Below are 72089 nucleotides of genomic sequence, written 5' to 3'. Positions count from 1 at the left end.
CCAAAATTTCCACATGCATGACATTTGATATTCATTCTATAATCTTTTGATTTATGACCATATTTCTTGCAATTTGTGCATTGATCAAGAATAGAATTGTAGTTTTGATTTTCTCTATTTTTACATTGTTTAGCCATATGCCCAAATTTATTACAAACAAAGCATATACCATTGAATTTATAAGCATTATATTGCCTTACGGGTTTCCTCTAGTCTGATGAGTTTTGCATACCGGTTGTCTGATCTTTATTTGCAGTACTGGAGCTTTCACCTTGTACAAATCCAAGTCCTCTAGAATCAACATTCTGCCTTTGTCTTTTCAATAAGTCATCCAACTATGCAACACTAATCCTGAATTTTTCTTTATACTCACTTATAGTAGTCAGATCATCTCTCAGAGTAGTTATTTATCTTTCAAGCTCTTGTTCATTATTCTAAGAGTGTACCAAATAAGTTCTCAACAGATTATTCTCATGAGTCAATCTGCCACATTCATCAAATTTGTTCTTTAGAGATATAACAATATTTTATTCTTTCTTCTTTCTGTCCTCGATATCTTTTGATAACCTCATAGTCAGGTCTTGCATTTCATTCTTCATGAGCATGTTTACTTGACTCAGTTTCTAACATTGTTCCTTAAGTGCATTTTTCTCTTCATCATCCTGGTTTTGCAAAAGTTCCTTTCTCTTAGCTTGAGTTGATGATAACCTTTCTTGCAAGACAAGAATGAATTCATTAGCAGAATTCAATTCATCTTGCAATTTTAAATTATTCATCTATTCAGCATCATAATCCTCAAGAGCCATCTCAAGTTGCTTCTCCATAGCCATGTTCAATGATTTCGGTTTCAGGATCTTCCTCAAGCTGTTAAAATTCTTTTGAGGAACTAGGCTTTGATACCAATTGTTGGGATCCAAGAACATTGAGAGGGGGGGGTGAATCAGTGTTCTGTCGATAAGATATGGTTTTACCCTTTTATAACATACACATATAAATCGGTAAATGAAGAAACATATAACTTGAAGCAAATAAACCATCCACATAAATGAACACCATAACACACATAATTTATATGTGGAAAACCTCAAAGAGGAAAAACCACGGTGGGATTTGTGACCCACAATATCAGTTCAGTGGCCATATGAAAGATATTACATAAAATGGGGGCCTGCACATGCAGGAAGGCACACTGCCTAGAGCATACTACTCATCACAAAAGAGTCTCACTAACTACAAGCTTCTGCTGAAATAAAACAGTAATAATGAACTCACAAAATGCATCTGCTATGCCAAAAAGAGTTCTGGTTATAGTTCCACTCTGTATCGGTTCATAAACCCTGAACACTTCTACCGGTATCTCCTCTCCTACTAGAATGCTTTACAAACTATCTACAGATCATCGCATATAAATGATCTGCATACATATACTTCGCATTACACAGTCTCTTGTATCCTTATTATAATCTATCACATCACTTTTTATGATGACCTTAACAAACTAACCTATATACCCTTCACAAACAATATGCCTTATGTCGGATTACAATGCATTACAAAAGATATACAATGTCAGCCTTAATTATTACAAAATGATTTTACATATAAAACTTCCTTCAGGTCCAAGACTAATGTCGACTTCACTAAAGTGCTGGATGTCAGTGTCGGTGTTGGTGTAACCCTGGATACTCCAATGTTGGTGTCTGTCGATGAATGCCTCCTAATTCTGGTGTATGTCGGTGTATGCTTCCTTATGAATCTTGTTGCCAAGTTACCATGTTGACATGTTGCCATGTTGCCATCAATGACAACATATGAATCCAATGAGTGTTAATTGCTAACATTTTTCTAGTGTTTTTCTATTGGTATTGTTAGATATTGTAAACTGTAATCGGTATTCACTAGCTCTTACTTATGATGGTTCTTCATGTGTTCTTCACCCTAGTTTACTAGATATTTTCATAGATGTAATAGTGCTTTCCATGGTTGACATTACTAGGTTAAAATAGATGAATGAGAATAATAGTTAAATGGAGGGGACAAGATTTTTTCTAAATACCTGATTAAGTATTGTTCATCGATGGTTCCTCGGTCCTCTTTGACTATAAATATTGATAAGGGCTTGAAGTTGCAATTTTTCATGAGGTTTACTTCCCGCCTTCTAAATGAACACCATTTGACTCAAAATGAATATAATTTAAATTCAAAAATGCATTTACTGCATCCAACTTGTCCTTTGTGGCACCAATTTGTGCCTATATTCAAATTGTTCTCACTTTTTGGAGTGAAATATACTCAACAAAATGAAATTTGTTGGTGAAATTATGAGTTCTAGCAAAGTTCAAATCTCATCTTGCCAACTTGATGATGTATACGTGGAGGCACACATCAGAAAGGATGACCATCGGCAAAATCTTGTTATAGCTAATGATTTCAAATTTTTGACTCTCGCAATCCACCGATGATGACACATGTCGAAGTCCTATGTCCAACCCCTACTTCTGACATTTGATGAATAAAAAATACCTTCAAATATTATAATTCGGGATAACAATTTATAAAACACCTACGTCCTTAATATATCAACAATATATTGCTTTGGATTTTGGGGATACTAAACCCCCCAATATGAATGCACGTGATATCATATTGCCTAGCAGGTGAAGCCCTCGTGCATTTCTTTTTGTTTACTAGTGCATATTCATTTTACAAATAATATTGATATTCTAAGTTAGTTCATATATGAGCTAAGTTCTTCAAATAATTAAGTAATAAAACTACTTATTTATGTTTTCAAATCTAGTTATATATACATCCTTATTCTACTGAAAGGAAGAGATTCTTGAATGGGTATCAATAAAATTCTCACATGTATGTTACTATTATGATTATAGTTGTCTTAATAAATAATTGATTGTTGAACACCCAACAGGACTAGGAGGGGGGTGAATCAATCCAAAACTTCAAAATAGATTATTAATAAACAACATCAACTTACTTGGCAATAACACATTAATTATCAACACATAAGCATCAACCATCAACACATCAACACTAGATTTACTTGGAAAACCGAAACAAGGAAAAACCATAGTGAGAATCTAATTCACAATATGAATAACAATATTTATAACATTTCAAGCTTACCTCTAAGGAGCACCAAAACCTAAAGGAATTGTAGAACTAAGGCGTGCAACCTTAGGTAAGATACAAAGAGGACTTTCTCAACTAAAGATCACTTCTTCAGGATAAGATACAAACTACTATCGAAGGACTCACTGTTAGTTATCAATGAATGAAATAGTTAAATTGAAATTGAGAGGGATTCTCTTGAACATGAAATTATCCTTGCAAATTGGATCAAGCAACCAACATCATGGCAAACATCTCTAATAATCTTCATTGTCACAACACACTGTCTTGCAAAATACATCACCTTCAAAGCTCTTCTCAAACTGACTTTTGCACAACCACAAACTCAAATCTACTTGCAAATCATTCAGATACACTTCTCACACAATTCACTTTTTATTACTCCATAATTCATCCATCCAAACATCTTAAATATGAGATATAACATTGAAATCCTAATTAAGGGTCGACCAAAATTGATTAAGCAATATTACACAAAATAAGCCACCTAGACCTAAAATACTCAAATTGGTCCACTCCAGGAGAAAGAGAGAACCAAAACATATTACAATGCATCCTTTCAAGATTGATCCAACAATCTACACACACTAACACATTCTCCAAATCCGTTACCAAATGTAACATGTAGAAAAACCAACCAATTGGCCACATAACCTCAATGATGTAGAATGCTCAATGCGGATCTCCACATGCCATGGTGAGACCCAAAACAACATCTCAACACATCTTCCAACACATATCCAAACCAAAAGAATATGATCGACTAAATTACAACATAATCAACAACAAATTTGGAGGGCACCAAAAGCTTTTTGGACCATCCTGAATACAAGATGACACAACCAACACTAAAAACTGTAACACAAAACATAATTCTACAACAACCAAAAGAAATCAACATTCATCTAGATAACCAGATTTGACATCAATGACAACCATACAATCTCATGCTTTCAACAATCTCCCCTTTTGTCACTGATGGCAACTCTAATACAATTCTTGATAACACCAACACATCACTTGATCATAATAATCTCACAAGAAATCTCTCCTCCTTTGACAACAATGACAAAGGGCATTGCAAACCATACTGAACAACTCACAACACTACTCCCCCTAAGAGCAAGAACAACATCAATCTGAGAGACAAGGATAAGTGCTAAATATCCCCCTAGAAAGATGCATCTAGTTAGAAAAAGGAGGAGCAATAATCCATAGCTTCTGCCTGAGATACTCAAAAGTATCCTTCACCAATGCCTTAGTAAAAATGTCTGCTACATGCTTTGTTGTAGAAATGTATTCTAGTCTAAATTCTGTCTCTACAACATTCTCTCCTAAGAAATGATAAAGGATTGAGATATGTTTAGCTCTTGAATGCATAATTGGATTCTTTGAAACATTTATAACATTGGTATTATCACACATAATAGGAATAGCTTCATTAATATTACTTTGATATCCTTAAGAGTCTGCTTCATCCAAAAAAATTGAGTACAACAAGATGTTGTAGCAATATATTCAACTTTTGCAGTGGATAATGACACCAATTCTTGTTTCTTACTTTCCATGAAACTAGTTTGTCTCCCCCACAAAAATGCACCACCACTAGTACTCTTCCTGTCATCAATACTTCTAGCTCAATCAACATTTGTATATGCTTTCAACATGAAATCTTCATCCTTCTTGTACCATAGGCCAAAGTCCTAAGTTCCTTTCAGATATCTAAAAATCCTCTTCACTACTTTATCATGAGTTTGGTTTGGACTATCTTGAAATCTTGCAACCAAATAAATAGCCTACATAATATCTAGTCTAAAATCAATAAGATATAATAATCCTCCAATCATAGATTTGTACTTCCTTTGATCAACATCTGGAGATGTATATCTTTGCTTGCATCCAACAGCTAAATGGGTAGTAACAGGTTTACAATTCTCCATATCAAAACTTCTTTAACATCCCTTTGACATACTTAGCTTGAGAAATAAAGATTCCATCATCCAACAAAGTAACTTGAAGACCAAGAAAGAATGACATCTCTCCAAACATAGACATCTCAAATTCTTTTATCTCTTCTGCAAATTCTTTACACAAGTCATCACTTCCTCCAAAGATAATATCATCAACATAAAAAACAACAATCAACAACTTAATATCTTTAACCTTAAAATAAAGATTGTTGTTTGCAATTCCTTTCTTGAATTTTTTTTATAACAAATATCTATCCAATCTTGCATACCATGCTCTAGGTGCTTGCTTGAGTACATAAAATGTCTTATTTCATCTACAAACCATGTTCAAATATTTTTGACAATCTAAATCCATCTAGTTGTTCAATGTATACTTCTTCTTCCAGTACTCCATTCAGAAATATGAACTTAACATCCATCTAATATACTCTAAAGTTCTTGTAGGCAGAAAAAGCAAGAAACATTCTAATAGCTTTCATCCTAGCAACTTGAGATTTATTTTTTTTCAAAATCAATAACTTCTACCTAAGAATAGACTTTACATACCAATCTTACCTTGTTCCTTGTGACTTGTCCCTGATCATTCAGTTTGTTTCGAAACACCCACTTAGTTCCTATCACATTTGTGTCCACCGGTCTAGGTACTAGCTCCCATGTCTGATTTTTTTGTATCTTATTCAATTCTTATTCCATCTCTTTTACCCAACTTTCTTCTTTGCTTTCTTCTTCATATGATTTAGGTTCAATGAGTGAAAGAAAACAACAATTAGTTTGCTCATTTACCTTTGTAACACTTCTTCTTGTTTGAACTCCTTTGTTCTTGTCTCTAAAATTATTTAATCTTCTGAATGATTCCTCTACATGTATTTCAAGGTCTTGATTGCTTTGTCTAGTTCTTCTATACCTTCTTCTATTTTATTTTATTTTTCGTTATTGTTTCCTTTCGGATCTATCTCTTCTAGAAAAACAAGAATGATCTCAAATTCAGTCTCTTGAATAGGTTCAGGGGCAGTCTGATCCCATACCTCACATACTTTCACATTTGTACTATCCACTATCTTGTTCAATCTCTTATTGTAACATTGGTAGGCTTTGTTATTCGTAGCATATCCCAAAAATATTCCTTCATTTTCTCTAGTATCAAACCTTTTGAGGTTATTCTCATCTCTTTGATATAGTACTGACTCTCAAATATTCTAAAATATTTCATAGTAGGTGGTCTTCCATACCGCAACTCATAAGGTGCCTTAGTATGATTTACTCTTATATGAACCCTGTTAAGAATGTAAACAATAGTATGCACAACTTCTTTCCAATATACATTAGCCACGTTAGCATCCTTCACCATTGTTCTAGCCATCTCAATAACAATCCTATTCTTCCTTTCTACCACACCATTTTGTTGAGGAGTTCTTGGAGCATAAAGATGTCTCCTAATACCATATTTTTCACAAAAATTGTCAAATTTATTCAAAGTAAATTGTCCACCTCTATTAGATCTCAAACACTTGATTCTAGCATCAACTTGGTTTTCTACCATTGGCTTGAAAACTTTAAATCTTTCAAAAGCTTCAGATTTTTCTCTAAAAAATGTAACCCATGTCATCCTAGAATAATCATCGATAAATAACATAAAATACCTTTCTCCATTAAGTTTTCTTGTCCCTGTAGGGCCACACAGATCTGTATGAATTATCTCCAATGGATATGACATAGAATACTCCTTGTTCTTGAAAATTCTCTTTGTTTGCTTCCCTAACTGACATTCCCCACACACAGTGTCAATAGGCTTGATAATCTTTGGTAAATCTCTCATTGTCTTAGAGTTATTTTCATCATGTTATCTGTTGATTTTCCCAGGTTTTATTGGATGTATTTTAATGTATATATCTGATTCAATCTGATACTTGCATTCTTGAAATTCTATATGTTCTTAAATTGAATAACATTATACTATATATATTCCTTTGGAGAGGCATGTCCTTGAACGGACATGTCTCTCCTTTAATTATAATAATTTAATCAATATTATAATGTTTCATCAATCAATTATTAATTTAGAATAATATAATAGATTAATATTGAATATTAAATTTTAGATGATTAATAATAATATAATAATATAACATAATAATATATTATTATTAATCAACATATATTATATGTATTCTAAATGATCATTCGACTGAAGCTACAAACATTAACACTCCCTCTTAGCTAGGGAGGATGATAAGACAGAATGTGTAGTGATCTCCCATGTCAACACTTATGGCCCTCACCATAGCTACACAAAACATAATTAACACTCCCTCTTAGCTAGGGAAGATAAAATCAATGCAAATGCATTAAGTCTAGATTAATTATGGAATAGAGAAAATATTATCTCACTATTATATCAGGAAGTATGGTATAAACAAGAATATCAAGGCACATGATATTCACCATAACTCAAAAATATCATCTCATGATATTGGGAGTATTTGCATCAACCATATGATGCTCATCATAGGGAACCATAGTCTCAAGGTGTGAATTTGCCTCCGTCGGTGATTCTATTCACAAGCTCTTGTGTGGATTGCCTCAGTCGACGATTCTATCCATGAGCTCTCACATGGATTTCCTCAGTCGGCGATTCTATCCATGAGCTCTCATGTGGATTACCTCAGTCGATGATTCTATCCATAAGCTCTTACGTGGATTGCCTCAATCGGCGATTCTATCCATGAGCTCTCACGTGGATTGCCTTAGTCGGTGATTATATCCACAAGCTCTTAAGTGGATTGCCTCAGTCGTTAATAACTTTTTCAATTTACCAAATTTATCCAATCTCTTCGGTGAGATGTTAGAAAATATAATTACAAACATTCCCTCCATGCTATAGCCAGATCTAACGGTTAAAACAAAAGTTATGACATTTTTCCCAAAACTGCTAACCCTAGGTAGGGTTTCAAGTGACCTGCACCAAAGTCGTCATATCTTGCACAAAACTGAATCAAATTTGATGAGATAAACATATTTGAATACTAGAAACACATATCTTTCCATCCATATATTATAGTCCTCATTTTGAGGCCAACCAAGGGCCGTACAATGGCATATTTTAGACTGAAAATTCTAGAAAAAACTGAATTCTCCAACCCTCTCCAACCTCCAAATTAAACTTCACAGGCCTGAGCTCTGATACCATGTTGATTTTCCCAGGTTTTATTGGATGTATTTTAATGTATATATCTGATTCAATCTAATACTTGCATTCTTGGAATTCTATATGTTCTCAAATTGAATAACATTATACTATATATATTCCTTTGGATAGGCATGTCCTTGAACGGACATGTCTCTCCTTTAATTATAATAATTTAATCAATATTATAATGTTTCATCAATCAATTATTAATTTAGAATAATATAATAGATTAATATTTAATATTAAATTTTATATGATTAATAATAACATAATAATATATTATTATTAATCAACATATATTATATGTATTCTAAATGATCATTCAACTGAAGCTACAAACATTAACATTATCAAAGTTAGCATGTCCCATCCTTTTATGCCATAATGAACATCCATTGATCTTACTCAGATAACATTTGTTTCCACTTTTGTCCTTTATATAATAAACATTTCCACTTGGCTTAACTCCTTTTGCTACTAACTTTTCAGTTTTTCCTTTTCTGATCATACATCCAATATTGGTGAACACAACAAGTCATAACATCTATTGCACATCCGACTAACACTCAACAAGCTATGTCTCAAACCTTCTACAAGAAACATCATCAATTTTATGCTTTCCATGAATCAAGATACTTTCTATTCCACAAATCGGTCCAACTTCCTCTCCTACAAATTTCATTGGTCCACCATCATACTTATTCATATTGATAAATTTGTCTTTGTCTTAAATCATGTGATTTGAGCATCCAAAATCAATGATCCATGATCTTGGTTCAACTTTAGCATGCTACAATACTGTGTCATGTTTCAGGCCAACTTATTAGCAAAACTGAATTTAAGTTTTTCTAACTAAAAAATAATTTTAGTCAAACATATGGTCTGTATAGATTCATTATAGATAAGTTGTATATGGACCACAACTTTTCCAATTGTAAGTGTCTAATAAATGTATATTTTATATCACTTTGGGTCTGATTACCCAAAAAAATTATTTTTTTTGAAAAAATCAATGTTTCAACAACTCCTATTCTTATAAATAATATATTTTTTGAAATGTAAAAATACCCTTTCATAGATCTACAAGTGAATGTTCCAAAATATACCTCTTCTAATATTTTAATAATTTTTTATATTCTACATTTTACTTTTATTGAAAGTAGGTCATTAGTACTTAAATATAAGATTGATTATCTTGACAAGAAAAAATACTAAAATTTATTTAAATTTTTTGAAAAAATATGATGCCCTAGAGAAAAGAATCTATGTTAGGATGATATAATTATTTTCTAATTTAGATAAATAATGAATAAAAAAGGTGGTGGCAAATGGAAAGAGTTATATTCTAGTACACAACTTTTCAAATTTATTAAAAAATATATATTTATTAAAAATAGTAAAAAATATATCCATGCACTAAAGTTTCAAGTTATCAATATACACAAAAAAATTGAAGAAAAAAAGGTAAAATTTATTAAATAAAGTGTGTCGGCTTCTGTAACTTCAATTTCAACATTTTATCAGCAACTAAATTATAGTGTTTACTTTATACAAAACTATATTTAAATAATTTTTTAAATTTTTATAAAAATTACAAACATAAAATACATAAAATAATATACATTTTATTAGTTTACATCATTTCAAAATTCAAAACATATATTTCACTTTCTATTGATTCAATTTAAAAAATTGAATCACCATTGGCCATTTCCTTTATAAAAGTGTGACATAGCTTTGTACTTTTACACAGTGCAATCTTCTCTTTTGGTCTTCCAGACCTATACTGATTCTTCTCTTCTATAGTCAAGATTAAAGATTCTTCATTCGAGTCTTCAATATCTTCTTCTTTTGACAAATTTTCCTCCATAGAGAAAAAACTCTTTTTCCCTTTATCTCTATCATTTGTTCTTTTGTTAAAATCATATCTTCTATATCTATTTTTCTTTGAACATCATCATCAGATTTTCTCTAGTCTTCTTTATATATACATTTAAAAGCATAATGGCCAATTCTTCCACTATTAAAGAATTTTAAAAGAAACTTACCTTTGTACTTTCCAGTTCCTCTCTTCAGTCTTTTTACAAAGTTTGCTTCAACTTCATCCAGGTTCTCACTTGTTTCCGGTTCATCTCCTGATATCCTTGAAACTTTAAATGCAAATTTTCTCTGATAGGATTTTATATCTTTCATCTCTCCAATTTCATAGGTAGACAGTATTTTGATAAGTCGATCAATTAAAAAGTTATTTAGGTCGTGACATTCTTCAATAACACACTTCTTCAATTTGTAGGGTTTGGTCAATGTAAACAATATCTTTTTGATAACATCACTTTCTTCTAGCACTCCACCAACAACTCTGATAGGATTCATGGTATCATTTACTATATGCATGTATCTCTCAACACTTATTATCAACCATTCTGAAACCTTTGAATTCCTGCTTTAGGTTCAAAATTCTTGCTTGTTGGGTCTTCGAATCACCTTCATATGCATAACACAACTTGTTCCAAATTCCCTTAGCTTATTTTATTCCTTGAACCTTGCCAAATACTTCATCACAAAGATAGTTGATAAGTATTGTTCTATCTCTTACATTTGTCTCCTGAGCCTTAATTTTATTTGGAGTCGGTGGTCCATTCTGAGGTCGTTGATCACCTGTTTGAATAATCTCCTAGATTTTGTTCTATAATGCTTCCAAGTAAGACTCCATTCTTTCCTCCCAATAAGCAAAGTTTTTTCCATCAAACAACGATGCTTTAACATGAAGGTCATGCACCATTTCTAGATCTTCCTCAAGCGATTAAGCTTTCAAAAGAGGAACCAACGCTCTGATAACAATTGTTGAACACCCAACATGATTGAGAGGGGGGGTGAATCAGTCTGAAACTTCAATTTAAATTATTAATAAACAACATTAGCTTACTTAGAAATAACACATTAATCATCAGCACATAAGCATCAACCATCAACACATCAACACATCAACACAAAATTTACATGGAAAACCCAAATAGGGAAAAACCACAAACTCACAATATGAATAACAATGTTTACAATGTTTTAGGTTTACTACCAAGGAGCTGGTGCAAGGGCACCAATTCCATCTTATGCATTAGGGGTCAAGTAGTAGGCTTGTAGGTGTTTTGAGTTCTTTTGAGTTTAATAAGTTCATAATAGACCATTTAATATGTAATTAGGAGTCGTTGAGTTACATTGTCATATTGTTGCAATATTGTCAATATTGTCATGTTTAAAAATTGTAAAATTGTAAAAAATTGCAAAAAATACAAATGAATGGAATCTCGACGGTCATGGGAGTTCAAAATTTGGTTAAAAAAATTAAGAAAGTATGTAAAAGGATTTATAAGGGCCTTTTATGGTCTAGCAAATGGTAGGCCATGGATTTTGTAGAATGAAACCATAATACAATAGATTTTTTCCCTGCATTTTACTATGTAATTCACTATTTCCACCCTTGGTACAGTTTTGTACAGAAGTATTATATTCTGAAAGCTCTTGAATTTTATATATATGTGTGTTATCTCCCATTTGGCTTTGGAGTGAAGGGATTTTGTTGTATTTTAAGCATTTTATTATAAAATTATTGAAGGCGGGTGTGTGTAGATAGATTTAAGGGTTTGTAGATATAAAATATGATGTGAACCCATTCCACCTACTATATCTCCTATAAATGAGTGGAATGGGCCCAATACAGTGGGAAATAAGTGTTTGAATGTTTTTGGTGAGCAGGGAAGACCATTTGAGGGTTTGGCTTAATGCCCTAATTGATATTTTTTGTGTATTTTGAGTTGAAAATGGTGGTTTAGGGTGAGTGTTTGATGAAATAGTGTGACCAAGGGCTAGATAATGGAATTTTGAGCATGTGTAGGCATATTTTGGCATGTTTTAAGTGGTGGCAGGTTGAGAGAAGGTCTGGAGTATTGGTTTCCAATAAACCCTCCTAGGAAGTGGCTAAAATGAGGGTTTTCTAAATTGGTGACTTAATGGAAGTTCCATACTTTGAAACCTAGATATTTAGGTCATTTGAGACCTATGGAAAAGGTCTAAGAATTTTTTTCCAATTGGAGAGGTGATTGCAGATAGGTTCCTTTGAAAAAGTGACCTAATTTAGGGTCTACGATAGTGTAGAAGCCCTGGTTTAAAGATGTTGGCCCAAAGTGACCTAGGTAGGTTTAGAACTATGTTTGAGGAAGCCTTAATGGGTATCTAAAAAACCTATTTACCTTGTCGAGATCTATTCTAGATCAGAAATGTCATTTTGGAGGGATACTAGAATCTAAGCCTAATGGTGTGGGCAATATAGTAGTTGGAATAATTAGAAGCTTTGGAAGGTATGGATGGTCTACTCATGTTGCATTTACTTTTCCTGAGATGTCTTCGATCTTAGTTCAAGTGTTGTCAAGCCTTGACCCAAAGTTGGTGTTTATAGCCCATTAAGGTATAGTGCATTGTGAGGGGTAACTTGGAGTTTGAGTAGGTGATAATGGAGATATGAGCCCATTGTTGTAAAATATTCCCACATGTTATTTATTGGAACCCCATCTACTACATCAAGATCACCAACACTTGAAGGACTTGTAGAACTAAGGCACCCAACCTTAGGTAAGATATAAAGAGGACTTGCTCAATTGAAGATCATTTCTTCATGCGAGATTTTGCCAAGATCAAGAGCTCAATGAAAAGTACAAACGAGAGACAAAATATAAGACAAGAATAAATTGTATTCTCATCAATAGATAAAGAAAGATTGTTACATACAATGAATATGAGCCTGCATATATAGGCAAGGCTATATGGATATGTGAGTACACAAACATGACATGTGGCTCAATGAGAAACAAGGGTAGGTAGGAAATAGGTGTGGTAGGTAGGAGAAACAATAAAATATTCCACATGAGGTAAATCACCCACCGAAGGTGGAATTATCACTCCACAATAAGTGGATATGATAAAGTAGTAACAAGATCAACACCATAAAAGGTGGAAATTCTCCTACACACACTATCCCAATGTGGTACAAACACCCAAGTGTCTCATACCCAAACTACTATGATATGCATGTACCTAAGTAAACTTAAGTAAGGTGTAATAATATCCAACATGAATAATTAATTACACCAACACCCCCCCTTAAGTGCAACTTGGGGGAATGCACTTAAGTCTACAATGCAACTAAGAAATGCAAGATGGGTCTCGGCTACAAGGCCATGTTAGGTACCTATGTACAAATGCAAATGCATGCAAAACAATGTAATTAAATCTCTCATAAAGCGAGGAAAGAGAGAAAAATCCAATGGGAAAAAACCCTCCCCCAAAATAGAGATGAAAGCAATACAAGAGAACTCTCATAAAAGAATGTGAGGAACAAAACCCCGTGTGAGGAAAAAGTCCCCCCCACATGAGAGAAGAAGAGAAGCTAGGAAGCCTCCCCTTAATGTAGAATCAATACCAATGATAGAAGCTCGATGATGTATGAATAAACTGCTCCAAGAACATCGAACAACATTCCTCCCCTTAGGAAGAAACAAAACCAAAGGTGTACCCATGAAGTCTCCCCAATCATGAAGGGAAGATGTATGAAAAAAACTCATGATGAATGAAGTCTCTGAAAACTGCTCAAGTGTCCCCATGTCGATGCTGAAGGTTACCCCCTCCAAAGGTGGTGAACTACTCCACACTGTTGAAAATCTAGTGGAGATGAAAGTAGAACAAGTCCCAAAGACTCACATGTCTCCTCAAAGGATAAAGAGACCTCCTCCAACTGCTGTACATAAGTATCCACAATCATGTCAACCTCGAAAGAATAATCATGTAGAGAATGAAAAAGAGGGTCAGAGTGTTCCCTCGCAACAATTGAAGAAGGATCATCTCCATCAAAGAGAAGATGAATATCATCAATGACGTTTCCCAAATCTGCAATGTAGGATTCCACAAACAAACTTGCAATGTCTATCAAGTACTCATCCCATGAAACTGAAGCTGGAAGACAATGAATATCCTACTGAACTGAATCACAAGAAGGCAAAATTGTCACACTATTCACATCATCAGGTGCAATAGGTGATGCGAAATCAATAGGAGGAGATGAAACACAAGGCTCAAGAATGGGGTCACATGTGAGAATCCCCATGTTCAAGTACCCAAAGTTCTCCTCAAAATCTGAATCATCACAAGAAGTGTGATCATCATGTGTAGAATCATCATGTGTAGAATCATCATATGTGAAATCATCATCATCAACAAAATATGAAAAGGAGTATAACTGAGATGCATGATCAACCACCCCAGTCGCAATGATAGCTCTAGTCTCCAAGTATCTAATGAAAATTGACTTAGGTGTGAACTCCACAATTCTCTTAGTTGTGCCATGTGTGATTTGATAGATGGAAAGGAGATTGTTTGTCAAATGGGGTACACACAACACAATGTTGAAGGAGTTGTCCCCAATGGCAATAGATCCTTTCCCAATCACATCCATGTACGTATGATTCCCATCAAAATTTGTGGCATGGTGCAAGGCTCAAATGTAGAGAACATAGACTAGGAAGATGCCATATGATGAGAAGCCCCTGAATCTAGAAGCCATCTCCTTGAATCATGACTTGTAGTAGCACAAAGAGCTTTTCCTTTTCTTTTCCCAAAAGAGTGAGTCTTCCCACTTGTAGAAGCCAAGAATGCTTTCCCTTTCCCTTTTGAATGTGAGGAAGTAGAAGTTGATGAATCATCCTTCTTGTAGACATGAGGAAAATCAATGTTGTGCTTTTTGAGGATATGTGTGAGTTCATAAATCTTCTTAGAATGGCAATGACACTCCTCATGACCAACCTTTTTACAATAGGCACAAGTAGGTCTCTCCCTCTTTGGTGAATTGTCCTTCTTGGAAGAGGATGAATCTCCTTGTTGTGGAGAAGATGGTGCTTTGTCCTTAGGCTTTGATTGCCATTTCTTCTTGTTTGAGTTGTCCTTTCCTTGGTTTCCTTTGTTCCCTTGATTTGCCACTAATTCTAGAGACTTAGAAGCCATAAGAATGCCCATGCTTATCGACTTAGTTTGTTCCATCATCAACATTTCAGTGAAAGCATCAAATGTAGGCATTGTGTAGCTTGAACCTATTGTCATCCTATGGGTTTAGAAACTAGAAACAAATGCTGCATATTCTTGTGGAAGTTTGCCCATCAAATTGAAGATCAATTGAGTATCCTTCTTATCAATGCCACAATCCTTGAGTTGTGCCCTTAACTCTTTTGCCTTAGTGACATAATCTTGTATAGTATCAAAGTTATTAGGATCTAACATGGTGTGATCACTATCAATTTGATATCCCCTAATCTCATCAACTTGACCATACAAGTCTTGAAACTTTTGCCAAGCATCCTTGATTAGAGTACATTTCTCAATATGAAAAATGAGATCCTTTGATACATACTTTCTTAAGGTACCAATTTCCATGATATTTTTAGTGATCCAGTCCAAGTGACCAACATGATCAGACTTAGGATCAATGGGAGCAACAATAGTTCCATCAATATAATGAGTTAAACCTTTTTCCATAAGTTTACTCCATGCATCAGTTTTCCAAGTAGCATAATTATGAGGAGTTAAGAGAGGAAACTTAGGAGAAACCATTGCAACAAAAAGGAAGGACAACAAGAACACAAAAGAACAAGAGACACCCCCCCAAATTCACTCAATCAAAGTATCCCCCGCAAAATGATGATTTTGGCACTTTATATGTAGTGTGTGTATAATAGGCCACTTACAAACAATGACAAGGTGGACTTCTGATTTTGTTTTACAGCTACCCCAATAGGCTAAGAACTACAATGCAAAAGACCAGCAAGATAGATATATGCAATACAAGTGCCAAATTGGCCAAAAAAGACCATATGATTGAAGTACAATTTATACCCAAAATAGTTGCAAAATGATAGCATATTATGAGAGTAGACGAAAAATCATGCACTTTCAAAAAAAATGGCACCTGAAAAGGAGTTCGTATGAGCCCAAACGGAGTCCCGGAAGTTGCAGAAATGAGGATTGGATAGGTACAGTCACCAAAAACTAAGATTTATGAAAAATTTGTTCATCCAAATCAGAAAATAATTCCACCACGAGAAATTACATGAAATTTTGGCCCATTTCAAAAAACATTGTCCCAAAAAAGGAGCAAAAATGAGCACGATATGGCCATTTAAAGTTTAACTGCAAAATCAGAAAGTTCAACGAAGGTGGCCTGCAAATTTTTCAAAAAATGATGACGTCAGAAAAACACAAGGTTAAATTTGACGTCCATATAACCGTTGTGAAAACTTCACCTCCCTGCTGACTTGGCACCCGTACAGTACAAACTGACACGTGTCAAAATCCGATTCATTGAAAAAGTATCGTGGTAGGATGACGAGACACTGAATGGGCATTGACGTGGTGTACTGATGCACATGTGGTGGAGGTTTTGTGGAACGGGGGCCATGTGGGTGGTGGAGTTGGTGCGGGGTCCACAACAGACGGGCAGGCAGGGTTGGTTGCCAGAGGGAGCCGGTGGCCGGCAGGGTTCAGCGTCACGATGGAAGTGCAAGGTGCCGGGGGTCGGGAAGACTATCGGTGCTCGCAGGGAGCTGAGAGGTGGGGCCGACAGTCAGTGTTGCAACATGACATCAACAACAACTACGACATTAGTGGTAGGTGCAGAGAAACTTGCAGAGTACGACAGTCGACGGGGGAGGGAAACCCCATAAAAATACAAAAAAAATATTTTGATTTTATTTGATTTTATTTTTTTTCGAAATTCGTACCATACCGCCCAAATTGGGCAAAAAATTTCTCCAAGCCCCAAATTTGACTTTCACCAATATAGGTGAATTTATAAACAAAATTCATGGAAACAACCACCTGGACGCAATGGCGAGGTTGGATCTGGTCTAGGACGCCTCCAAAAGATGTTGCTCCTCAGATCTGCCTCTTGACATTGCAATAATGCTTCTCAAAGATGAATCAATGATGCTCTAATGGCTCTAATACCATGTGAGATTTTGCTAAGATCAAGAGCTCAATGAAAAGTACAAATGAGAGACAAAATATAGGACAAGAATAAACTATATTCTCATCAATAGATAAAAAAAGATTGTTACATACAATGAATATGAGCCTGCATATATAGGCAAGGCTATATGGATATGTGAGCACACAAACATGACATGTGGCTCAATGAGAAACAAGCGTAGGTATAAGATAGGTGTGGTAGGTAGGAGAAACAATAAAATATTCCACATGAGGTGGATCAGCCACCGAAGGTGGAATTATCACTCCACAATAAGTGGATATGATAAAGTAGTAACAAGATCAACACCATAAAAGGTGGAAATTCTCCTACACACACTATCCCAATGTGGCACAAACACCCAAGTGTCTCATACCCAAACTACTATGATATGCATGTACCTAGGTAAACTTAAGTAAGGTGTAATAATATCCAACATGAATAATTAATTACACCAACACTTCAAGACAAGATACAAACTGCTACTGAAGGACTCACTGTCAGTCAACAACGAATGAAATAGATGAATTAAAATTGAGAAGGACTCTCTTGAACATGAAATTGGCCTTGAACAATTGGATCAAGCAACCAACATCATGGCAAGCATCTCTGATAATCTTCACTATCACAACATACTATCTTGCAGAATATATCACCTTCAAAGCTCTTCTCAAACTAACTTTCACACAACCACAAACTCAAATATGCTTGCAAATCATTCACATACACTTCTCATTACTCCATAATTCATCCATCCACACATCTTAAATATGAGATAAAATATTGAAATCCTAATTAAGGGTTTAACAAAATAGAATAAGCAATATTACACAAATATAAGCCACCTGGACCTAAAATACCCAAATCGGTCCACTCTAAGAGAAAGAGAGAACCAAAATATATTACAATACATCTTTTATATTACAATACATCTTTTCAATATTGACCCAAAAAATCCACACACGCTAACACATTCTCCAAAGCCATTACCATATAACCTCTTCCAATGCAAAATACTCAATGTAGATCTCCACACGCCATGATGAGACCCACAACAAAATGTCAACACATCTTCCAACACATATCCAAACCAAAAGAATATGATCCACTAAACCGCAACACAATCAACAACATATCCAGAGGGCACCAAAAGCTTTTCGAACCATCCTAAATACAACATGACACAACCAACACCAACAACATTAATTGTAACAAAAAACATAATTCCACAACAACAAAAAGCATATCTGGACCAACATCCATCCAAATAACCAGGTTTTGACATCAATGACAACCATACAAGCTCATGCCTCCAACAATCTCCAACATTGATAAGTGAGAAGTAGGGACACAACTAACTACCATAACATTTTTTTTAAGATAACCCTCTTAAAATTGTAAGATTATTTAATTAAGAGAAATGTATTATATGTACATGGAAAAATGAAAGGAACAAGCTTATATGTTACTCATGTATCCCTCCTTACAAAGATTAATAATATCTCCCTTTTTCCTAAACCCAAACAATATCTTACTTTCATATTACAATATTGTATTAAATGAATCTATTATTACAACAAAAATATGATGCTACTATCAACATAAACCTTTTCATTACACTATTGTTAACCTTCAAGACTAGAACACACTCAAGATAACAATGCCAATGGAAATAAGCTTGCCCTCCATCATATTTTATAATACATCAATAATCTTCAAAACTCAAGATTACATATGAAATCCATACCAATGAAAGAAATAAGACTCTCCTCCCTACCATTATGGCATCATTAAGCCATCCTCAAAGCCGAGGGAACCAAGCTAAACCCTTTACTCACAATTATTTACCAAGTTCATTAAAACCAAAAATAAACATCATAGCTCATAATTACTACCCCATAAACATATCCACAATCTCATTTGCTTTAACTCTCAAAATACAATAAAAGAGAATTATCCAAGAACATAGCATGCAATAGTAAGATAACATCTCAAAGAGAAGACTATGTAATAAGGAGATAGGATACACTTATCTCTTTATGATATTTGTGAGGATTAAGCTCCTCATAGTTGAATAACTCCATTGCAAGAGCTTCCTCCCTCCAAATCTTCCTACCTCCATCCTTTAGAACCCAAGAGTAACTCTCTGAAAGAAAACATCCCCAAACCCTTCCTCCATTAGAGCTTAAGTAGAGATTTAAAATTGAATCCCTTGAATGGGGAGATGACACTTCTCACCTTCCCATTCATTCCTCTCCTCTCACTGTCCCATTAGTTCTCACACATCTGTGATACTTTTGGGAGAGTGTGAAGTGTACTTTTACACTTATCCCAAACTCAGAAGGTGGCTCACATGTGTGAGCTTTGTTTCTCTCCCCAAGGTTCATAAATACACTTTGGGGAGTGGAGTTGGAGAGTGACAAGTCACTTCTCCAAGCCCCAACACCACAAAATTGTCATTTCTTAAAATAGCAAGTTTAAAATGGTCATATGTTGCCTCGAGTACAAGATGGGGATTCAAAAGGACCACTAACCCATAGGTATCCAACCTAGTGTCTTGAAAACTATAAAAACACATAAAATAAGACAATTTTTAACCCTTAAAAAACCCCCTTGAAAGAATCACGAGACTCCTTTCAACAACCACACAATACACACTCCCTAATACTTTATTTAAAATCAAATAAAAGCAAAGATAATAAGGTTAAACTTAATTCACAAATACATCAGTTTCTCTTCACTAAACCACATTTGATAGCTTGAATAACTGAAATATTTTGACAAGGGTTTAGTTGGTTCTCCCTTCTTCACATTGTCACTTATTACATACGTATTTTCTTTAAACACCTTGGATTAGGACATCTTATTGATCACCTACTCATAAGCCTCAACAAGCCCAAGTTCAATTGTTAGTACATAACACATATACATATGTGATATCTTCAATTATTCAATAAATAAGTCTGATTGCACTTTAAATAATGATACATCTTGAAGTCATCTCTATTCATTTAAATATACTATCTAATCAATTTTCCTCTAATCAATTATTTATTAACAAATATCATTATTCAACTTGAATTCAAATGCATATGACTTACCTTAGGTATACCTTTCAGTTAGTTAGGTTTGTCTTGATTCATCCTTTTCTTGATCAATCTATGATTCTCCTAAGCATCTTGCATAACTCGAAGTTCTTGATACATCATTAGTTCTATTCATACGCAACAATTAGTCAGTACCACATCCCATTAATTAACATTAGTCAAAACATCAATTGATTCACCAATCCAACATAATTGATCTCATCATGAAGTTGTGGGATTTGAAAAGAATTTGGGGCCCTACATCCCCCTCCCCTTAGATTAGACTTCCTCTTGGAAATCACCAAGGTTTAAAGCATAACCATTATAATACATATATAAATTTGTTAAGCATCCATTCTTTTGGTATTTTATTTTGGTACAATAGTCCATCTTAAGCAACATGCATAAAGTAAGAAATATCCCTCCATAAGTGTTATTTATTAAAAAAAAAAAATATTAGTCATTTCATAGAACTTTCAATTTATCTTAAGCATAATTCAAAATGCTAATTTAAACAAGTACACTCTTATCATAATGAACACCCCTAAATAGGGTTATATGAGGAGTACAATAATTTTCATAAATGTTTGATCATTAAAACATAATTTTAATAATATTTAATCATAACTCATATCACCACATCAATTAATTGCACAATCATGAACTATTTACTCATTTGTCATCAAGGTTTCATACCCCATCAAAATTAAAGGCACACATAATTTTCTCTTTTATTCATAGATTTGTTATCTCAAATATCACAATTCTTCTATCACATGGATCATAGTTATTTAACACCATATTTATTATTATTACCAAATACACAAGACACTACATGGCTCACATAAAGGGGTTTACCAGGATGAAATTCATAGTTACCATTACCTTTAGGAAAGATGGTCTTGAGGCCCTATTCTAAGGATCCTTGCATTCATGTCCTTGTACCCACCTTTTATCTATGTAAGGGTGTTAGCCTTCGAAAGTAGATACATATAAAGTAAGTCACATAAAGCTAGGGGGAAGTGGAATTTCAATCGTCCCATGCATGTCTCATCTTCCACCCTCATTTGTACAATAAGATTCCCCAATGCATCTACTCCTCTATACAACCTACTAGGGACCCCCTAAGAGTATGACAATTTACATATTACAAATTACAACACTTATGCTAACAATTTATAAAACATAAAGAAAGCCTCATTTGTCAATTATAAGCTTACAAATTAAAATTTCAATGGAAGTCAAAAAAAGAATTTTAAAAGTTTTAATCAGAGTCTCATAAAATGAGAAAACAAAAACAAAAACAAAAATAAGGAAAATAAGCAACAATAAGGTTTAATTGTGGCTACATCACAACATTTCAATTTTAATAAAAAATAAAATTAATTAAGTTCTTAAGGCAAGAGGACTACAACAATTTTAAATGGCTAAATAGCCCAATAAAAATAATAATAATGTATTGTTGGCACAAAATAAATAAATAAAACATCAAATGAGAAGTTATCAATAACTTTAATTTTTTTGGAAAGATTCACTTACCTTCACTATGTAGCTTTATTTAAGCCACTTGAGGGGAGGAGGAGAATGGTGGTTGCTACCATAATATAACAATTTATCATATCATGATGGCCATTATGTCATATCACTGAAGCAATGTAATATCATTGAAATAAAATCATATTACTAAAACAATGTCATATCATTGAAGCAAAATCATATGATTGAACAATGCCATATCATTGTAGTATCAATATTCATACTCAAAAGCATGACTAAAATCCCATCAATATGATTTGCAAATATTCATCCTCAACCCACAGGTATACATGTGAAGGATTAGGTTTCCACGTGAAGATTTTGGGTTTCCACTATGAACCAACAAGTGTGGCTCTACATGTGGGGGAGAAATCATGAACAACATCCCTCAGAGTCTTACACCCAATCAATGTCGTAAGACTTCAATGCATCTCCTCCACCTCTCAAACCCTAATTTACATGGTGTGCATCTCATATGATGAAAGAACATCATCACATAACACCACCAAAATAGTAATAATGCACGTCTAATCTAATGAAAGAACATTATCACGAAACATCACCAACATGGTAACAATGTGCATCTCAACTAACGAAAGAACATCATCACATAACATCAACAACACGGTAACAATTTCCGCCCTCCACATCCCCAAAGAAGAATAGGTTACCCCTGGAAAAGATGCTCCCTCATCTGGCCCTCCTCCCGAGGGTTTGCATGGTTTCATGGAAACAATGGAGTGGCTCATTAATGGTTACAAGAAAGTTGTGGATGAATACAAGAAACTCTGTAACAAAGTCTTGATTCTGGAAATCATTAATATTGGGGAGGGGAATACAATGGCCAACTATATTGAGGACTTGGAAAACACCATCACCAAAGCTGAAGACATCAGAGATGCTTTCAACCCCAGGTTTGAGAAGATTGAAAAGGAGATGCTAGACAGAAAAAGCCTTGCGGACACTAGCGGAAAAACCCTCTCGGACACTGTCACCAAAGTTGATAAAATTGAGGAGTGCCTAAAGAACATCGTTGAACAGAGCCTAAGTATCTTGAAGATCTCAGCCAACAACACCCACACCCTCATCAACAAGATGGATGACAAAAAGGAAATCCAAGACTTAGAACTGGAAGCTGAAGGAATAGGGGAGGCTCAAGGTCCCAGAACCCGCACCAGGGGCAAGAGGAAGGAAAAGAAACCAAACAAGGATCTGGAAGACTTGAAAGCTGTCGGGGCCACCTATGACGAGTTGGTGACAAAGGCGAAGGATCTGCTAAAGAAAATTGTTGTGTAGCGCCTTCCTTGTTTCTTTGCTGTTTTTTTGTTAAGCTGTTCTTTCTATTCGCTGGTCTTTTGGCCAGTCTTTTTGTTTGCAGACTCTATTGTACTGTTCTTCTTGGTGCTTTTTCTCTATCTATGCTGTAAAGGTTTCAGGTCCTAAAAACCTATTTTTTTAACTAATCAGAACACAGTAACAATACAAGACACATCTACTAACATTAATTGATAGACATAAACACCACAACTATCAAATTGATAACACATTCAAACTTGGTAATACATATAAAAATTTCACAAAGGGTACTCTTAGGAGGATTGCATGTGACATCCAACTCACCCTAGCTAAGTTGGGTGAATGATGTCACCTACTTGAGACACATTACATTTACTAGTTTGTCACATATACATCTCTTTCAATGAGTTTTCTAATTGCTTTACACATTATGTTTCTTTACTAAAAACTTCTAAAATTTCATTCACTTTACTTTGATAGCTATGTTAAGATGATTTAGTTATTATGATTATCTCATACTGGATCACCAATTTCATAATTAAATAATCAAATTTGCAAGTGGCTTATAGGACACACCACACTTCTTGCTCACTATGGTTTGGATTATTGATTAATTTATGCTATTGTTTATCAATGATACATATAGTTTAACGTTTTTCTCTATTCAAGCCACGTTTATTTTCCTATCCTTATCATGTTAGGGTTTGTCTATTGTTTTTGAACATTCTAGTTACATTGTCAAATAATTTCAACTTGCAAGTCACACTTCTTGTGTTTCTTTCTTCAATCTTATATCATTTTCATTTCAAATTGATTCATGACAAAATGCAAACAAAAATTTACAAGATTCTCAATTCCCAAGAGAACTTATTTGATGATCTATTTTACAGTTTGTTACTCCTAATGTGTTTATAAGAGTGTTTAATTTCTCTAGTGTTTAGGATTAAATCAATTAGTATGATTTTACTCCTTCCTTTCCATACTCAAGCCTATTTAATTATAGAAGAATTGAAGAAACACATATAAGAATTTAGGTACTCTAGACAATGTTTTTAATTATCTATCCATGAGTTGGTCCCCCATACTATACTAGGAGTTCCCTCATTTCAAACACCTCATCAATAGATTCCCTTAATTGCATTTTTTTTAGTCTCTTCTACTCACTATTCTTAACTTATATTCCCAAACGCTTAGGTTTTCAATTTTTTTGAGTAGTCATATTGTTATTGAAACACAAAGGCTTCATGGTTTGTTAAGACGCTCCTGAACTATTCTCGTTGTTTTATTGCAAAGGTTTAGCAATACCTATAGTTTTCTCATTTACTTAGAATGGGTCTAAGGTTGTTTACTCAACCATATTGGATTTGTTATACTAAGCAAGACTTATACTTGAGCAGAAATCATGACACATTTAACTTTCCATTAACAATTCTATTCAATTAATCACAAAGAGTTGTCTAATTGTCCTTCTACGTTCCTTCATGGTTCTTAGTATTGTAGACACCTAAAACTTGCACAACTAATTAAAGGAATTTTATTCATTTAATAATCATTTATTCACCTATTAATTAGACTAAGGTTTAATTAATATCCCTATTCTTCCAATCAGACTATTAATCAAATTAAAGATTTGATTAAAATCCTTTTCTTCTAGCCTAACCTATTAATTAAACTACGGTTTGATTAAGTACCCTTTAGCCATTTAATTGAATAAATCTTATTTATTTAATAAAAACCCCCCTTTTCCCTTTTAATTGAATTTACATTTGATTAAAAAAATCCCTTTGCATTTAAATAGATCATCATTTATTTGTGAATAGTCCCCCCACTTGCAAAATTCTACAAATGCAAGTTGCACCCCTTTTGGCTAAAATAAATCTTTTATTTTATCTAAAAATGCATGCTAATATTCTTCTAGAACCCCTCTAAATATCTCATTAATTAGCCTAATTCTTCTAATCATGTCACATCCCTAAATTTGGGGGAGTCACTTCTCCAAATTTGGGGAAAGTCTTCCAAATGTGTTGAAGACTTTACCTTCTTCAACAAGTTAACTTGTTGAGTCTTCCAAACTTGTAAGGCTCTTACAAAAGCCTTGAAGGTTATCTAACTTCCAACAAGTTAACCTCCAAAGTCTTCAAAGGTATTTAATGCCTTTTACAAGACATCACCCTAGCCCATGATGGTTGTTCCTTTGGCCATCCTTCAACTTTGCACAAGAGTTTACCTCTTGGACAATAGCATGCTCCCTTGGATAATAGCATTATCGAATGATGTCATCCCTTGAGGTTATCCCTAATGCTTACTTAGCATCTAATGCTTGCTTAGCATCCTCTCAAGCCATCTCAAGGTGACATTTGTCAACTTGGGATTGGATTGAATTCCCCTCATGGATTGATAACTTTCCATCCTAGCCCTTGTTGAGATTGCTCAATCTCAACCATCCATTTCTCTATTTTTTCTATAAATAGAGCCCCTTCCTTCACTCTTTGGGATCCATCATCTTGTGCATCAAACTTATAGTCATTTTTGCAGGTTATCAAGGAGCTCAATTTGTCATCTTCAAGCACTTAGATCATCTTAGTTGCATGCTAGTTTAGCTTTCATCATGTTGATAGTATCATGCTAATCCCATTTTCATGCTAGCTTAATTCATAGCCATTGTATATCAATTTCATAGCAACCTCCATGTTAGTTTAATTAGCACACCTAAGCTTTCAATTTGGAATCAATCTTAGTCTCATATCTTGCATTTCATCTTTTCATATCATTCGATCATCTAGCTAGGATCTTAGTTGCACTCATTTTAATCTTGTTATATCCTTCAATCTTGCTCTTTAGGTTGACATCTAAAAGATCGAGTGCTCTTCCAAGTGAGAGCCACCTTGAATCTTGAAGATCCTTGGAGATAGAGGAACATGAGATGTGATTGGGGTTCTTGATTTTGAAGCTAACTTAGTTTAGTTTCTCTTTTGATTTCTAACTCTAACATAATGTTTCATGTGCGTGTTTGATGTTGTTTGATTCTCTTTTGCAGATTCCACACTTTAGAGCACACAAGTATGATTATGTTTTGATCTATTTAAATTCTTAGGTTTAATCAACAACAATTCTAGTTTTCACAACACTTTTTAGTCACATTTTCCAACTTCAAAGAAAGTTTAAATATTTATTCTCATTTTCATAACATTATAAATGAAACAAATTTTAATACTGCATACACCTCAAGGCCCATCAATCCTTCCTCTTATTAATCCTTAGTGTAACTGAGGAAACAATATTTTATTTCTTATACTTTAACTATTTAACTCATTCTAAATAGTTTTCAAATCCCTTCAAAAGGTCATAGTGTATTTACTCTTAAGCTTTATTACCAAATAGATAAGTATTCCATTCCCTTTAAGGTCAACATCTGGCTATTGAATAAGTTTTACCCAACATAGGTTGGATAATTTCAACTAAGTTCTCATTTTCATTACAAGGTTGTCCTCTCAAAATCTGTTGGTTGGTAAATTGATTTTTTCCTCATATCCTATCCCAATTAGGACACAACTAAGTAGCATGTCTCTCCATACACACACACAAACCAAGGCCCAACTAAGTCCCAAAGTTCCCTAGTGTTGCAACCTAGGGCTCTGATACCAAATGTCATGCCCAAAATTTTACACACACTTCTTGAGTTTCTTTCTTTAGTTTATATCATTTTCATTTCAAATTGGTTCAAGACATAATGCAAACACAAATTTACAAGACACTAAATTTTCAAGAGAACTTATTTGATTACCTCTTTTACATTTCATTACTCCTAATGTATCTATAAGAGTGCTTAATTTTGTAGTGTTTAGGATTAAATCAATTAGAGAAATTAAGCACTCTTATAGATACATTAGGAGTATTGGATTGTAAAAGAGGTAATCAAATAAGTTCTCTTGAAAATTGAGCATCTTGTAAATTTGTCCTTGCATTTTGTCATGAATCAATTTGAAATGAAAATGATACAAGACTCAAGAAAGAAACTCAAGAAGTGTGTGTAAAATGTTGGGCATGATAATAGAACACACCTTTTCCTAAAAAAACATATCTCCTTAGTGGTAGTCATCTTCCTCAAGGATCACACAAATGATGAGATAACATTATCCTTTTATAATGCCTAACTTTAAAAGGATACACATTTCTTTATTTTTTTGTTTTTTGTGTCCATCCTAACAATTGCTTAGTTGTGGAAATATTTGCAAATAATTTGACTAATATTATAATTAATTTAATTCTTAGTTTTACTATTCTTTAATGTAGTACTAATGTTATTCTCAACTTTAATATTCGTTAACAAAATTGAGTTAAATTATTTTAATTTCTATTGCCATTTCATGTTACTATGTCAACCACTATATATACATAGTATAGACAATGTAAGGAGATCTTGTTTAAAAGACATTCCATCTTTGTACATTCTACTTAAACATCACACTCTTCAACAACCGACTACTCAATAACAATTTTACTCTTCATCCTTACTATAAAGAAGTCATTAATGAAGCCCATTTCTTACCTAAATATTGCATGAATTGGAATTCATAACATAAATGTGTAGATTGGAATGTATAACGTAAATGTGTAGATTGGAATTCATAATGTAAATGTGTAGATTCATTCCCCAAAACTTGGAGTGTATTATATCTGTACAAGAATTATTTTAGCCACTTTAGGCATTTTTATATAGACTTTAATTTAGTTATATTTTGCTATACTTTGCAATAAAGGTTGTATTTATTTCTACAAAGAATTATAGGTACATTAATGTAAATATTGGATAGGCTATCAGTCAAACTTAGAACCTACTTTTGGCTAATGGAATTTTCCTCCACTTAGCTACTTGCTCTTTCATAATGAAAATTTTCAAAATTCTATCAAGAAATGTATTTGAAGTCCTATACACCCTCTAAGCCATACTCGTTGAAAACATACAAATTTTAGACATAATATAATTTAATTCTAGTGCCCCTGTTTTTTAGATTGATTTCCATGCTCTTCGAACACAAGATAAATGGTAAGCATCAGTACTTGGATGGATAAAACTAAATTTCGATAAAGCTTCCCATAGCAACCCAAGACCATCTGGAATTAGTTGTCTCCTCTAAGATCCACACGACAAGACAATTTTCTCATCTTCTCTGTCATTAGTCTAAAGAACGAATAATGATGCAAAGTTTCAAGCTTTGCTCCATAGGTTGAAGCTTTGTGAAGCCCAACAGATCACCCATCTAGAAATAGAGGGTGACTCCCAAGTGGTTATCAATGTTGTACAAAAGAAATTGACTCTGAGCTGACGTCCACGAGCCATCTTAGTGAAATTCTCTTTATTCTTGATCAAATTCCCATGTATATGGAAAATCACGTCTACAAGGAAGCCAACTTGGACGTTGAGTTGTTATCCAACCTTGGAGCAGATGGTGTGGCATAGATTTTTGTACTTGAATGTCAGCTTTCAAAGCCTACCTTTGGCATGAGTTACTCCATCATTCCCAATGTTTGTGCGCAGGTTTCCTTGCCCCTTCCCATCATTTCAATTCTGTCTCTGCACGATGGCATCCTTTATGGACACTCCAATTTTTTTGAAGGTGACATTTGATTGGTAGCATCGACACCGAGTTTAACCTGGGTCATGTCAAGACCAACTGTCGAGTATGCATAAAAGTTCCTCAGATTATTTCCTTAAAGTTTTCATTGCTCTCTCCATAATGGTAATGGTTGTGTATCAATTGGTTTGTGTGGGATGAATCCTTAATCATCTATAAAGAGGCTGGGAGGTCTCTTTCTAGGCATACAATTTCGAAATTCTGATAAGACGAGTTTGGGAACGGAAATGGATACCCCTATTTAGTTGGTGAGTACTCAATGCTAGATGGCTTTTCTAGGCAAGGCAACAAATCAACGCCTAAAAGTAGTTTTTTTCTGGAACCGAATGGTCTAATGTTAGACGCCATTAAAATGGTTATAAGTGAGGAATTTTTTATTGCAAAGGATAGATACCATGTAAATATGTATTTCTCCTCTCGTTTTGTGGCTTCCTTGTTAGGCTTGGGAGAATCTAAGGGCCAAATTTTGGAATTGTTCAACATGCTAGTGCACATGGATTTTCTTGGTGATTTGGAGATAGTTTTGATAATGACACAATTAGGTGTGGGCATTTGTAGTTCAAGTGACATTCTTCATTATTAAACAAAAGAAATGCGATGGTTTGGCATTCTTTTATGAGAAATTTCGAATCCCTCACCATTCTACAATATCACCATCGTGTTGTCAAAGGCTGTTCATTTCTTAAGAGGATTACTGACATATAGTCGATTGTGAAAACCTAGTGGATGATGACGCTCATGAACAAGGTGGTGAAGGAGTAGCAGGCAGTGGCCTTAACCGGAGAGCACAAGGTCGAAGATGAGGATGAGGGTGAAATCCTTCCATCTGGTCATATTTTGTTGTCTTTTTTGATCTAATATAATGATACGACTAGAATTAGGACATATGTATAGTCATCTCTTAAGAACTTTCTCGATTAAAATGTTGTTCATTCTGCTTATTAATGGAATTTGTTTTAAGTTCGATATATAGTGTATATAATAATACTTAATATAGAAACTTGATAAATATTTTAGCTTGTTAAGCTATCAAATCGATTATAATATTTTCCTATTATTAAATGTAAAAACTAAGCTTATCTATCCCCAAATTTTTTTTTTAATTTTAATAAATTAGAAAGAAGGCACACTTTTAACTATTATACATGATTTTTTTTGTTTTACTCAACCGCCGACACTTTCAAAAATTTGACTAGGAAATTCTCAATAAAAATATTTTTAATCAGCGTACGCATTGAATTAGCCAAAACAAGCAGAAAAGTGGAAAGCTTGATCGTTCTGTCTGTAGAATAACAATATCATTCTACTCGTGTCAAGCAAAACAAAGCATATCCACCGAGTCCGACGCTTCGAAAACTTCTCCGTACGCAACTGTCAGCTGCATGTTCAGTTCCCTTCTCTTAATCAAACTCCAGAAGTCAAGAATAGAAATAAAAATTAAATGCACTTACAGGCATTTCTATGGTGTGAAAAATGTCTACAACGAAAAGGGGAAGTAATGGAGGAGATGTTGAATCTACAGAGCCACTTCTCGAAAAATCCAGTCAGCCAGAGGAAGAAGAAGAAATATCTTCTCAGAACTACGGTCCTATCGGTTATAACCATGAAGGCAGGTTTTTTCAGGATATTGCTTTCCTTATTGTATTTCTGATTCTCGTTCTTTCGACTTTTGCATTCGGAATTTTTGCAATTGCCCACAGAAATGGAAATTATGGAAACTTGGAGTCCTACGTGTACTTTAAAAACTCCTCTAGTTGTACAAAAACATCTTCTCTCAGCACTGATCCATTTGGTAGGGTTAGTACCCTCGGGGATAAAAAACTAGAGTTTCATGGCAAATTAGGGTTTCATTACAAATTAGAGCATTCTGGGGAATTAGGTCTTAGGAAATTAAGGTCTGATGGTGAGATGGGGTTTCATCGAGAATTAGGGTTTCAGAAGGTATGGAATGTGGCTTACGAGCAGTTAGTTTTTATCAAAAATCATGCTGTTATAGAGGGCACCAGGTATTTACTGAGGGACATTGTTTGGACACTTGTAATAACCTTGGTTTTGAGTGTTCCCTTCATATTTGGCCTCTTGTGGATTTTGAGAACATATACAAGACAGATAGTGTATATCTGTTTGCCTTTCTTTGTTATTTTGCCTATTTTTATCAACGTGTTCTGGTTTGTGGCCTGCACGCTGAGCAAAGATTGCAAGGAAGCAATTAATCTTGCTCTCAGGATTTTCATCCTTATTTTGATTTTTGTGCTGATTGGGATCATTGCCTGGATCATCTTTGCCAACAGGCATAGGATAGAGCTTGCCATTAGAATTTTGCAAACTGCTTCAGAAGGCCTTGCGAGGAATATCAGATTGCTGGTTGTTTTGCCCAGCTTAACAGCTGTTCTTTGTGTATATTTTGTGCCTATTATAGTATTTCTGAGCTTTGCTCGGCTGAATGGCAAGATCATTCCTAATCCCAAGGTTGTGGAGTCTGGTTATGCATGTGGGGTAAGCACTGGCGTTGATTGTTGCTTGTGGAAGCAGGATCGATGGGTTCCAGCTTATTATGCATTAGCCATCATTACAATGATATGGTCTGCTACAACAATGATTGAAGCTCAAGTGTACATTATCAGTGGCACCCTTGCACAGTGGTACTTTCACAGGGCTGACTGCTCTCCACCTAGAGGCATACGGAATAGTGTCAGGTTTGTATTGTTTCAGTTAAACTATTTGATTACTACATCTACAATTTCTAGAATCGCTACTTTACAAATCTCTATTTCATACCAGGAGTTAAAGATTAGTCTCAAAATGCAGTTGTTTCATAGGTCAATACTATTTATGGAAAAAGTTCAACATACAGAATTTTTAACCTTTAAAAAAAGTTAAAAGACACATTTACCAATGCATGGGTCATCTATCTTGGAGTTATTCACAAAAGATGCCACTTCACATCCAGTCTTGGATTTAAAGTCTATATAGAGAAACAATGATGTAGTGAAAGCGCAACTTTTTTAAATTGGTGGGGCTGTTCTGGTGCTAAATTATATGGTGCATTCCTAGCCCTTGTGAGTCCTGATATGGCACGATTCTGTTAATTCTGATGTCTAGATATTCGTGTGATCCCATGTGAATTTCCACTCTAATTATGTGATTTTCATGATATTCGGACTTCCTGATTGCCATTATTTCTGTGTTATTAATTTACAAAATCTATTGATCACCAAAGCATTCCGTAGACTGTATAGTTTTTATAGGCTGACAATTCTCTGTGGTAACTATATATGCTGATAATTCTCCATAGTTCATGTTATGGCATTATGAGATATCTAAGGCTTTGCCATATGAGGTATCTATGTGATGCTAGGCATCTCTATATTTATCTGCCACTGTTGTCTATGTTTTATATCTCAACAAGCTTTTTTGTATGAAATAATTGTTTTTGTACTTAGCACTGCTCCTTAGTACATTTCAGTTTTGAAAACCCAAATATAATGTTTATTTCCTATGTGCATACTAGTGTTTATGTTGCATAAGTGCCCACTATGTGAGGATCTTTCAAAGTCAATTTCAATGGTGCTAAGCGCAAAATTTTGATATTAGAAAAACATATTTGAACATCTAGGAGATTCCTGTTGTCATGGGAAGATTATCATGTACAGATTTATATAGTTAATCTGGTGTGCCAATAATTTCTCCAAAAAATATTTTGTTAAAATGCTTCTGGAGGTTGTTGCTTTGATCTTTGATTTTGCAGTATGGAATTTGTATGTATATACTTAGACTATTTTAAGTAGTGATTTACACAAATTTAAGTCTGCATAACTGTGTTGTGTGGTATTTTTGAATAATGCAAATGATGGTATTTGCAACTGCTCATATTTTTTGGTTTAAGCAGTTTGCTCTTCAGAAAAGTTCTGTCATTCTGCATACATCGTGAAAGATTTCTAGTGCTTATTAAAGGGAAAAAGATGTATTGTTTATTGTTTATTGTGTGCAGACACTAACTTGAATTTAAGGATATGTACATGGTACAAATCCTTATTCACCTTTTTTTGTAAAGAATTTTTTTTAACCCTGAGTGCTTTTAACTGTGTGCTTGTACTCATGTTTGTTCTCACATGTGCACATGCATGGTTCTGTTGCGTATATGCACCTACTTCTTTCATCTCTCTCTCTCTCTCTCTCTCTCTCTCTTTTGGCCCATTTGCCATTGTCTCTCTCTCTCTCTCTCTCTCTCTCTCTCTCTCTTTTGGCCCATTTGCCATTGTATCTCATTCTGTTTGATTGTTCTTAATCTTATCTTTTGACTCTTCTCTGTATGCAGTACTAAGTTGTCTGCAGTTTCTTTTTTCTTTTTGCCCAACTTTAATTTCTTGTAACAAATTAAAAGCATTTTAGACATAATATCCAAATTTTTGTGCAGTTATACTGCCACATATTAATTTTTGAAACTGCCATGTAATTGTCTGGTGGTCGACAACAACTAAGTGCTTCTTGTGCTATGCCTCTGTTCCCTATTTTGTGTCCTTTACTTGTTTTCTTTATCATGCTTGTCCATACTCTGTTCTCCATGATAATTATCAAATGAGTTTGTTAATGATACAACAATCCTCATAATCATTTCTTTATATGCAAAGCTACATTTCTACAAATTTGATATGAAAGGATAAGTAGATATTACACAGTTCTAGAACCAAAATGGCATTCTGTAGTCATCATAAGTCAAGCTTATGAACTTTCCTTTTCTTTGTTCACTATGCATACTGAAACCTGAGAAACTATAATGTATATACTTACAATTATTACAGCTCTATGCATTTTGTCCAAGTACAGTATCAACATTTAAGCCAATTTGCTGAAAGAATTTATCAGAAGTGTTTTTTGGAACAGACATGATCAGTGTAGGTTACTCAGTGCCATGATTTTGCTTCCAGCTATTAAGCCAGCCATCATTTTCATAATCCATACCACAAGCCTCTTCCTTAAGTATGTTTGTTTTCTTCAAAGCTTTCATCTACTCCAGCTATTGGCCCTTGCTGGTAGGTCTCAATCTGATCAGCTATATATTTTTTTGTAGCTCATTTAAAAGAAACATATTGGTTTAAAATTTCCTCCACTGAATTGACAGTCACTTCATAGACATCCATTCCAAAGCACACAATCTTTGGATGTACTTAAAAATCTATGACACATTGTCAATGACTAGGGGGAGTTTGTTCATCTTTCATTTTTTATTTCCCTGCCTTAACGATTCTTGATCCCTTCTCTTCTTGAATTTCAACCATTCAATTATTTGAGGGTCATTCTGATTTGCTAACTCTTTCTTTCTCCTCTGCTTCTATAACTTGATCAGGATTTTTACTCTGCATCTCTTCCCTTCAATATTTGGTATGGCTATTAATTTAACTGTCTTGCAATTGCTTTTAGATTGAGTTCCTAGTACCAAGCTATGTTTGGTAGGAAAATTAGAAACTGACCAGCAACAATGATGACAAACACCATTTAGAAGACACTGAAAAATCAGTACAAGTCTTTTAGTGAAATTGTTGCTTGGCTGAATCACTTCGCCACCTCCAATACCACACTCTTTATTAATTGCTGGTTTTTATCATAGTTGAAAAACTCAGACTCGGCAATAACTCGGCAGGTCCACAAAGTTTAAAAACATGGGACTTGGCAAAAACTCAGCAATTTTATTGAACATTTTAAATACATAAATATTTATAAACATTTTTCAAAATCACACATATTACTAAATTTGTTGAGCATATTACTATTTTTTTATCATATATAAATCAAAATTAGAGTTTAATGCCATATCATAGACCAAAAAACAAGTTCAACCTCTTAATGAATTACAGTGTCACTTCCATTAGCCATGTCATATGTAGAAGTTGCCCCATCTAAACAGATTTTTGGCAAGTTGTGTAATAATAACGTTTAAGTAAGTGCACTCAAGAGTTATATCTCAATTCCTCTTCACCCCCTCAGTGTAATCAAATTTCTTATTTGACAAATCCAATAACTAATGGGGATTTGGGAGTGGAGAACCCTATGGGGTCAACGGGCAGCGCCGCCAGTGTGCTCCTTGTCATGATATAGGGCAGTGTCAAGGGGCGGAGTCCCTGCCACCAAGCCCAAATTAAGGCCTTTCAAACCTTCATCACCAATGAGAATCATGTTTTGAAACCTTCACCATCAATGAAAATCATAGTTTTAAAACTCGTGGACTCGCCACGGACTCGCCACGGACTCGCGAGTCCATGGGAGCCACGAGTCGACTCGCCAAGGACTCGCGAGGCGAGTCCTGGCGAGTCCATCTGAAAGACTCGCGAGTCTTTTGCAAGGACTCGCGCGAGTCTTTTGCATGGACTCGCGAGTCTTTCAGATGGACTCGTGCGACCCAGAGAAAATGTCATGCAAGCTTTAAAATTGAGTTTAACATGTGAAAAAATTAGGTCTCTCCGTCAGGATTCATATATGGAATATAACATTTAAGTATAAGAAATGTCACTTATACTTTAAGTTATATTCCATATATACTGTCAGGATGTTTGAGAGTCGTTTCGGACCTCCAAGAGTTATAATGCAAAATCTAGTTTTTGGAGGATTCTTCAATTTTCCAGACTTAGTCAGATTTCAGGATGAGGAAGACATTCTAGACTTAGCCAAATTTCAAGGCATTTGAAGATCAAGATGACATTCCAGACTTTAAGTTATATTCCATATATACTGTCAGGGTGTTTGAGAGTGGTTTCGAACCTCCAAGAGTTATAATGCAAAATCTAGTTTTTGGAGGATTCTTCAATTTTCCAGACTTAGTCAAATTTTAGGATCTTTCGGCGATGCCCCTTGACCCCAACTTGGGGGCGTTGCCCCGAAACCCCCGTCGAAAAATATGGGGGGAAATTGCGCCGATGGAAGTAGGGAAAATTTAACCTCCGAGTCTGATTAGGCTCCATATAAAAGCATAATTAGCATTGAAGAAATCTTGGTATTATACATTTTAGAGTTGAAAGTTTGAAACTATGAGTATGTGACATGTGTAATGTTTCAATTATGGCTCTTATGTTCTCTAAATGCATTAATTTCTTTATGTTTTTTTGTAAAACTACGGTTTTTTTTTTGCCGAGTCCTTGCCGAGTCTTTCACGAGTCCGAGTCCGAGTCCAAATTTTTGGTTTGCCGAGTCCGTGGCGAGTCCGAGTTTTTCAACTATGATGAAAATCATGTTTTATTAACTACAAGCAAGAAAAACCAAATTATATGAATTTGGATGAGTTTTCCAAGGAAAAATCTTGATTTTCTATATTTACTTGTGAGTTTTCCAAGCAAAAATTGCTGTAAGTTTTCCATATTGTGTATATGTGGCATTAACCACTGAATCAACTTGATCTGCAATGAGGTCTAGGATGGTGGGTTGGTGGAAAACACAATAAACTGACCAGTGCAATGGTTGGACGAGAGGTTGATTGATCACTATGGTTGTTCCTACCATTTAGAATGTAACACAATTGACTGATCTAATTGAGTTAACATCTCTCACAGGACATACCAAAATGATTGAAAAACCTGGTGTCACTGTTAGGCACAGTGGATGATTTCCAAAATGAACCCAAACATGATAAATTACGTGTGTGTTGCCTTTGGTACAATGAGATTCTCTAGCATACAACCATGATGGCTATTTAAACAAACCTATGTTCTACAACAGACATTGAGCCATGTTAATGTTTTGTCATAGACAATCTACACAAGAAATCCATATTAAATTATTAATGGACTTTCAAGTTTTTGAATGGAATTGACAGTGATGTAAAGAAACTTTGTTTCTAATTGGATATGATAAGAATTTTGCTGACATTAAAATGTCATTTCTTTTTGAGGTGCTCTTTCTAATAGTGGGTTTTGTAAGGTTCATCTTCTGGAACATAGAGATGTCCAAACTTGTCTAACAAATAGAAGTCGGTGACCTGTTAACCTTGTGGGAGAGTGGTCTGGTGCATTCAAAGTGTGTAATTTAAGTAGAGTGAAACCTAGAATTTGTAAGCTTCAATGTAAGTGCTGTGAGAAGCGTAGTGATTGAAGGTCTGTTGAGGCAATTTGTGGCCTTATTCTTTCCTTTCTTATCTCTGATCACTAGATGGAACTGCTACAAGTAAGTTTTCCACTTCACATGGCACCTAAGTCACAAGGTTTGTGTTCCTGTTTTTATTCAGTGAGGAAAAAATTCAGACGTGTTCATCAGCTAATAAAAATTGGGAAAAACAAAACTGTGATCATGTTTGAAGAATATAAAAATACATATGCATTTTTATTAATTTTATTTTCAAAAAATAAAATAAATATGATAAATGGTGATATTAACGAAGGCATTTAAAATATTGACAATCATGTTATCCAATTAATAAAATGAATAAAAATAAAACTACAAATATTGATATTTATAATTACAAAATTAAATAACAATTTAAAAACCTTATGCTAGAAATTAAATACGAACTATACAATATTAATATAAACTTATAAATATGAAATATTAAATTAGAGTTATAGTTTATTACTTCTACTTTACAATTATAGTTTTAACTTTTATAAAACATGGTGAGGTCGACATGGCAGCATGGGATGAGAAGATGGCGGCACGAGAATGAGGTATATGGTGGCAAAACTGATCACAAGGAATGAAGAACAGGGCAGAATGATTAGGGAGCGAAGCACAATTAAGCAGTAGGATCATCAGAATTCAGGGCAGCTTTAGCAGTGCTCCAACACAACCATAGATAAAAGAGGAATTCCCTAACAGTCAGTTGCCCAGGTGCCCAAACAATGAGTTGCCCTAAGAAATATTTGCAATGCAGAAACACTGAACAATAAATCCCCTGAACAACAGGTATAAAGAAAATAGCTGTTGGGAAAATAAAAAATTCTTAGAATTTTTTTTAATTAAAGGCAAAAAATGAACTTTATTTGAAGAATTTAAACACTTATGAATAAAGTACACGTTTGTATGAACTTTGGCTAATATCAATGATTTTTGGTACAATAAGGTTTTGTACCATAATTACAATGCTGAGTAACATGACATCAAAATCAAGACAATAGCAGTAGTATAGCAGCAATAAATATACTATGACAGAAGTGATGGTAGTAACAGAAGTATAACAATAAATATATCATGTTGAGTAACATGACATTAAAATCAAGACAATGACAGTAGTATAGCTGCAATAAATACATAATGCCAGAAGTGATGGTAGTGACATGATTCAGGTTCATATAACAATAAATATATCATGATTCAGGTTCATAGCTAATGGTGTAACATGAACAATATATTTGAATTTCTGATTTCATTGTTCAAACTTTCGAAGCATTTGATGGGAAGCAGCATAAAAGAATATAGTACTTGTACAAGCACAGCTTTTATCAAAAAAGCTTTTTGTGTCACTTCGTGGCTGAACTTGTAGCTTATGTAGTGAAAGATCAGCCAATCTCATGTGCACCTCCTTATCAATCTGCTTAACATCTTCATGATCAACTTCTCAACGTGCTGCTAGCCTTTGTCAATATCTCCTAGATAGTCAATCCTAAAGTCGCAAGATACTATGAATTGCATCTAGCTTCTCTGCCTGTCTAGAGGTAAGCTTGTTCCTCTTAATTAAATGGATAAGGCCATATGTGGATCAATTTCTCTCTGCAATAGAGGAACTAGCAATTTGTGAGAGTAGATGTAATATCCCACTTGTTTTTAATAAAGCTGGCATTGTTGTGAGTTTTTTTCTAAAGAAGAATATGGAGTAGAAGCCTAGCCAATTCTAGATAGATTTTGTTGGAAATTTGCAGTTCACAAAGACAGATCGCAGGTGTAGTATTCTCAGAAGGAGATCACAGTGAAGAAGGTTTGTTGAAGCCGCCTGATGAAAAAGGGAAAGATTGACTCAGCCAAGTGTTTCATTTGGCCGCCTATGGTAAAAGACAATTTGGAATGTTGAAGTAGTTAAAAAGGGAGATCACTGGTTTGTGAAGAAATCGTGAAAGTTGTAGAAGCCGGTCGCAGCATTATAAGGCTGCCACCTTTGGAGAGGTATAGAACAAGTTTAAGGAAGTGTCCAAAGGAAGATAAACAATATTACACAAAAATGGAATTAAATAAAGATTAAGATGTTAAGAATGGTCAAATAACTTATGTATAGTTGCGTCTCCTAAGAAGACAAGGTATATAAGAAGGAAGGAGGGATCACCATATAAGGGGGAGGGCATAATATCTATTGTTCCTTGTGGAATACAAAATTTAGTTTCAGAAATTTGAGGACAAAACCCCTCAAGATTAGAAATTAAGGTTGGAAATCTTTAATACCTCTTATCAAGTTAGTGGACGAAACCTCTAACTTGGGCAGAAATTAGATATATTTTGAAGACATTTGTACAAAGGGAATTGGCTGCAAATTGAAAGAAGAATTACAAGCGCTAAAAGATAAGTTTTAGAGATACATCATTATTAAAATAATATTGTTATATTTAGTTTAAAATGGTCAGTTATGTCATTAGGATAGTATTTAGAAACATTCTTTATTCTTCAGTTAAGTTTGCTTTTCTTAGTTGTCAATCTTATCCCTTATGGAAAGATCTTTGTAATCTCCTATTTAAGGAGATTTTCACTCCTTACTTTAACATTAAAAAATTGTGACTTCTTTTTGTGGAAAATTGATGAAGGGTTTTGTCTGAAAATTGCAGGCTGGTTTTTTACTATGCAAAATTGTGTGGATTTTTTTTGCTGGTAATCACAGGTTTTCTTCTTCAAATCGTGTGGGTTTTAAAAAATTGTGGTTTTTTTTGCATGCGACAGACCTAAACAATCGTGGGTTTTCTTTTTCAAATTGTATGGGTTTTCAGCCTCAAGATTTTTTTTATCAATAAAAATCAAAGGTGTTTGGGTTTTCAAAATTTTTTCCTAAAAATTTCACTCAAAGCTATAGTTTAGCTTGTTTTTCATGACTTTGGATAGCGGGAGGGATGACTTCATTGTCCAATATTATGTTGGAAGGCAGCGAGAGGTTCAATGGTAAAAATTATAACACCCAGAAACATTGGATGCTCACAATCTTCGAGTATAGGTGCCTTGACTAGATTGTCCTTGGTACATACACTTGTCCAACAATTTCGATTAAAGAATGGGACAAATTCGATGAGCATAATCGTGAAGCTGTTATGCTTATCAAACTATTTGCCACAGATGAAATGCTTCTAGAGGTTCTCTCAAGTAAGACCTCTGCAAAATTTTGGACTCACCTAAATCTCTACACAAAACGTCAGATAAAGGCAATGCCTTCTTCCTCAAAAATATGTTGATAATGATGGATGAGAAAGTGTCTTTTGTAGGATCATTTGATGAAAATCAAAGACATTCACGATCAATTGGAGGTCATTGGTCGCAAGTTGGAAGAAGAAGATATGGTCGTGTTGATGTGTTTTTTATGCACATGCGAACACAAAATAAAATACCAAGGTATCTTATCCTCTCTTGAACAAAGTCTCTCATATGCTATGCTTTGCGATCAAATGAGACAACTCCAAGGTTACGAAATGTCATGTCTTGACTTGTGGATAAGTTCAATGGTTTGATGTGATAAATGCTGGAATCACAAGGGGACTTACGTTGTACATGAATGCTCAATCTTATCATGGATCAGGATAGTATGTTGATAACTTAGGATTTTGCAATGTAGTTCTTGACTCAACTCTAACAAGACTTTTCTAAAAAAATGACAAAAGGGAATAGGGTTCAGGAAATCTATTCTAAGCCTAGGAATGTATGAAATGATGAACAAATTTAGTGGAATCAAACCAGGCAAGGTCTCACCATCAAGTCAAACAGATTTTGACAGGAGCTTAGTGCAATCATCTAAGGTATACTTCATAGATTTCAAATTATTACCATCAAACATTGAGACCATCCAAGTTGATGCATATCAATGGACGTATAATAATTGAAGTTAAGCTTGCATAAATTTCCAGTTGACCACGCACGGCGCACTTACAATCAGCAAGAGGCTAGTGGTATGGATTGATGGATTCCACACAAATATACTCAACAATTCTTTCATTCAATCTATAACAAACATTGGAAGCAAATTCTAAATCTAAAATTCTAATCTAACTTGGAGGAATTGAGAACCTTGAATGCAAGACAACACCTGAAAAACAAAATCACCATCAAGTCGAACAATGATTTGTATTCAAAAGCTGCAGCATATACCAACAATTCTACAAAATCTCTCGCTTACAAATGTGAGAGGCAATGGGGTTTATATAGAGCCTCAAAAGAAATGAATGGCTCAGATTGATTCAAGATCAACGACCAAGATTACAAAATAAAACCCTAATTAGGGTTTGTTACAACTACCATTACATTGACCAATGAGAAACGAGGGTAAGGAAGATAAATGATATTTGGTGTAGCGCCATGTGTCACTTGTTCCCTCCTTGAATGAACGTTGACTTGGTACCCTTTGATTGAACGGATGGTGACTAGGATGCCACCTCAACTTGCCTTATACACTTAATCAATTTGCCTTGTACATTCCTCTTCTTCATAATGTTTGGAATTCCTTATGATACTTTGCGTTTCATCCTTATGTTAAGGAATTCCATGAACTGTTCCCTCCTCATGTTTGGAAAATTTTCCCGATCTTGGAATCTTAAATTATTTCCTTGTATTGAAATTCTTTGATGTAGTTCTGGATTTCATAATGTGGAATCCTTTGTGTTCATTTCTTGAACTTGCTTTCCTTCATTTGTTCATCATCAAGGTGAAGTCTTCTTCATGATTAATCTAGTTTGCATCTTTGCCTTTGGAATCCTTGTCCTGAAATCCTCTTCCAATCCTTGAAGTGTTGATCTTCCTTATCCGCATTGCGTGCATCCTCCTTCACCTCAAGCCTCGATCATCATGCTTCCTTTCCTCGGAACAATCCTGCAAAACAAACAAGCATTGAATCAAACATCCATGTGATAAACTTGATTTCAACTTTGGTGGGAAATCCATCCGCATAGGGATGGTTTAGTCCTCAAAACCATCCGCATTATCCTTGTCCATTCTTTCACTTGGTGGAAATTTGATGTCTATCTGGACAACTTTGTTATTGATCTTCATCCGAATTAATTTGTCCCTTCCTCGTAATTTTGTCTTCGAGTGGAAATCCGACCCTCATCCGGACTCATTGTCCTTGAAAATTTTGTGCTGATTTCATCATCATTTGGAGTGGAAATCCGGACACCATCAAGACTTTGTTCCTAACATTTGTCCCAACTTGTGATAGGTAGTCTTAGAAAATTGTAGCACCGAATTTGGAAAATATGAAGGTCCGGATTGAAATCTAGAAAATTCTCCTCAAGAAAACTTGGTTTTTAGACTTAGGATAAGTCTGATTGCAATAAATAAGTCTGAAGACATACCTGTAAACTCAAAAAATGGCATGATTTGGTGCCCAAAAATGAATGTCCAGGTCTAAAAACACTCTGAAAATGGTGTATTGAAGTCTGATTTTCTGATTTCCAAGTTTGAATACACCCTCTGAAAGTCTGAAAATGGCTCCAAAAAGTCTGAAGACACACTGAAAACTATGAATATCAATGGCTGGAAGTGGTCACAGCCATGTCACATGCTTGCATTTGAATTATTTTACCCTCCAAAACTCAAAAATGGTTACATCTGGGCATAACTATGTGGCTGGGAACAAAGTATCAGTCTGAAGACAACCTTGTATACTCAGAAAAATATAAAAAATGGTGCCCAAAAGTATACCACAACTCTGAAAATTCTTGGAAAAGTCTGATTTTTAGTTCTTAAAGTCCGAAGACACCCTTCCAAGGTCCAACAATGGCTGCCCAATGTCTGAAGACAACCTGCAACTTCAATCAGTCATTTAAACTTGTCGCAGACATAGGAAACACTTGTATTTGATGGATTTCACCTTTCCAAAGTGAAGTTTGTCAAATCTGGACACAAACAAAAGGCTGGTAAAAAATATCTCAAGTCTGAAGACAAATCTGAAAGTGCAGTTTCAGACTTAGATCAGCAATGGAAGCTCTAGAAAATGCTTCCAAAACTCACCGAAAATGATGCACAATGAAAATCGCCCAAGTGTGGAGGTAGCTGTTGTCATTTTATGACACCGTTGGTCCATCAGTAAGAACCGATCAGAGATACGATCCATGGACCAACGTTGCCCCAGTTGATCAAGGAGAAAAGCAGAAGAATTATGAGGTGAGAAGTGTTGTCTTGTTTGGAGGAAGTCCCTTCCCTTTGCTTCCCTTTTCTTTCCTGTTCCCCGGAACTTCAGAACCCTGAGGTTCCGAAGTTCCTTCTCTTTGCCTTCTCTTCTTTTCTTCTCTAGAACTTCGGAACTCTGAGGTTCCGAAGTTCTCTCCTCGTCTTCTTCCCTTCCCTGGAACTCCAGAACCCCGAGGTTTCGAAGTTCCCTCCCTTTGCTGCCTCTCCTTTCTCCTTCGCGGAACTTCGGAACCCCTTTCCTTCCCCCTCCTTTTCAGTTCTCCGAAACTCCAGAACCCCGAGGTTTCGAAGTGCCCTTTCCTTGCCTTTTTCGGAACTCCGAAACCCCGAGGTTCTGAAGTTCCTTTCCCTTAGCCCCTTTCTTTTCCCGGAACTTCGTAACCCTGAGGTTTCGAAGTTCCTTCCCTCCTTGCCTTTTCTCTGTTCTCCGGAACTCCGAAACCCTGAGGTTCCGAAGTCCCTTCCTTGCTGCCTTTCCCTCTTCTTCAGAACTCCGGAACCCCGAGGTTCCGAGGTTCCTTCCTTGGCCTTTTTTCTGTTTCCTGGAACTCCGGAACCCCGAGGTTCCGAAGTTCCTTTGCTAGGTCTCCCCTTTTTCGTTTGCTTAGTCTCTTCTTCCCTTTCCCGGAACTTCGGAACCTCGAGTTTCCGAAGTTCTCCTTCCTCTTCTCCGGTTCCGAAGTTCCTTCCTTGTCTTCCCCACTTCGAGAACCCGAGTTTTCGGAGTCCTCAGACTTCTTTCCGACTGGCAACACTTTCGGATGGCGTAATCAACACTCAAAGCTTTAAATGCTCCGACGACTATTGTGACTTGTGCACCTTCTTTTTTGGAGCCACAGGTGTGCATTTAATGATTTTGGCAGAATTTCCATCAAGAGAGGTACAGGGCCATGCTTGTTGTAGTAACTTATGTCATGTTTGCATGCTCTGACTTTGGAAGGTCAATCAATCCACCCTTCTCAGGGTTGCATTTTTAGGGTATGGCTAGGTTGCTTGCATGTATAGAAAGTCAGGTGCATACTCTTCCCTGCACTCCCAGACTGACATTTCCCTGCACACACAAGGGTCATGATCACTCTTGTAACCAATTTTCTATATAAAGGCTGTTAAGACTCATTGTAAAGGGTTCTCTCTCTGCTGGCTTGAGCTATTCTATGCTCTTTCACTTCTCTTGTATTTATCTTGCATTTTTGCAACTCTAAGTTTGGCCATTGGCCTTATAATGAATTGAAATCACCATTCTTGCCTTACTTTAACTTATGTATGTTGTGTATGTGTTCTTACCTTCATTGTAAGTGTATGTTTGTGGCTTTCTTTCACATGTATGCTGTGTTAACCTGTTTCTGGGTGTGACTTGTGGGAAACCTTCTCCCCTCTTGACATTCAGCAAGTCCTAACCTCCATACGTGCGTTAAGGTCATTCATGCAATTGAAGTTTGTGCATCTCCTAGGTATTTTAGTTGATTCTTTTTGCCATTTTGGGTGGGGAGAGAAACATCTCTTATCTTGGTGCATCACCTCCTTTCCTTTTAAGCATTTCTCTCTTCCCCTTTCCTTTGCAAGCTGTTAGGATAGGCTTAGAAGTAAGATTTTGAAGTGTTGAGTTGGTTCAACACCTACACTTGGATTGAGAAGGAAGTCGGTCTTCTCCGGAGATTCAACCCCCTTGCGCAAGGTCCCACACTTCGGGGTTGTTTCCATGTTTCACGAGGTTGTTGAGTTGATAGCTCAGCAAGGGTGCAAGCTTTTGTGATAAGAGTAGCTGGAAATGAAAATTAGTCTGAAGACACCTACAACTATGGAGTTTCAGACTGTAACAACAATGGTGTACCTCAGAAGATGCCTTCAAATCACTCCAAAATGGCTTCCCAATGAAATCACCTAAATGTGTGATGGCTGGGAGTGAAAAGTTAAATCTGGAAATGAAGGTTCCAGCCAACAATGGTGTCCAAATCACTTCCAGCAATGGCGCCAAACTCTGATCTGAGTGTAATGGCAGCCTCCCAACAGCATTGGAGCTCAAGAGAATCACAAAAATCACCTAAAATGAAGGGCAATCTGCCTCAAAACAAAATCGCAGCCCTTGCAATCATGTCGCCATCTCCCAAAATCGCTATATGTGGCTTAATCAGCCATTAAACATGCTGTAGCTCCTCTTTAATGGTGGCGCCCAGGTCTGATTGGGCAAACAAACTCTTTAAATCTACAACTTAGCTTCCAAAATTGGTGTCCAATGGACACTTGGGCAAAACTTGCCTAGTTGGGACCTTCAAATTGCCTTCAATCAGCCACTTAGCCATCACCATCAACACTTATAATAATATTTTAATGCTGGCTGGTTCCTTTTATTCTTGTTCTCTCCTTGAAACTTTACCACACAAGCAATGTGGGATAAAAACTTGCCTTTTATACTTGCCTAGGAAAATCGATTTGCATTAGGAAAATAATTTTTTATTAAATGATCATTGCAAATCATTAATAATTGTTTTTATTTTTTAAATAATCGTCAACACTTGTAAAAACAATTAATTTCGGGTCAATTTATTTAAAATATTTTAAAATTTAGATCAAAATTGATCCTTGGGGGGAAAATTGCCCCATGTTGGGATAAAAATCCCAATGAAAACTTATTAAAAATTATTGAAAATTTCTTTGGGGGAAAATCGACCCCTGTCTGGACAGTTATCCAGACTTAGAAATCTTCAATTTGCACTTGGTGGAAATTCGCACCAAGTTTGGAATCACTATCCACACTAAAATCCACAAAAAGTCATCATGAAAAGCTCTGGTGGAAAATCGATTGTCATCAAGAATCCTCACTTAAGTCATCCACAACTTCATCCACACTCCCTAGGGGAAATTCGAAGGTAGTCAGGAAAATTCCCAACACTTAGACAAAATTTATTCATCCTGGTGAAAAATCGCCCCTAGTTTGGATTTTGAATGGGGAAAAATAGGGCATGTCTGGATTCCAAGGGAAATCCATGTCCAGTCTGGATTTTGAGTGGGGAAAATCATGGGTAGTCAGGAATATGAGGGGAAAAGCACCCCTAGTATGGAATTTTGACCTTTTGACCCTTAGAATATGGATTTTCATCCGGAATATGATGATTTTTCCACTCAAAACCACTAGGAAACTTAAAAACTCAATAAAACTCATATGAACTTAGGCAAATTCACCAAAAATTCGAGCGAAACACAAAGGGACCTATCGGGATAAAGTGCAAAATCAACTTGAATAACTTTCTAGGATGAGAAAACAACTCCAAAAGGCCCTAAAACACTTTGGCACTCAAAAATTACTGACGTGTGTTGGCAATATGCTGGATTTGGTTAAGTGTTGTCATTGATGTCAACACTGTATCCTGGTTAGTCTTGGTGATCATCTTGGTTTTGGCTATGATTTTGATCCGCTATGATCAGATCTCTGGAATCGGTTTTGGATGCTTATTCTGGATGATTATATGCTTGCTATATTCTGTTGGTTCATGATTTGGTGCTTTGGCTGTTATCGCTTTTGGTATTTACCGGTACCGGCTAGCTTCTAGCTTTCCCAGCTAGCTCTACCTGTAAGTGATATTTGGTGTTTTGGTCAGGCGACTTTGATCCGGCTTATGGAATTAGTTTCTATCATGCTGAAGGTGCTTCTTGATCATATTCCGAGTGTTTGGTGACTTTGCATTGGCCGGTGTGCTATTATGGTGGTCTTATTTGGATCCGTTTAGACTTTCTGTGTTACTTCACTAAGGGTTTCTAGTGGTTGGTGAAGTGTGTTGGATTTTGGTCTTAGCAGAATTTCCGGTGGATGGAATTGTTTGGTTACTTGATTTAGGTCCATGCTATGTAATGTAAATCATAATATTGGTTTGACGGTGATATCGTGTAATGTAATTTTTGTTATTATGGGTTTAGGATTTAGCCGACCTTGTCAATAAGGTTGATGATCTATATTTATAGGTGACTTGTTCATGTACTTTGCATATCGATCGATATATGTGGGATCAATGGTTATGTCTGCATTATCAGAGGAAAGGTTTATGTGTGAACAAGTGATATATCATTCGGTGAAGGTTTTTGTATTGTAGGGCAGACATTTGTGCTTAACCGGAACTGTATCAAGCATTAGGAGATGCTACTTTCACAGTTCATTCTTTCCAGATTGTAGTCCAATGTTTATGTAAGTCAGTGAGACTTCCCTTTGTATGAGCAGTGCGCTCTAGGCTTTTGGGCTTTTTGCATGTGCATTCCCCATTGTAATTTCACATACTGCTGCATAAGTATTATCTAATTGTGGGTAGGGTTTCCCACTGTGGTTTTTCCCTTTACCGGTTTTTCCACGTCAAAATATTGGTGTCGTGTGTACTGTGCTTTCATGTTCTATTCTTCATTGTGTTGGTTTCTTTGTGCTCCGGATTATTGGTTTTGATATGCATAAGTTCTGATTTCTGAGAGTAAACTGATTCACCCCCCCCTCTCAGTCTACTCCCAGCATCAGATCTGTCTAACAACGTGGACGTTCAAAAACACGCTAACCCTCAAATGTCAAGGCGACACTTAGCAAGAATAAATCAAAGCCCCAAGGCAACCCCTAGACTTAGGCAAAACTCAGGATCACTCTTAACATATGATCCTATTTAAAATTCAAAACCCTCTCATAAGAAAAGGCAAACACTAGGAAATTAGGCAAAACTTCTACTCTAAAAAGCGAAAAGTGGGGGTCCCCATTTGCAATGGGGCGATGTGTGAAGACGTCACAACGGGTCGTCATAATGTTGAAAAGCTTACCACAGTCATATGAGCATTTTATAGAAACAATGTACATCACGTCTACACCTGTTGACCTGAAGTTCAATGAGTTGTGCAACAAACATTTATTGCAAAACAGATGGAAGAAGCACTTTGGTACTAGCATTGATTTAGTAACTGTGGAATAGGCCTTTACAACCAAAGGCAAAGGCAAGTCCACTCATTAGAAAGAACAAGGAAAACCTGATGATACTTCAAAAAATCTAAAGACTATCACATGCCATTATTGTGGTAAACTTGGTCATATGAAGAAGCACTGCAGAAAGCGATTGGTTGATTACAAATCCAACCTAGGAGGGTCTCAATCGAAGGCCCATATTGCAGAACATTTTGAGCAGGAGTCAACCTTCTATGCATTCATGGCCAAAAGACTAGTAGACCATGCACTCTCTTTTGCATGGTATATTGATTTTGGAGCATCTCATCACTTAACAAATGAGAACGATCGGTTCATTGAGTATACGATAGTATGACTTGCTCAAATTTAGTAATCTTCGGTGGTGAAGAGTATATAGTTGTTGGCAAAGGCAATGTTCAAATAAGTTTTGGAGGGAGAAACCTCATTTTTCTCAATGTATACAATGTTTCAGGCATGGAGCTCAATTTGCTCTCAGTAGTAAGTCAGATTATGTGCCACTGTCCCAAATTGGACAAACATAAGTGTCATATTGTTGATAAGGAGTCCAAGAAAATCATTGTCGTTGGCATTGAAGATCAAGGGTTGTATCGACTTGATAATACTAGAGAGGTTCAAGAACATGCATTAGCATTAAAGAGTTCATTTTCAATTAGTACTCTTTGGCATGGGCATCTCAATCTATCTTATCTCTCTTAGTTGGCTCAAGAGAATATGGTAGAAGGCTTATCTGAAATCTGACAATAGATACAAGGTGTTTGCAAAGCTTGCCAAGTAGGGAAGTAGTGCTGAACTCCTTTTTCAGAAGGACAAGCTTGGAGAGCGTCGAAGGTCCTTTAGTTGGTTCATGTAGATGTTTGTGGACCAATGGATATTGCATCAGTCATTGGTGCTAGGTTTTTTCTCTTGTTAATTGACAATTTCAGTAGGAAAATGTGGGTGTTTTTCCTAAAAGCAAAATTAGAAGTGTTTAAAGAATTGCAGAAGTTTAAATCATTAGTAGAAAAGGAGTCAGGATGTGCAATCATAACTCTTAGGTCTGATAATGGGGGTGAGTTTAGTTCAAACGAGCCCACTAACTTCTATTCTAAACATGCTATTAAACACCAATTTACAACACCCTACACCCCTCAATAGAATGGTGTAGTTGAGAGGAGGAACCGTACTATTACAAAAATGGCTTGATGTATGTTAGAGAATAGGAATGTTTCAAAGATGTTTTGGGCTGAGGCAGTTTACATTGCTGTGTACCTTCTTAAAAGGTCTCTAACATAGGTATTCAAAGAGAATACCCTAGAAGAAGCATGTTCTAGGAGGAAACCACGAATCAATCAACTGAAGGTTCTTGGTTGTACTACATACGTGTGGATTTCAGATGCCAAGAGAATCAAGATTACTCCAAGAGTCAAAGTCAAGTTTATAGGGTACAGTGACAATCATACAGCCTATAGGTTAATCGATGTGGACATTGATCGTCTAACATTCAACATGGATGTAGTGATTGATGAAGAAGTTGGGCCTTTTCAGCTCTCTTTGTGCATCAAGAGTCTTGAAGATCAACCTTTGAAGGCTAACTATTTGGGTGTTCATCCTTTAGCTACACTTGAAGGGGGGGATTCTGACGATTCCGAACTTGTGGAATTTTATAGGCAAGTACCAATACCAACATATTTTCTTTAGGAAAACTTGGATCAACGTCCAAATGATAGTTTAGGGCAGCACAAGTCATGATGATCATGCTGATTTGGATGAAGGTGTCTCTACAATGAGACTAAGTGGTGGGAAAAGCTCATTGGTGATGTTAAAGATGATGAACTAGTTGAGGGTAGATCATCCAAAGGAAGGAGCAAGCAAAATATAATAAACTTCGCTCTTATGGCTAACATTTAGAGTGCTTATGAACACTAGGATTATTTAGAGGCGAAAGGTAACCCTGGATGGGAAAAGGCTATGGTTTCTGAACATCATTCTTTAAAAAAATAAGATTTGGGTCCTTTTAGATCTTCCACCAGGGAAACTTATTGGATGCAAATGGGTGTACAAAGTCAAGTACAAGTCTGATGGTACACTTGACAAATACAAAGCATGGTTGGTGGCTAAAAGGGGACCTTTGCTCCTACAGCAAAGATGAGCACCATCCGTCTAGTTCTAGCCATGGCAACATAGTTTGGTTGGGAAGTCCATCAAATGAATGTGAAGAGTATTTTCCTCAATGGAGATTTGGAGGAAGAAGTGTACATGACACAACCTCAAGGTTTTCAGGTTGCAGGAAAAGAGCATTTGGTATGGAGATTGACAAAGGCTCTTTTTGGCCTAAAATAGACACCCATGACATGGTACATAAAGATTGATAGGTATTTGGATGACTAGGCATTTCAGAGAAGTCCTTCAAATCCCAATTTATATATTAAAACCATAGGTAATGATATCATTCTTGTCATTTATGTGGATGATATTATCATTACGGGCAATGGGACACATTTGCTTGAGCAAATCAAATGGAATTTGTGTTAGGCTTTTGATATGATAGGCTTAGGCCTTCTTCATTATTGCCTGGGTATAGAGGTTTGGCAGATGGGTGGTGGTATTTTTATTTTTCAATCTAAATATGCCAAGAGTTTGCTAGACAAGTTCAGAATGATAGATTGCAAAATCTCGTCTACATCTATGGAGAAAGGGTTGAAACTTTCAGCCAAATCAGACTCAAAGGTGATCAATGAGTCAGCTTTTAGGAAACTAGTGGGCAGCCTTATCTATCTTACAACCACTTGACGTGATTTGAGTTATGTTGTGAGTTACATTTCTCGTCTCATGACAACCCCTAAGGCACACATTGGGTTGCAGTGAAGCGGGTACTGAGATATGTGAAGGGGGCACTTCACTTTGGCATTCTGTATAACAAAAGTAAAGGTCCTAGGCTGGTTGGGTTCACAGATTCTGATTGGGCAGGTTTTGTTGATGACAACAAGTCCACTTCTAGATATGTTTTCAGTCTTGGTACGAGTGCAGTAACATGGACCAATAAAAAGACGTAGGCAATAGCTCTTTCCTCGACAAAAGTAGAGTATCGGGGAACTGGCAAAGCAACATGTGAGGCAATTTGGCTTAGGAGGATGTTTTCTAACATACAAATGTCTCAAGCAAGGCCTTCACACTTGTTTTGTGACAATCAAGGGGTGCTAAAGCTTGCCAAAAATCTAGTCTTCCACAAATGTACAAAACATGTGGAGCTTCATTGTCATTTCATATGACAACTTGTAGAAGATGGATCAGTGATGTCGCAGTTCCAACCGAGGATCAAATTGCAAACATTCTTACTAAGTCTATCTAGACAAATTTGCAAAATTTTGAGACAAACTTGGTGTCGTCAATAGATTGGCGATTAAGGGAGGGTAAAAAAATAATTTTGTTATATTTAGTTTATAAAGGTGAATTATGTCATTAGGATAGTATTTAGAAACTTTCTTTTATTCTCCAGTTAAGTTTGCTTTTCTTAGTTGTCAATCTTATCTGTTATGGAAAGATCTTAAGGAGGCTTTTGCTCTTTAGTTTAACATTGAATATTTCAACCATTTTAATCATAAGTTTAAAGTTTGACTTTTATAATCAAAATTATTAATTTTAGGTTAAATTAATATTTATAATTGACTATGCTAATATGATTGTGGGTTTGAATTATTTATTATGGAAAATAAAGGATATTCTAGAATGGGACATTACAAATGGAATCAGAGGTATGATCCTGTTAACCTGTAGGGTAAAGTTAACATGTTGGATGCATTCCAATCACAAAGGTTCTATAGATGCCTAATACAATATTCTTCAGCCAAAGTACTTACAAAAAGAAGAGGACATAGATTATGTTCAAGAATCATTGATGAAAATACAAAAGGACAAAGAAAGGTACAAACTTGAACCTTCCAAAATATTTGACCAATATCAAAGGTTGCCAAATGATTTCAAAGCTAGTGTTCCCTTTGATGAGTACTTGGAGGCACTCAAGAACCATTATCTTAACAAAAGAGGCCTATATGAATATGCAAGGAAAATGGATAAGAGCGGAGATCAATGAACAAGATCCAAAAGAAGCAATGTTGATAGAAGAAACAAAGTCCAAATCAGAATCAGAAGAAGTTGGTAAACTCAAGGAAGAAGTGCCAAAATAAGAGCCACAAGAAAATGGTCAGACCAATGAGCAAGAACAAGAGGAGCCTAAAAAGCAAGTAGAAGATAAAGATTCTTTTGTAGGAGAAGATGTTTTATTAGTTTCTAATGATGGCACGTGTCATCAAATTATCATTGACGGGAAGACAAAAGGGGTTCCACTTGTTGGACGAGAAGAATTCATGCACTATCTTTCAAAATTCCACATTGTGAGCCATTGATTAATTTTCAAAAGAGCATTAAGGATGGACATCCATTTAGGAAGGACATTTTGATTAGCCCAAATTCGGAAGTTTTGAGTCAGAAAAATGAAAATGTTGAGTATATCTCAACAAACTCTTTTTTAGTAGATGAGGATGAGCATTTTGTTCGCAGCCTAAGGTATGAGAATATTTTAGACTTGGTGTTTCCTATGTCATTACAAAACTCATGTCACCATGGAAAACATGCAAAGAGAGAGGTGATGGAGTAAGGGATACAACTTGTTCTATAGGGCATGTGGACTCTTTGTTTCAAGTTCCATACTATTTTTGCACATGGGGTCCAAGTGATGTTTTGAGAATCAAAGTAGATCAATTTTCATGGTTCATAGATCACTCATGGGAGCCAATTACTGCCATTAAAGACAAGATTGTGGATGATGACCAAATATAGATAGTCACTCCGAGGCACTTGATACTTAGATGATGACAAGAAATATAGGTGTCATTTTGATGTTCAAGATTTTATGACTATGTACTAATGTAGTTTGGTGCTTTGGATATCAAACTACAATCAAGTTAGAGGATACATTAAGGATGAGACTACAAGTTTTTAGCATCATGAAGGAAAAGCAATTCATTATCACTTTGGGTGAACACAAGGTATGCAAAGACTTCTATATCATTGTTCTTGGAGGGTTGGAATCCAGGAGAAAGGGGGTATAGAGCTTTAAGGCATTAAAGATAGAGCTCCAAGAGTTTTAATGGTTAGGTCTAAGAAATATCAATGGATGACAATCTTGATCTCTTCCAAAGATGAGATGCTTAATCATAGGTGGTTAGGTGTAGGAAATATCAATGGGTGACAATCACACCCTCTTCCAAAGATGAGATGCTTAATTGTAGTGGTATTTGGTCTATCACACTTCTAGGGTGGCTACTAAATGAACAATTGTAGGATGGGTCTTTCTTGTTGAGAATCACCAACCTAACTCAATGAGTAATGGTTGCAATAGTTATGAGCCAAGGGCTGCTTTGAGTATGGTTTCCAATTATAAATCTGCCGCCTTCAACATTATTAGCACTTTCCACGTTTCTGTTGCAGCCAAAGAAAAGTTTTCAGTCACATGGTGATGGATTTTACAACCCATTACCATTGGTGTAATGTTTACAGCTAGTACAAGGTAGTTTCCAGCCATTAAATTTTTGGTTCTAAGCAAAAGAATGCAATGTTACAGCCAAGTTATGGAAAATGTCCCTGGGGTTAATAATGAATTTTAAAGGTATCACATGTGGAGATAAGTGCAAACATTTAAACATTTTTGTGCGGTTGGGGAAAGATCTGGGGCAATGCATAATTGTTACAGCCACCTTGTAGCCCACATTCAATTTGATCCAAACCATCTTGCAAGTCATAAACCCTATGACATCATGGTAAAAACCTTTGGAGTCCAAGCTAAACATTATAACATCAATCTAGAAGAGTTAAAGTATAATTGTTGGCATGCATGGGTCACCATTTTTCTGGTAGGTACACCATAGAGATGAAGTTCAATGAAATGGAAAGCAAGCATGGTGATTCTAAAGGTGCTCTGAATGACCTAAAGGATGGAAATTTTTTACATAATCTTGAAACACAAGGAAAAGAAACAAAGAAGGAAAAAGAAAATTTAGAACTAGAACCCCAACAAATTATCAAAAGCGTGTTGTAAAACTAAAGCAGTCAATGCCTTGGACCCAATTTCATTCCAAGGAATCTCCTCCTAATCAACAAAAGAAGATTTCTCCTATTGCAAGAAAGATTAATGATAGTCGAAAAATACTTAGAAGAGAGTCTTTGCTTCCTATGCAAGGAATCTTGGGAGCCAAGCCACAAGTGTTGAAGCAAAGAAGCAATGATATTAAAAAAGGAATCGAGAAAATCTGATGTACAATCAGAAAATAAGGTGAAATATGAGGAAGTAAACACATCAAGGCGACAAGTTGAAGAAAATGTTTCAATAGTTAGTATTGTGGGTAAGCAAGTTGGAAAAATTGACACACTGATAGGGAATTAGAAATAATGAATCTAGAAGAAGATTGTTCAATATTAGGCCAATATGGATGGTCTAAATAGAAATTTGATTTCCCATCTAATTATAGGAATAATTTTCAAAATTTCCACTGGGTTGTAGATAACCCACAATTTGAAATGGATGCAAAAAGATTTGTCCATTGGGATTGAAACAAATCCTAGTTCAAGTTCTTGATAATATCAGAGTAGTGCTGCAGAAGTTGAATTGTGAAATGGTTCTTCATAGAGAACAAGCCTCGAGAATGTTAGAAGTTGCAGGTAGAGAACAATTTGTAGAGTTGGATATGCCTCAAGGAGTTTTGCTAGGCAATATGGATAGTCAAGCAAAGTTGTTCGATGACAAGACAGTTTGTTAAGGAACTGCATCAACCAGACTTTGTAACCAATAGATGGTTAATGAAATATACTACCTCATTAGAAACATTCATAGCATTTCCAAGATTGATTTGGGATCCTAGTAACTCCAAAAATATTCAGTCAGGCAGAGAAGAAATTCTTTAGCATCCTAGTTGTGATTGCTTGAAGACAAGCAATCTTGGGAAGGGTGGATTGTAATGCCTCCTCCTTTCTCATGTGATTCCCTAAGGAAGGACAATAAAAGGGAAATTAATTATAGTATCATAGAAAAATTGAAATTTAATGAAGTTTAGTTTTAATGAAAAGTCAAAAGACATGTAGATGAAGAGTTATGTCCATTGCAAAATGTAAGAAAAATCAATCAAGGAGAAGGGGGACATCAATTTGTGAAGACATATTATATATATTTTTCCTCATGAATCATTCAGCAACCTGAGGACGAAACCTCTTAAAAATCAGAAATTTAAGGACGAAAAGGACGAAAACCTCTAATGTAGAAACCTAGTAACATTTCAAGACATTTATACAATTTAGGAAGCCAGAATTTGGAAGAGAGATAATATCAGAATTTAAGTTTAATAATTTCAAATTTGTAATAAAGCTTTGAATCTAAAGTTTATAATTTTCAAAATCATAAGTTTAAAGTTAAATTAATATTTATAATTAATTCTGTAAGTATTTTTGTGTGGAATATTTGTTTGAGGCAAAAATGAGGAAATTTTAAAAAGGGACATTATGATTGGTATTAGAGCTTTGATTCCGTTAGCCTGTTGGATAAAGCTAACATTTAGGATGCCTTCGCATCAAAGATATTTCGATGTCTATGAAAGGAAGAGGACATGAATCCTATTGAAGAGTTATTGTACAAACTTGAGGTCCCCAAAATTATTGAAAAGTGCCAAAGGTTGTCAGAAGATTTAAAAGCTTGTATTCCTTTTGATGAGCATTTGGAGGAACATAGGTAGTAATATCTCAACAAAAGAGACCTATATGATTACATAAGGATGTCAAAAAAGGAATAAGAGCTGATATTGGGTGTTGTCAATGTGTCAATGATTGGAGATGATGCCTAGGAAATATCCACCTAATTTTTAGATTGGGAAGTAATTGAATCATGTAATCTTTTGCTATGTATGGAAATGATTGGACCATGTGATGATGATGTCCAAGATATTAGTTATGATGTTGTGAAGAATATCATGTCCAAGATTGACCCTTGCGAGGAGGAATTGCAAATTTATCAAGAAAGCTCCATGATGATACGCTCTGACTAAATGAAGTTTGACTAATTTTTCCATATGCCATTCATTATGCCAAGCTGGTGGGGGCTTGGGTGCTTAGCATATTGTGCAGTTTCTTGATTGGCATTTAAGATTCCCCTTTGCCTACCTCTTCCTCTGCCCTTCTCTTCTAATGTCTACCACATTAATAAAATAGTAACTAACACTTGTTTCCTTCTGAAATTTTTCTCTGATATCAAAATATGGTGTACCCGTAAGCAGGATTGTAATCCCTCTCATATCGTCACTCTTATAGTCTTATAATTTCTGTTATTCTATCACAATTAGATTTAGCTTTATTATTGTTGATTTTGTTATAAGTTATTATCAAAATCATTATTCTCAGGTTTATTATCAACTATTAAGTGTCTGCTCCAACTTTAATCTTTAACTACAAAATTGATCCAATACACCAAAGAATAGTAAGCATTCACAAAAAAATGTCTAAACAGGAACTGACCAATTTATTACAAAGTCAGAGTACAATGCCATAGTAATGGTAAGCTGTTTGGTCTGAATTATTCTTTGATGCTACAAAGATCATAGACTTTGCAGAATGTGAGTCCAAAAATCTTTCTAAAAGGAATTTGACGTCCACCTTGAAGGAAGTAGAGATTCCTTTGCCTAGGAGGTGTAAGATTTGTACATACAAAAAAATTGAGCTTCATGGTTGATGTGTGATACTTATGCCTTCAAGGCTTTAGAAGTTTGTTTGCATAGCTGAATTAACTTGGTGCTAACATTGTTATTCTTTCTTTCAACACTTAAGAAGTATAGAATGCATTAATCAGTTCACAAGCAGTATCTTTGTTATCAATTTGCAATAATTGCCAGCCTATCCTGAACTCTCTCTTCATCTAAAGTGTATCCATGTGTACATTGGCTACATTAAAGTGTACTTCAGCAATCATCTGAAGGTCAATTCGTTTTGCTTAGCTCTTTACCACTTGTAGCTTTTGTCCTGTCATTTGCACTCATATTCATGGTTTCAAACCCCTTAATGATGGTATAAATTCTGTGGCTACCTCACAATACCCAATGCTTTAGTGTATTGTTTGATTTTAGCATTGCCTCCTTGGTGGGTCTCACATGCAACATTGCTATCTAGTGTGCACAATTCTTAGCTTTTTAATACATCCTGGCTTTGCTGCCTGAATTTCTGCTAGCTTCAATTGCATCCTTTACTTCGATTTCTTATAATGTAGCCAGTTATCACATCAAACTTTTATTTGATTTAATAGTCATATGCTCTCTTCCAGTTCTGAGGCATTGAATCTATCACTTAACCAACAATTTTAACTATGTAATGTTCCTTTCTAGAAAATAATTATAACCATGTAATTATTGACACATCTTCAACACACAATATTGGCTTTCCTTCTCCTTCGGTTTTAGCATCTTTTTGTCATTTTGATTCTAATCTCTCTTCTGTTGTAATTAATGATTTTCTTGGATCTTGATCCTTGATCTCCTTAGCCATTTTTCTTATGTATTGATATAAACCTCTTTTGTTTGGAAACTGGTACAGAGTGCCTTCAAGTACTCCTCAAAGGAAAAACAAGCTTTAGCATGGTCTGACAAAGTTTGATATCAGTTAGTAATTTTTTTGGGGCCTCGGGTTTGTACAATAATTCTCACATAAGATCATGTTTTCTTCCTTTCATAGGCCTTGGAGTCTTTTGACTGGAATGTATCCAACATTTTAGCTTTACCCTGTAGGCAGGCAAGATCAAAGCTCTGATACCATTTGATGTAATGTACTTTTCTATAACATTTATTAATTTTTCTTAAAATAAATATCCCACATTCACAATAAGGCTCACAAGTATTATTATAATTTTGATATATATTTCAGATTGAAAATTTAATAATATAATTCTGAAAAATATGAACTTATTTTTGAATATCTGCTGTAATCTTGTAATTTGCAACTATTTTATTTGTACAAATGTCTTGAAATATTCTTGCTAAAGTAAGGGGTTTTCATCCACTAACTTGATGAAGAAATTAAGGGTTTTTGTCCGTGAATTTGTGATCTATGAGGGATTTTATCCTCAAGAAATTAAGGGTTTTTGTCCATGAATTTGTGATCTATGAGGGATTTTATCCTCAAGATTGCTGAATAATTGATTCATATTCCATAAAGGAAAAATAAATAATATATCTCCTAAATTGCTTTTCTTTCTTCTTGATTTCTTTTCTTATCATACTTTATCCCTTCATGGGACACAACCCTTCATATGCCTTTTGACCATTATTAAGTCCAACCTCTATTTAATTTCAGTTTTATAATATTAATTATCTTTCCTTAAGGGAATCGTAAGGGAAAGAAAAGAACTGCTGTAGAAAATGAAAAGGTGTTTAGGAGGGGGCACTTCAAAGTTTCAAACCATTCCAACCTTGTGTATTGGCAATAAGCTTACTTGACTCTCCACTCTGTTATCTTTAAACTGTCAATGTATGAGCCTTGCCACTGTAACATTTCTGAATGGGTGATTTCAGATGCACTATCATATTTCCCATTGAATGTTGACACTTACCCCAATCCCTATACCCCTTAAGTTATCTAATTGACCTTATTCTCTGTAATTTGGAGAAATGACTTCTTAGTGCCTTTTTAGAACTATGCCTGTTTCATGCTGATGTACTATCAATTATGTGCAAACCTAACCCTAGACAAGAATGTAGTGGAATTGTTTAATTTCAATTCTTGTGCATGCATATGGAACCACAATTTCCTCTTGTCAGATTCAGGTTACCTTGTTAGGATCGAAATTTTCCAAGACAATATAGTGTATACTTACTAAGCAGCTCCACCTACTTTGCCCATATGTAGTTATTTTCTTCCCAAGATTCTTAGTCAAAAACTCCATTTCTGGAAAATTTTGTCCCAAAACTGTTTGTAGATAAGTTGCACATATAATTTCTTTTTGTTTTCTTCCTCACAAAACATTTTAATGTCAGAATGTTTTTAAGAGTAGTACTTTGCAGTGCATGTAGAACAGAAACAGAGATATCTTTTATTATCAGGGAGATATTTAAAATTTAGATGTATATATTGGGCAGGAATGCGTTTCTTCATTCCTTCGGCTCTGTTTGCTTTTCTGGCCTTATATTTGGGGTTGTACGAATTGTTCGAGCTGCTGTTGATTCTGCAAGAAGAGAAGGGAAGGAAGGAGTTTTATATGCTATTCTTCGCTGTTGTGTCAATTCTGTACTGTGGACCATTGAATCTGTCAACAAGTTCACAATTAATTTTGCAGCAATTACAGGAAAGAGTTATTGTTCGTCTGCCAAGATGTCTTATGAGCTTCTAAAGAGGAATCTCCTTTCAGCCGCTGTTGTTGAGACAATATCATATCGCATACTATTTGGAATATCATTTGTTGTGACTGTTATTTATGCTATTGTGGTAGGTAACCATGACCTTTCCCGTGCAAACATTTCTCTTTTTTGTTTGGTCGGTAAGAACTCCTGGAACGGCATCTTCTATGCTTAATATGAAGTTTGTGTTTAAACATACAGGTATGCGCAATATTGAAAGCTGCAACATCACTTGGAGGGGATGCCTATTTTGTGATGTTTCTTGCATGGGCACTGCTCTTCATGATTCTTTTGTTCTTTACCCATATTCTGGATAATGCTATAGATACAATATACATTTGCTATGCAATTGATAAGGACAAGCGGGATGTATCAAAATCAGAGGTTCACGGTGTATTTATTATGCTCCCTGTTTCACGGAACGAATCCTCTGTTTTTCCTCTACGATAGTGCTGAAGAAGTATGTCCAACATGAGGCATCACCCTCGAATAATGAATGGTATCAGTTCATTTGGTTCAAGTCAAATTAAACCAGAAAGTGAATAAAACAAAAGTTTTCAGTTGGAAGACGTGTACAAAGTTTGGGCTGGATGTAATTCATTTCATGTGGGAACTCTGTAACCTAGTGAATGCATTACTTATAGATTTCCCATGATCTGACTTCCATTAGTATCCTAACACTGGAATTATTCACATCTGTCAAACAACGGAGTCTTCTTCACTTCACTTGTACCGAATGAGTTCAGAATTTGTCTATGGCCATGGTCTGTACAGATTCACTTCTCAACTGATTTGAATCCTGGTTTATTTTCACAACTGTAAGTAATTTAGGCTGCATCAAATGCTTAGAACATGCCCGTGTATGATCTTCTGTTAATTCTTTGTAAAATAAATTATCAGGAAAGGTTTGTTCTTTCTTGAGAACGTTTACTCTGATGACTATGCGGTTACTATTCTCAATGTACAACAAAGTCTTGTCAATTATTTGTTAATAATGATGAGTATTTCTTGCATTGTGCCTGACAACCCTCCTACATTTCTACTTTTTATCATGGGTCTTGAAGAATCTATTCTTATGAATAATCAATCTAGATCCATTAGAATTTATGAAATATAATTGACTAACTGAGCCCTCCGATAACTACTAAAGTTGCAGCTGTAAGTTATACATTTTGAGAGTTCTGTAATGCAGGCCACAAAATTTCTTTCTGACTATGCAAAACAGCTGGTGAAATGTAGTTACAACTTTTAAGAATATGTGATTAATGGATTGTTGAAATTGAAGCTAAGTAACTATGGTGTACTAGGATTAAATCTGTGATTAAGGTACACCAGTAATGTAGGGATTCAAGTACAGCGTATGTGCCAAAATTCCTTGGATAGATTGTGTATTGTAAATTTGCATCTCTAATTTTCCCTAGAATCAGCCGTTTTAAAATTTAATGTACAATGACTTATGGATTGATTTCAGTATATACCATTGGTTGCATTCATTAAGGCTCTAACGTTCTCAAGCTTGTTGATTGCCCAGCCTCTCGGTTTCATATAATCATTCACTGTACATCCTTGACCCATACTAAAGGGATGAGGAAACCCTACCCAAAGAGTCACAATACTTTATTCACAGGTAAGGATTAGGTCAAGGAGTTTAGAGTCAACAAATGATATCGGAGTCCAATGAATTTGACATTCGCTGTTTTGCTTAAAAGTCGAGACTACTCCATCTACACCAAGATAGCGTCTGTTGGCATAATTGTGGTTTGAGAAGGCAAAGACAAATTGAACACACGAACTTCCGTGAAGGCACTAGCATGGCTTTGACCTTAAACAAACCTCGCTCGACATACATTTTGAAGCCCCTTGAGAATTCTTGTTTTATTGTCATGTTGCATTCTAACATATCAACTCCAATTTTTGATTAATGGGAAGACTGCCTAACTAAACATAGCTAAATGCTATTCTAATTTGGAGAGTTTGGGTGGTCGAATTGGAAGAGTTCTAGACAGTTTTCTAAAATTCCAAATAAATATATTTATTTTTGAAATTTTCTGTTTTGGCAACTTTTGTGGCTTTTGGAGTGTATCCCCTGGAGTTACCTCATATTTCTTGATGTGTTCTGGTGTATGGCTTTACAGCAATACAATTAGTTCATGAATTATGCTTTCTAACGATCATTCAAAGTTAGAATTCCAATCTGTAACGTAGGAGTTGACCCTAAAGTACCAAAGATAAATAATTTTCAACAACTATTTTGAATTCATTCAACATTTGAGTAGTATATAGGTTAACTTCACTTCATTAATAATCCTGAATTTTCTATTTTTTTAAAATTTATATTTAGAAGAGAATAAATAAACTCAAATTAACAATCTAAAGTTAAAAGATATATTTCTCAGATAAAGATTTTCAATTCTAGTGGTGTGAGTTTATCTCTAGCTATTTGTTGTTGTTTGTGGATGTACTATTTATTGTTGTTCGTGCCTATATTATTTATTGTTCATGAATAAACTATGTATTGTTGTTCGTGCCTATATTATTTATTGTTGTTCATGAATAAAAATGTATTGTTGTTCGTTAGTATTATTTATTGTACCAAGAAACTCAAATCTCATCAAAGATTATGTCGAATTTATCACCTTTGAGGAGTTGAATAACTAGCGAACAAAAGTTGAGTCTCAAATATAGCAAGATTATAAAATGAAGAGGTGATTTCGACTTTGCTATGGTTTTGATTTGTATTATCTTAATGTCATATCCCTTATTTTGAAAGAGTTGGTTTTGTTTTATTCATTTATTGTGGTGCCTTTCAGGCTACACATCTATAGGCGTTTCTTTCCCCTTAACAACCTTAACCTTCCATCATTTTGTAGTTGTTGCCAGAGTTAAAGTTTGACAACCTTTGACAATGTTATTCACTGAAAAGGCCCAAAAAGTTTGTTTCCAAGGTGTTACATGAGGTATGCTTGTTGAAACACCTCCAGATGTGGTTCTCCTTATTTTAGAATTTGACAATACATGTCACTGGTTCTAGAATTGAACTTTAATAAGATATTTTGTGGAAAAGTCAAATTCTCAAATATCGGGTGATCAAGGCTCAGTCAAGCCTTGATACTATGCAAAACATTACCAAAGGTTTTTTCCTTTTTGTTTTGTTGAATCTTACTTTGTTGAGGCCATCCTTAAACATGGTCTACTCTTCTTTGTTCATCTTTTCACTCTAGACTAAATATTTTATCATCTCTTATGGGAAAGCTCTATGCTCCTAATTGGGCACAGTTTTTTTTGGCTTACCTTTGTTGTGCAATTTTTTTTGGACATAAATAGTTACATCTTTAGTTTTTATTGTGCGTGTTGAACTAGACGTTCTTGTCTACTCAACCTCGTATAAGGGTCTATTTAGAAGTGGATCTCTTGGAGGATTGAAAGGAGAAAATTAACATCCAAATTGAATAGAGGAGATACACTTAATGTTCTCTATTTAAATTTTCCAAATACTTGCTATAGATGTCAATCTTTTGGACTGAAGATTTACGATTGCCCTATAACATCTACTGATTCTAAGTCTAGCATTCAAGCTGCCTTTAGGTCTCTACCTCCTAGGAAAATAATAGATTGGTCTATAGTGGTGAGTCACAAAGCCAAGAACCTCAATCATAATGGCCCCTCAACCATGAAAAGGAACATTGACAAACAGTCAGGAGGAAATGGTAACCCACTTTCCACATCCATTTATTTAAGTTTAAAGTTCTTAGAGGCTTAGCCTAGATTGAAAATATTCCACTTTCAAGAGGTATGTCTTTTGATTCATCCCTTGCTATTTATTCTCCATTGGAACACTAAAGTTGAGGTTGTCCCATAGAGTGATCACTTCTCTAGGCAAGATCATTTATTTTTGTTTCACTCATTTTTGTTACTAATATGTGAGAAGAGAGCATACATAAGTAGATATTGGGGATTAAAAGACAAAAGAGTTTATTTTAAGTCCAAGTCCAAATGTGTATGGTTAATTTTAAGTCTAATTTCAACATGCAGAGCACGCCAAACACTACAACAATCAATGATTTTCTAATGATAACAAAGACTGATCAATTGAAATGTAAAGAGAGGGTTCACAACTTGTGCACCCAGATTTAACCCTTTCCAATCTTGTTTGCAGACCTTGACAAAGAACTCCAAGATAACTTTGCCCTTTAAATCTTGAAATTCTGCACACACAAAATGGACGCGACCCACAAAAGAAAATCCTAGGAGATGCAAAGAGATAGGAGAGAAAAGGAAATAATGAAACTTTCCATGGTTTGAAAATCGACCCTAAGGAAATGTAAGGCCGAGAAGGTAAAAAGTAATTTTCAGTGCTAAGATATTATGTCAAAAAAATGGAAGAGTTGATTTTCTTTTTCTCTTCTGAAAGCTTTAAAGTTGCATTAGGGCACATAACATCAACAGTTCAAGGTTATTTGTTGAGTCTGCTTGGAAGGTTCTTTCATGGCATGGCATGGCATGATACCCACTCCTGGTCACTCAAAAGATATCCACGTTTCAAAAAGTTGAAGGTTTCTTACCCACGTTTTAAAAGGAAGAGGAAAGAGGTTGTAGGAGTTAAATAGAGTAGAGACAAATCATTCCCTACGTGTCCAGGTTTCTTAAAATGCTGGTGTTGGTTCGTACATGTGATTTTTCAAGATCATGCTCAAGGTTAGCTCCTTCCTCTTATATTACAATAAGGAAAAGATAAAACAAGAGCAAGTCATCAAATTCTTAGGCTAAGAATCAATTTGTGCATTATTTTGCAATATTTCATGAGCACTTGAATGTTGCTTCTAGATTTTTTCTGAGTACAAGCGTGTTGTTTATTAACTGTTCATGGGTATGCTGAAAGCACTTGTATGTTGCTTGTGTATGATCGTTGTCATGTTGTGCTTCTTTTTTGTATAGAAATTGGTTGAATGCATTGCATCCTCTATATTTTTTTGTAAGCCAAGAAAGGATAGTTATATGAAGACAAAGACAGCTCTTGTGTTGTGGCTTCACACGCCCATGTATGCAAGGAGATCATAGTGTGCCAAAGAAACAAACAAAGAGTAATCTAGAAGGGCAGTATATCATTAAGGATAATAAAGAAGGTAGTTTTTCATGGAGGGATCAATAAAGAGGACTAGGATAGAGAAAGCAATGTTTAAATCATTCTTGAGGACAGATTGAGATAGAGATATGATAGGATGAGCAAAAAGTCCAGTTGAAGACCCTAAAAGCTTCCAGCTTCAGTGGTTCAAAGGTATAGATTTCTTCTTAATAATGGACAAAAGTCAAGGTTTTTGAAGCTAATATAATAAATTACAGTTTGAAAGCTATTCACATGTCATTGGAAAAAGAATCTAGGTCATATATATGACCAGCATGGAGCAAAGCCTTTCAAGGTATTAGATGTGAATGAAGTGAGGGCAAATGTACTCTAAAAGGGTCTGCTACAGCAAGGGAATGGAAGTATCAAAATCTTTAAACATGTAGTTTAAATAGTCTAAGAAGGATAGTCTATGCGAGAATGAAGTTAGAAGAATAGATGCTCAAGTTAGTGAATGTGGAGAACATGTTTATTTTGTTAAGTATACATCAAGTTTCCCTTCAAATGACATGATGGCAATGGTTAACATGAGAACCAAAGAAGATTTGATGAAGACAGTTGTCTTGTTATCATTGTTTTTCATATAATATTTAAGGACAACAAGACTTCATACACAGATCAAATAGGGGTCATTGACATGTTATTGAGTAGTGGGCAAAGAGATAAGGCTTAACCCATAGTCCAAAATGGTGGTCACTAAAGGAAGACAGAGAGGTGTAACCATGAAAGTTTCTATAGTGCATTATGAGCATGGAAGACAATAAAAACTTTCAAAACACACAAAGAACCTTTATACCTTTTCTCTCCTCTGACTGAGTTTGAAGTGGTGTGCACCCAATGCTCCACATGATTTTCTTTTTTGAGATGGAATTGATGTGGTTTGTTTATCCACTACACAAGATAGATGATATGGGATGGGTGTGGTAGATGATGGGTTTGGCTTATGCGAGACAAGATTTTGGCATAATGAAGGTATGGTAGATGATTGTTGAAGCTAAGATGGACAACATAAGTTTACTCAAAAGGTGGATGATTTTGTTGAATTGGTTGAATGGACTGGAATATTGAGAGGGGGGTGAATCAATATTCCAAATCTTATAAAACTTTTGCCAATTAACTTTGACAATTAATCTCATCAACAACAAATGCAAAATAAGCAAAAAACACAACCACAAATTGAACACTAGATTTTATACGTGGAAAACCCAAATGCGAAAAACCATGGAGAGTGTTAGCTATCAAGATAATATAACTAATTATATGGTGTTTGCAAAAGAGGTGGCTCACTGCCAGATTGCAAAAATGGCTCATCGCCGGAATGCTCACTACAATAGTAAATAAGTGAACTAGGAAAATTGCATCTCCTAATGCATGAGATCGGTTCCAATGTAGGCTCAAATATCAACTCACACAAACTCACAACAGATCCAGTAAGGGATCTCTCCAAACTGTCCACAATTGCCTACAACAAGTCCAATAAAGGATTACTGCACCATGTGACACTACTCTGCTAATCCAACTGCTTGCAATAGATCTAGTAAAGGATGTCTGCAACACTATCTTCACTCTGACACACTTCACACACACCTTCACTCATATATTGTATACTCCTTCTCTCCCTGCAATTGCTATGTTGTCCACAACTCTGTCACTCGTACAGTTCTTACTCTATCACACAACTCACATATACTCTGTTGTTCCACACACTGCTCTTCTATTTGATCTCACACACACACATCTTCTTTTATATATATATATATATATATATATATATATATATATATATATATATAGATATAGATTGATTGATAAGCACATACTCCAATATAATATGTCGACCAAGCACTAATGATTTACACAATAACACAATGCTTAGATCAACATGTTATCCAATAAAGCCTCGACCAAAAACATGATAATAAAGTCGGCCTTCACTTGATCTTCTACATACTTCCTTTACACACTTCTTTTATTGAAACATACACCTTAATTATCATAACAAAACAAGGGTCTACCAGACCCATAGATATAGACCCATAAGCACAAACTCCAAGCACAACAACTCCTAACTCCAAGATACATAGACCACAAATTTTGAAACACAAAACATAATAGCAATACAACTAATATGGCTGATAGCATTGATAGCTGATACCGAAACTGGATACAAACCTTGATAAGCACAACACAAGATTCTAGAGAAGAGGATCTTCTGGATTTGAAGTAGATCACATGTGCCTTATTGCTTCATATATCACATACATACTGTAAACACCTAAAATTGTCATGTCTAATTAAATAAATATTTTTATTTATTTAATTATTTTATCTTAAGTCTTCTATTAATTAAATAAATTCTTATTTATTTAATTAATTCATTAATCCTCTTCTAAGTCTTTCCTCATTTAAATAAATACTTCTATTTATTTAAATTGTCCTTTCTCCTAAATTAAATAAATATTTATTTTATTTAATTGATCCTACTTCCTCTATTAATTAAACAAATATTTATTTATTTAATTAATTCATTAGCCTTTTCTATCCATGACACGTCATTCATCTCTTACCTACCCACTTTATCATTTACTCTACCTACCCTTTAATCCTAGCCGACCATTTATCTTTACACCTCTTAATCTTATGCCTCCATTTCTTACAATGCCTTCTATATAAGAGAATACTCTCCTTCATTATCAACCCTAATTGTCTAATCGTCTAATCGATCTTATGCAATCAAGCCTTCTTGCGATCAAGCTATCAACCACAATCCGTTCTTTGTTGAGCTCTTGTGCACACATAAAATCTGAGAGCAAATATATCAAACAAGATCAACGGAGATAGGAAGAAATGAAGATTGAAACCCTACTTGACATGTGAACGGTATATTTCATTTATTTTGTTTATTTGCATGGTCTTAGGTATCTTCATTTGTGTATGGTGGATTGCTTTCATTGTTAGGCTAGGGTTTTGTGGTTGGATCCTTGTTAATATTTCAATATTGTTGTTTTTCATTATCCATTTTCACCGTATACACATACTTGTCTTCCACTATTGCTCAACCTGTAATACCAATTTGCTTCCAATGCCATAACAACAACATACCACATCCAATCCTAATTGGATCACTGAGTTTGACATCAATGACAACATTCACACAAATATAACAATCTCCCCCTTTGTCATTGATGACAAAACATCTCTCAAAAACATATCTGTATGTAACTCCATATTCGCATATAACTCCCCCTTATACATCTCCATTTACCTTTCTCCTTATTTCTCCATTTACTTTTCTCCCCCTTTGACATCAAGGACAAAGGGTGCCTTTGATGAAAAAGACAACTCAGAAAGATTCTCAACTGCTTTTCTTCTGAAATATCTACTTATACTTCTCCTTAAGCTCTGGAAGGAGAACCTTCCAAGAACGAACAACTAACTTAATGCTAACAAATAAGCTTCTGCACTCTACCAACACATCAACAACATGAGAAAAACTATCTAGAATAGACAAATTCTATTCATACTCAACTACCTCACTAAGCAACGCTGCAAAATGCTCTAGTTTAGCTTCAACAATCTCCTCGACTTTCCAAAAAACACTCACTTAATCTTCCTTTGACCTTTGCAAATTCAACAACTCATCTTGCAGGGAATTCACCTTTTTCTTTTGCTTTCCATCCTTGTCACTCAGAATATCAAATGTCTTACTGATAGAACTCAATTCTTCTTCAACAAATTCAACTTTAGCTTTGTGCTTCACTATAGTTGTCGATCATTGTAAACAATATCTGTAAACCTTGCTGTTCTGTTGATACAATATCTCATCTAATTTATGCAAATTGATAGAGCCCTTTTAGCATCTTCACATTTTTCCAACAAATCCTGCATTTTATCATCTTCTTCTTCTGAATCTTCTTCTTGCTCAACAACCTCCAATTCTTCCTTGACCATAGTGGAATTTGGATCATCCAACTGAATTACTTCTTCCCGTTTCTCCACTTTCTGCTTCTTCTCAAGTTCAGGAGAAACATAGGACTCAATCTCTTTACACTTTCTCTTTCTAGAGGTCGGACCCTCCATAGCGGAACCGATAGTAGGGGAAACCGGACCAATATTCCACATATCCACAAATGATTTGAAATAAGCATCACATGCATATTCTCTCTTATCCAATCCATCAAGATATTGAAAGATCTACCTAGCAACCAAGACATGAGACTCCCACAACACATTTTCCTTTGTCGTAAGAGATACTAAACAATATAGCCAAACACACAAGCAACGATCCAAACCGGAAAGGGTAGCCTTGCTCTTTTGTCATACTGATATTCTCTAAAAGCCGATCCTTTAACAATTCACTCAAATTGAACATAGCTTCCATAGAAATCTTATGCACAACATACACTGCAATAGCCATAGTGAAACCTTCCCTATTTCTGAAATAAATCTAGTAGGATATACCATATTCAATATACCTCACAACAAGATTGATAAGTTTGTCAATCAACAATGCTCTCTGATCACCCATCACACTAGTTAGGGTTTCAACCTCCTCCTTCTTTACCGTCTTCTTAACTGGTACACTCCCACTATTGCACAGGCTAGTAATAGCCGAAATAATGTCCTTCCTGATCAGATAGGGTTTATCCAACATGATACATTCATTTTGCATATGACTCAAGATTAACTTGATCACATCCATATTGTCAAACCACAGAAACTCACTCCATAAATCATTCCTTTATGACTTAACTCCTAGACCCTCTGCAAATCTGCTTCACTTAGACTTCTTTCCATTTTTCTGATCTTTTCTGTGTCAAACTCATCTAATCGTACTTTTTCACAAAAACTAAAAACTTATGTTGCTTGATTCTCCGACCATCATCTTTGATTCCATGCTTGCTCTGCTCCTCTGCTCTATGCTCTTTTAACTACTACTCCTACTCTTTAAACAATTCTTTTCTTCGCACAATGATGAAAATGATCTTAAATTCCCAAATTTATCTTACCAATTCTTTCTAGGGTTTTGCCTCCAAAAGATGTCTTGTCAATGACGTCAACACAAACATTGAATTACTGGATTATATCCCAAATACAGTCATGCCAGACCAATGACATGAACTAGCTCAAAAGAGGGAATCAAAATATTTTCCTTCAAAATTCCCCTTGAGCCAAAGCAATAATCTTAGTTATCGGAGGAAGAGGTGCAACCATTGGATTCCAGTACATCGAGTTTGCTCTCATTGTTCACCTCTTTCTTTCTCCAAACCATGACTTCCTTTTTCTTTGATTCACTAGCCTTCACCTCATTCTTCTCAGTAGACTTCTCCATACCAACTTCATTCTTACACTGATTAGCATAACATTTGGATTGCTTGCACTTGTAACAATTGATTTTCCTTTGCACTGAATTTGCCAAATGCGTTGTATATTTGCACTAATTGGCTTTGTGACCATATCCATTGCATACATAAAAATATCCATGAAAGTTATTATTCATGTTATTTGCTCCAACTGGAATCATAGCATGATTTCTACAATAATTTGCTTTATGACCAAACTTCTTGCAATTGTAATATTGAATGTTTCTACAGTTTGTAGCTTTATGACCAAATTTATTGCATTGAAAACAATAACCATTAAATGATGGATACCTTTGTGCATTCGGTTGATGAACCTATGGTCTCCTTGCATTACATCTCTGATTCCGCATTGTGCTTGCATCTTCCATTTTTTTTTTTTTCTGCTTCTACCTTAACCTCCTTGCCTTTATGTTTATCATTCTATTTTGAACTTTCACTAGGTTGAAATCCTAGTCTAGTCTTGTCTAAATGAGCTTTTTGCAAGTTAATCAATTCTTCCAACAATTTACTACTTTAAAGAACTTTACTTTCCACATTCAACTTCTTCACTTCTTGTTCCAGCTTTTCACATTCTTCATTCCTTAGCTTAATTGATTCTTTCAGGGATTCTTCTATCTTGTTCTTCTCTTCAATCTTCAACATCAAATCTTTAACGGTTTCATTCGCCTACTTTAACTGATTGTTAACTTATGTCTCAGCTTGAACTTCCATATCCGTTCTCTCAGCTTCTATACTCATTCATTCACTACCTTCACATTCTCTTTCAATTCCTCATTCTCAAACTCAACACTTTTCAAATCTTCAAGAGCTGTCTATAATTCTTCATCCAACTCATATTCTCCGGTCATACACATTGGTGCCATGATTCAACCAATAAGGATTTCCCTGAAGCGGTTAAGCTTTCAAGCAAGGGACCAAAGTTCTGATAATAATTGTTGAATTGGTTGAATGGACCAAAATACTGAGAGGGGGGGTGAATCAGTATTCCCACGCTTATAAAATTTTTGCCAATTAAATTTAACAATTAATCTTATCAACAACAAATGCATAACAAGCAAATAACAAAACTAGAAATTGAACACTAGATTTTATACGTGGAAAACCCAAATGGAAAAAACCATATAGAGTGTTATCTCTCAAGATAATATAACTAGTTATATGGTGTTTACAAAAGGGGTGCTCACTGTCAGATTACAAAAACGGCTCACTGCCGAAATGCTCACTGCAATAGTAAATAAGTGAATTGGGAAAATTACATCTCCTAATGCATGAGATTAGTTCCAGTGTAGGCTTAGGTATCAACTCACAAAAACTCACAATTGATCCAGTAAGGGATCTTTCCAAACTGTCCACAACTACCTGCAACAAGTCTAGCAAAGGATTACTACACCATTGTGACACTACTTTGTAATCCAACTGCTTGCAGTAGATCCGGTAAAGGATAAATGCAACACTATCTGCACTTTGACACACTTCACACACACCTTCTCTTATATACTATATACTCTCATTGCAACTGCTTTGTTGTCCACAACTCTGTTACTCACACACTTCTTACTCTATCACACAACACTCACATATACTTTGTTGTTCCGCACACTGCTCTTCTATCTGATATCACACACACACACACACATACACACACACATCTTCTATGTATATATATACCGATAAGCTCATACTCCAATATAATGTTGGCCAAACACTAATGATTTACACAATAACATAATGCTCAGATCAACACATTATCCAATAAAGCCTCGACCAAAAGCATGATAACAAGGTCAGTCTTTACTTGATCTTTTACACACTTCTTTTATTGAAACATACACCTTAATTACCAGAATAAAATAGGGGTCTACCCGACCCATAGACTCGGAACCATAAGAATAAACTCCAAGAACAACAACTCCTAACTCCAAGATACACAGGCCATAGATACCACAAATTCTGGAACACAAAACATGATAGAAATACAACTGATATGACTGATAGTTGATACCAAAAATAGATACAAACCATGATAAGCACAACACAAGATTCCAGAGAAGA

General features: G+C 35.2%; 1 protein-coding gene across 1 annotated transcript; it reads left to right on the top strand.

The window, feature by feature from the left end:
• The first annotated feature begins 30157 nt into the window (after positions 1–30157).
• Positions 30158–60578, top strand: LOC131072884 (choline transporter protein 1). Its single transcript, XM_058009179.2, has 3 exons — positions 30158–31618; positions 59295–59640; positions 59754–60578. The coding sequence occupies exons 1-3, from the start codon at positions 30396–30398 to the stop codon at positions 60000–60002; spliced, it is 1818 nt and encodes a 605-aa protein (XP_057865162.2). The 5' UTR covers positions 30158–30395; the 3' UTR covers positions 60003–60578.
• Positions 60579–72089: the final 11511 nt, after the last annotated feature.

This window comes from Cryptomeria japonica, chromosome 11 (assembly GCF_030272615.1).
Source record: "Cryptomeria japonica chromosome 11, Sugi_1.0, whole genome shotgun sequence".
NCBI classification, from domain to species: Eukaryota; Viridiplantae; Streptophyta; class Pinopsida; order Cupressales; family Cupressaceae; genus Cryptomeria; species Cryptomeria japonica.
Note: the sequence above shows the minus strand (reverse complement) of the source record. Positions and strands in the feature narration are given on the sequence as shown.

Coding starts and splice junctions, on each gene's coding strand:
- LOC131072884 (XM_058009179.2), top strand. CDS start 30,396: ATGTCTACAACGAAAAGGGGAAGTAATGGAGGAGATGTTGAATCTACA. Junction 31,619..59,294: donor GGCATACGGAATAGTGTCAG/GTTTGTATTGTT, acceptor TATATTGGGCAG/GAATGCGTTTCTTCATTCCT. Junction 59,641..59,753: donor CTGTTATTTATGCTATTGTG/GTAGGTAACCAT, acceptor TTAAACATACAG/GTATGCGCAATATTGAAAGC.